The following is a 72,089-nucleotide window of genomic DNA, read 5'->3' on the forward strand; positions in this document are numbered from 1 at the left end:
AAATGGGGATGAAATTTGAGAATTTCATTTTTTTGCCTAATTTTCCATTTTACCCCATTTTTTCCACTAACAAAGCAAGGGTTAACAGCTAAACAAGACTGTATCTTTATTGCCCTGACTCTGCCGTTTACAGAAACACCCCATATGTGGCCGTAAACTACTGTACGGGCACACAGTAGGGCGTAGAGTGAAAGGTGCGCCGTTTGGTTTTTGGAGGGCTGATTTTGCTGGACTGTTTTTTTGACACCATGTCCCATTTGAAGCCCCCTGATGCACCCCTAGAGTAGAAACTCCATAAAAGTGACCCCATCTAAGAAACTACACCCCTCAAGGTATTAAAAACTGATTTTACAAGCTTTGTTAACCCTTTAGGTATTGCACAAGAGTTATTGGCAAATGGGGATGAAATTTGAGAATTTCATTTTTTTGCCTAATTTTCCATTTTAACCCATTTTTTTCCACTAACAAAGCAAGGGTTAACAGCCAAACAAGACTGTATCTTTATTGCCCTGACTCTGCCGTTTACAGAAACACCCCATATGTGGCTGTAAACTACTGTACGGCCACACAGCGGGGCGTAGAGTGAAAGGTGCGCCGTATGGTTTTTGGAAGGCAGATTTTGCTGGACTGTTTTTTTGACACCATGTCCCATTTGAAGCCCCCTGATGCACCCCTAGAGTAGAAACTCCATAAAAGTGACCCCATATAAGAAACTACACCCCTCAAGGTATTTAAAACTGATTTTACAAACTTTGTTAACCCTTTAGGTGTTGCACAAGATTTAATGGAAAATAGAGATACAATTTCAAAATTTCACTTTTTTGGCAGATTTTCCATTTTAATATTTTTTTTCCAGTTACAAAGCAAGGGTTAACAGCCAAACAAAACTCATTATTTATGGCCCTGATTCTTTAGTTTACAGAAACACCCCATATGTGTTCGTAAACCGCTGTACGGGCACACAGAAGGGCGCAGAAGGAAAGGAATGCCATACGGTTTTTGGAAGGCAGATTTTGCTGGACTGGTTTTTTTGACACCATGTCCCATTTGAAGCCCCCCTGATGCACCCCTAGAGTAGAAACTCCAAAAAAGTGACCCCATTTTAGAAAGTACGGAATAAGGTGGCAGCTTTGTTGGTACTAGTTTAGGGTACATATGATTTTTGGTTGCTCTATATTACACTTTTTGTGCGGCAAGGTAACAAGAAATAGCTTTTTTGGCACATTTTTTTTTTTTTGTTATTTACAACATTCATCTGACAGGTTAGATCATGTTGTAATTTTATAGAGCAGGTTGTCGCGGACGCGGCGATACCTAATATGTAGACAATTTTTTTTATTTATGTAAGTTTTATACAATAACTTCATTTTTAAAACCCAAAAAAGTTTTAGTGTCTCCATAGTCTAAGAGCCATAGTTTTTTCAGTTTTTGGGCGATTATCTTGAGTAGGGTCTCATTTTTTGCGGGATGAGATGACGGTTTGATTGGCACTATTTTGGGGTGCATATGACTTTTTGATCGCTTGCTATTACACTTTTTGTGACGTAAGATGACAAAAAATGGCTTTTTTTACACCGTTTTTATTTTTTACGGTGGTCACCTGAGGGGTTAGATCATGTGATATTTTTATAGAGCCGGTCGATACGGACGCGGCGATACCTAATATGTATACTTTATTTTTATTTATGTAAGTTTTACACAATGATTTCATTTTTGAAACAAAAAAAATCATGTTTTAGTGTTTCTTTAGTCTGAGAGCCATAGTTTTTTCAATTTTTGGGCGATTATCTTGGGTAGGGTATGATTTTTGCGGGATGAGATGACGGTTTGATTGGTACTATTTTGGCGTACATGTGACTTTTTTGATCACTTTTATTACCTTTTTTGGGAAGTAAGGTGGGCAAAATTTCAATTTTCTCATAGTTTAAATTTTTTTATTTTTATGGTGTTCACCGTGCGGGGAAAGTAACATGACCGTTTTATAGATCAGGTTGTTACGGACGCGGCGATACCTAATATGTGTAGTGTATTTTATTTTATTGATTTTTATTCAGTGATGAATGTTTTTTTTTTTATCTTAACTTTTTTCACTTTTTTTTACTTTTTTTTTGACCCAGACCCACTTGGTTCTGGAAGATCCAGTGGGTCTGATGTCTGTATAATACAGTACAGTACAATATATATTGTTCTGTACTGTATTTTACTTACACTGAACAGATCTATGCTTTTAGCACAGATCTGTTCAGCACCATGGACAGCAGGGCGCCTGAGCAGGCGTCCTGTTGCCATGGGAACCTTCCCCGTCTGCCACAACTTCGCAGACGGGGAAGGGTAAGCACCGGGCTGAGGGGGGCTCTCTGGGGGCTCTCTCCCTCTCCATCGGGGGGCTGCAAAGGCACAGCAGCCCCCCGATGGAGAGGGAGGGAGCTCCCTGACCGATGACAGTTAACTTTTTCCATACAGCGGTCCGTACGGACCGCGGTATGGAAAGGGTTAAACGCCTGACATCTGCAAAGATGTCAGCCGTTTATACCAGGGTGCCAGCAATGTGCTGGCACCCTGGTATACCCACTAGAAGCCAACGATCATTCATGGGGAGGCGGGCGGGGGATCCCGCAACGCCCCCACCGCATGCGACACCCCCCCCCCGCACCACCCGCCGGCATCAAATCGTGCAGGGGTGCAGGGGGGGTGAAAAATATTGATTATAGGCACTCAAAAGTTTCTGATCCCCGCGGTCAGGGACCGCGGGAATCAGAAACTGCAAAAAGCGCAGCAAACCGCAGGTCTGAATTGACCTGCGGTTTACTGCGATCGCCGACACGGGGGGGGTCACATGACCCCCCCTGGCGTTGTCACAGGATGCCGGCTGAAGGATTTCAGCCGAAATCCCGTTCTGATTAACCCCTGGGGCGCCGGAATACTGATTTCAAGTTAGGACGTACCGGTACGCCCTGAGTCCTTAAGGGGTTAACATTGATATTGACAAGTAGCGCCCTAACGTACTTAAGGAAAACCTGAATGCTGAGAGGTGTGCCGTTGTGAGGTAGCAATGGCGAGTCTGGGAATGACGTACGTATGTGAAGTAACCATTGATTCAGGACTACGACTGGACACCATTGTTTACCGGTGGGAAAATATCTGATACGCACCACCTCCCCTGGACGAGCGGCTTTAGACTGTTCTAAATTTAGCAAGTACCCTGAGCCATCGGGAATTAGATCTTTCTTACGAAGAAACTTTGTGGAAGTGGCTGCACACGTAAATTCCCCGGGTCTTAAAAACCCGAAGAAAGATAGGTATAACGCCGTCTCCACTAATCTACTAGTCTCTCGACCAAAGGGGCAGTTACGTAACATGTCAGTGACTGCCCTAAACATGGGACCTGTGAAGGGCTGACGGCCCGTGGTTTTCTGAAAGGTGGTTTTCTGTATACCCCGTAACATAGCTTTAATGGGATAGGCAGAAAACAAGGAAGGCTGCTCAGGGTGAGCCAGATAAAAGTAATGCTGGATACCTGCTAGATATAGCTTGATTGTGTTGTAAGCTAATTTCAAATTTGAGTGGCAAAACCCGATAAAAGCCATTAGGTAGGTTATGTGTCCCATATCTAGTGGTGGATGTGAGACTCTGAACTTGTTAAATAATAACCAGGCTGTCTTGTACACCTTCAACGTATTTACAGAGAGGGACTGTTCCACCAGGGATCTGGCAGTGAGGAGTAGTGGTGCTACTGCATGACTAGTAGGTTGTGCTGCGGAATCGTAGTCGGTAGCGGATCTGCCCCTGGAGAAACCTGTAAAAAGAATGGAACGTTAAGCCTGGATAGAGCATCTGCCGCAAGATTCCTCTGTCCTTGAATATGCGTGCAAACAAAATTGAACCTGTGCTGCAACGACAACCACACAAACCTCCTCAGAAATGCCATAACTTCTCTGGACCCAGACCTGCCCTTCATAATGATGTCCACCAATGCTGCATTATCTGTTAAAAACAACACGGTCTGATTACCCCACAGACTACCCCATGTATGAGCTGCTGCCACTATAGGATATATTTCAGAAAGCCTGGAATAGCTAAAACCTCAGGCGGCCAAGGACTGGCCATCCAATGTTTCTTGTAAATGGCCGCGAACCCGGTGGAAGAAGCTGCATCCGTGTGGACAATCGGGGAATGACTGGACACAGAGGGAACAAAAAATGACACGCCGTTCCACTGTGCCAAAAATTCATCCCACATCATAAGATCTGCTAAAGCATCCTGATCTAACCTAAGTATGCTATCCTGATCCGGGGCTATGGGTAGAAGCTTCAGCAACCTGGATATGAATGATCTACCTTGTGGGATTATTCTCATTGCAAAGTTCAACATACCAAGTAGACTCTGGAGATCTGTTTTAGTGGTAACTCTAACACGTGCAAGTTTGTGTACTACTTCTCTGATCCTGGTTAACTTGTCGTGAGGCAGACTTGCTTCCATGCTATCTGTGTCCAGGCGAATGCCTAGAAAAGTAATGATATTACCTGGACCCTCTACTTTATTGGGGGCTACGGCGACTTTAAGGTCTTCAAAAACTCCTCTTAGCACTGTGAGATCTCGTGGCACCTGTGTAGGTGGCTCGATTAACAGGAAATCGTCCAGGTAGTGGACTACGTGATGCACCCGAAAAACATTTGCTAATACCCAATGCAAGCCTTGCGCAAACTGATCAAATAACCAGGGACTCGACTTAGCGCCAAAAGTCAACTTGTTCGCAAAATAATACTGCCCTTGCCACTTAATGCCGTGCCACTTCCACAACTGAGGTTTAAGGGGTAACAACTTAAATGCATCCGTGATATCGGCTTTTGACAACCAGGTACCCTTGCCTAGCGACAGAATGACCTGTATGGCTTCATCTATGGAAGAATATTTCATAGAAACTTCCTCAGAGGGTATCAGTGAATTCAAACTTGGAATGGAAAGTGAATGAGGAGCTGTCAGATCGTAAATTACCCTTTTTTTATTGGAAAACTTCCCTGTGACAAGACCTATGGGGTTAACCCTCCAACACTCATATGGGGACTGTGCCATTGGGCCTATCAAATAACCCTTTTCTAACTCTACGGCTAGCAAGTGTGAAATAGAGACCGGGTCTCTGACGGCTGACAACAGATTTTTGCATTCATACGTAACCTGCGGCAGCGCCACCAAACCAGTGTGGAAGCCATGCCGAAGACCATCGAGCAAAAACTGTACCCAACTCTGATCTGGGTGACCTAGTAAATAAACGGCCAGTAAATCCGTATCTACCACGCTTAGTCACGCTGAATGTTGCCCTTTCTGAGGGCACACGGTGACGGAATGAGCCCTAAAACAAAGGGTGCACAAGTGCAGTAGCCTACAATGATTATAATAACAACCTGTGGTGTTAAAGTTGTTACATATCTGTGATTTTCCAAGGTATTTGATCGGGCGCCCTAACTTGTCTATGCCTGTTGTAAGCCTGGCAAACGGAGGTTGGGGGGTATGGCTAGCTTGTGCTCGTTCTGGCCTAGCACTAGCGCACCAATCTGTGGCATGTGCATAAGAGCCACAGCTATTACACGCCGGGCCTTTGAGCCCTGCAAAATGCCGGCAAAATAGCTCGGTATCGACTATGGACCAGTCAACGGTATGCTGAAATTGCCTCTGCGCAGCTGCGGCTTTGGCTGAAAAAGATCTGTGATATTCATAAAATGCCGTACCGCCATATTTGTTGGCTAAATCCACGACTTTGTATAAATACAGATCCAGCTCCTCTCTTCTATTAGGACTCACTGAACACACCACGTCCCTAAACAAGCTAAATGCCAGTACGAACTCTGCTACAGTGAGTTTCCTGTCAAGCCTGACATCTCTGGACTTCAGAATCACTGAAACCTCCCCACACGCTATGGTCTTGCTATCCGGCATTTCGTGCGTGGCTATGAGCAAGGAAGCTAAATTGACGTCCTTACCATCTAATATGTCTTGACGCACATTGGCTGGAATGAAATGCGATGGTGCTATATTAGGAGGGTTGACCTGAGAACCAGCAACTGAGGACTGAGTGAGTAGCTGCACGGTAGTATTCGGGCTAACAGCATTTGAAGTAGAGGCCGTACTTTCTATCGCCTCTAACCTGGTCTGAAAGCGGGACAAAGAAGATGCCATCGTATTGACTACCGCGTGAAGTTGTGACAAGGAAGTTTGTATCGTGTTCATAGACACCGAGTCCTCCCCTGAAGCAGGGGGTTCTGAAAACAGCAACCTGTAAAGCTCCGCTTTCCTGGCGGTCGCTGGATAAGGAATTCCTCTCCTTGACAGTTCTGCCGTGAGCCTCGGCACAGTCCAGGACCTGAGAGCTGGAACCGCCTCTCTCTCGGATTGGGAATCTTCATTACTGTGGGATGCCACACTTCCTTCCACATGAGATTGCTGAGACATCCTAACTAAAGGAAACTGTGGTTACCTATGGGTACCGACTCTCGTGCTCCCAACACCAACGTCACCGAACACGTGATACCTGAGCCTGCTAATGTGATGCTGTCCCGCCCAGTGAAGCGGGCATCGTACTCCTGAACCTGTTTGACACGCCCACGGCTACCAAAAAGATATAATTACCTCGTGACCTGTAGTCGTGACAGGATTTATAACGAGTCTGTAGTCGTGACAGACTTCGAGCGTCTGTAGTCGTGACAGACTTCGAGCGTCTGTAGTCGTGACAGACTTCGAGCGTCTGTAGTCGTGACAGACTTCGAGCGTCTGTAGTCGCGACAGACTTCGAGCGTCTGTAGTCGTGAAAGACTTCGAGCGTCTGTAGTCGTGACAGACTTCGAGCGTCTGTAGTCGTGACAGACTTCGAGCGTCTGTAGTCGTGACAGACTTCTAGCGTCTGTAGTCGTGACAGACTTTTGGCGCCTTTAGTCGCAACCGACCTCGGGCGTCTGCAGTCGTGACGGCTTTGAGCGTCTGTGACTACAGGCGCCTGCAGTCGGCACAGGCCTTGAGCGTGTGTAGACGTGACAGACCCCGTGCCCGCACCAGTGACAGACCACGTATGCCTATTGGTAACAAGCCACGAGTGTCTGCACTCATGACAGACCACGAACGTCAGTACCCGTCCCAAAACGACCCAAGAGCTGCGGACCTGCCAGGTCTATGTGACGTAACCACGCCCGTGACAGGCTCAAAGAATCCTGTATTCGTGACAGGACCTAGTGCCCTACGGTCACGACAGAGGATGAAAAGGAATATATGTATCCCCCTTCTTTTTTTTTTCTTTTATATTTTTATATATATATATATATATATTTTTTTATTTTTTTCCAGGAGTAGAATACCCAGTGTAGAATGTGCTTCACCCTCGTGCTACTAGACCGTGACACAAACTCCTGCCCCATGAAGGACCACGTGTCACCTACCTGAATCAATGCGGGTACACGCTACCAGTCTAAGTTGAAGGGGAAAAGGGGATAAGGAAGGAAAGGAGAAAAATAAAAATGATTCAACATATCGCATCACCTTTACCTTCTCCCCTCCCCCCCCCTTTTTTTTATTTTATTATTTATTTATTTTTTTTATTTATTTTTTTAATTACCTGCCGGAAACAAAGTGACAGGAGACACGTAGTTGCAATATGTACTGTGGGATGATGATCCTACTGACCTGTAAAAGATACTGTGGTTACCACCTAGAACCTTGATAACCTAAACTTTATGAGCCATGCTACTAATATTTAGATGAGCAACCACTATGCGTTTGCCTTGCGCAGACTAGGGATATGAAAACTACTATGTGTGTGAAAATGAGAACCATGAGATGGTGTGGTGTGTGGGCTGCTGCCTGCAGTAAGTACTTGCTTAGTTATATTAAAAGACCGTGGCCATGAGCCGGACCAGGCAATGTGCCCTGAGAAACCTGACTGAGGGTACTGAAGTGCACTGCCAGACTGCCCTGCCAAGAACCACCGTGACTGTGGCCCTCGCCGCAGGGACCATGATCTGCCAGTACACGTGTACCATGCTCAGAAGCCGCCCAGTGAGGCATATGCAGCAGCGGCACCTGCCGCAACGTAACACACGTCCCTGCTATGCTCATAGATGCGAACGTAGCTGCACAGGCTGTGACCGAACAGCCGCTGAGTGAGCGCAGTGGCCAGTGATTGCCGCACACATGTTGCAAAGTGAGTGTCGTTCTTGCCATGTACGACGTCCAACGCCTCCCCCCCCCCCCCCCAAACCTCATCACCTTAGTCAGATGCTTTCAACCGTAGAACCAGAGCTGACGCTGAGACTCTGATCGCTGTTTGCCACGTGACGCCTCTGACCGCTGCCGAAGGTGCCGACCCGGAAGTGAACCTGGCCGGAAAAGCGACGAGCCGTGCGACCTAGGCTATGCGGGTGAGACTTATATGCTGTGAGAGGGAGCCTCCCCTCACACAAATACGGCAATACCTTAGCCTTAATACTTATAGATATAGATAAAAACCATCATGCCTGGCCACAATATAAGTGAATATATATGTATATACACACACCACCCTGGGGGCACTATAGATAAGGGTGTGTCTAGTATATATTGTAAGAAGGAACATGGAGCCGTCATTGACGGAAGATACGTGTCACCGAGGTTCCTGGCCTCGGTGAGGTAAGAACCAGATTTTTTCCTGAAGTGTCAGTTCTGTAGTGCAGTCTGACACTTCAGCTGTCAGAATGGCTGTAAAGCCAATCCGGGCCGGTTCTTATTGGGAGCAGCCAAAGAGCAGGGTGGGTGTCTGTTCCCCACGGTTCCAGGCCGGGTTTTGGCTGGGATATAAAAACCCAGCCAGCAAGTTCAGCTGTGTGGATTATCCTCCATCTGCTAGTGGAGTGCTGGCAGTCTGAGTGTTGGAGCTTGAGTGTTTGGGCCTGGACTAGGCCTGCTACATTGCTGGTGGACAAAAGCACAAGGACTTATGTGCTGCAGCCTGGTGTGAACAAACACCAGACTCAAGGTGACTGTTTTTCCTGAAATTGTTATTTTGTCACTTTACGTCTATGTGAATAAAACACTGCACTATTTAAGTTAAAGACGTTGTCATTGCCTCTGTTCTGCGTCCGCAAGCCTGTCTACCAGAGAAAATCACCACATTTGGTGTCGGATGCTGGCAAACGCAGTGAGGCAGGCCTGAAGGCCGAAAAGTTTTAGTTTTTCCGGGCAAAAGGGCATGTCCTACATTAAGGCAAGGTTATGACCTGTATCCCCTGACAAAATGGAGGCGGTCGTGAAGGCCCTCGTGGAGGCTAACTTGCAGCAGTGGGAGGCTAACAAGCAGCAACAAGAAACGAACCAGCTGCTATTGCAACATGTGATGGCGTTGCAGGCGTCAGGAGCGTCTCAGAGTGTCCACAATGCCCGGAAAGCTGTCCGCGCGGCGATTCCGAAGATGACTCCCTCGGATGACGTCGAGACCTATTTGGCGGTCTACGATAAGTGGCCGTGAGGGAAAAGTTACCCCGAGACCAGTGGGCTGATGTCGTTGCTCCGTTCCTGGCGTCGGGTCCCCAGCAAGTATTGTTTGATCTCCCCGATGATCAGGCGACCGACTACCCGACAGTAAAAGGTGAGATCCTGGCGAGACTTGGGGTGAATGTGTTGGTCCGAGCCCAGAGGGTGCATCAGTGGGAATTTACCCCGGCTGAACCCGCCAGACCACAATATTATGATCTGCTGCACCGTTTGCAAAAATGGCTGCAGCCTAACATGTTGACTACCACTGCTATGTTGGATCGGCTGTTGGCGGATGTGTTTTGGAGGGCTTTGCCGTACCCTCTCCAGCACTGGATCGGCCAGGTGTCTTCGAATAACGCCCTGGAGATGGTCGACCTGGTGGAGCACTACGAGGCCACCAGAAATCTACAGGGGGGTTCATTTGGGAGGGGGCCAGTCAAATCCCGGAAAACTCCACCCCAGACCCGGCGGCCGGTGCCAGCTAGACCTGCCCGGGATGTACCCCCTGCAGACCCAAACCCGGTGGTCTGCTAGCATTGTCAGGAGCCTGGACACATAAGGGCCGATTGTCCCCATCGGGGGAACCCATGGACACCAATTATGGCTACCGCCACTCATTATAGGCCAGAAGGTTGTGTGCCACAGGAACTTCAGAGACTGAGGACAATAGCCACCTGTGCCAGGTGGAAGTGGGGGGCACTCTGGCGGTGGCACTGCTGGATTCAGGGAGCCTAAAGTCTCTGGTAAGAGCTGCCCTGGTGCGGCTGGCTGAGTATACTGGCCAAAGAGTCGGCGTTGTCTGCATACATGGGGACTTAAAGGAGTATCCCACCGCCCTGGTCTCTCTGTCAATGGTGGCTGGCAGGTGGATGCATGAGGTGGCCGTCGCCACAAAGTTACCATATGAATTGATAATTGGGAGAGACTTCCCCGGGTTCACGGCACTCTGGCCGGATACGAAAGTTACTGATACCCGGGAGACAGATGTAACCCTAGCAGAGTGGCCTGACTCAGGGGGGAGGCCAGAACCTTGGGAACCTGAGTCAGAAGGGCCAGCAGTAGGGGTGACCGCCACTTCGGTGGAAGAGGGGGAGACAACCCCGTTAAGTGTGATGGTGGGCGACGTAGAGGATTTGCCGCCGGGTTCTGAGCTGGCAGACCTCAATGTCTCTGGGGATAATTTCGGTACAGCACAACACCAGGATCCGACTTTATCTCGAGCCTGGGAAAATGTGGTAGTAGTTGAGGGTGAGCCGCAACAACCGGGGGCTGAATCTATGTTCCCCCATTTTGTGGTTCAACAGGAGATGCTGTACCGGGTAAATAAACTACGGGGTGAGCATATTGAACAGCTGGTGGTGCCCAAGGCATATCGCAAGCTCGTGTTGGAATTAGCCCACCAACATGTTCTTGGGGGACACCTGGGCCAGCAGAAAACGCAGGACCGGATTTTACAGCGGTTCTACTGACCCAGTGTGTTCAGAGAGGTAGAAGAGTTTTGCAAGTCTTGCCCAACCTGCCAGATAACCAGCCCCCAGCCACATTTCCGTAGTCCTCTGGTCCCTCTCCCGATTATTGAGGTTCCCTTTGAGCGGATCTCTATGGATCTCATAGGCCCAGTACCGAAGTCAGCTAGAGGGCACCAGCACATTCTGGTCATCCTCGACTACGCCACGCGGTACCCGGAGGCGGTGCCACTGCATCATACGTCAGCTAAACTCATAGCTAAGGAGTTGATGGAAATGTTTTCTAGAGTGGGTCTGCCTAAGGAGGTTCTAACTGACCAAGGGACCCCATTTATGTCCAAGGTCATGAGGGAACTCTGTAAGTTGCTCCACATAAAACAGTTACGGACATCCATGTATCATCCGCAAACGGATGGCCTGGTAGAGAGGTTTAACCAGACGTTAAAAAATATGTTGAAAAGAGTGGTGTCTAAGGATGGAAGGGACTGGGACCTTCTTCTGCCCTATCTCATGTTCGCAGTGCGAGAAGTGCCCCAGGCCTCTACCGGGTTCTCGCCATTCGAACTGCTATACGGAAGACACCCTCGTGGTTTATTGGACGTCGCCAAAGAGGAGTGGGAACAACAAACCTCACCGCACAAAAGTGTAGTTGAGTATGTCACCCAGATGCAGGGATGGAAACAGTGTTAGCTCTGGTTAGGGAGCATATGGAGGCAGCGCAGCGAGCCCAGAGTAGGGTCTATAATCGTCAGGCTCGGGTCCGAAGCGTTAACCCGGGTGATCGGGTGTTGGTTCTGGTACCGACTGTAGATAGTAAGTTCCTAGCTAGGTGGCAGGGGCCCTAATTGGCCTAAAATTGGACCGGTAGATTACAAAGTACACCAGCCAGGGAGGCGAAAGCCGCAGAAGGTGTACCATGTGAATCTGCTCAAGCTGTGGAAGGAAAGGGAAACCTGTACGGAAGACAGCCCACGACCAGGGTTCCTAGGGGAAGCAGTTTTGACCCCTCAGTCTGAAGCAGGGGAAGCGGCTGTCACAGTGAAAATTGCTGACAGCCTCTCCTCTAAACAGGCTTAGGAAGCCAGGGAGTTCATTAGCCGGAATATGGATGTGTTCTCAGACCTCCCTGGACGCACGTCTGTAATCCGGCATGACATTGTAACTGAGCCTCAGGCGAAAGTCCGGTTAAAACCGTACCGGGTACCCGAGGCTCGGCGACAAGCCATCACGGAGGAAGTGCAGCTAATGCTCCAGCTGGGTGTCATCGAGGAGTCAAAAAGTGAGTGGGCCAGTCCGATAGTATTAATACCCAAGCCAGACGGGACATTGCGGTTCTGTAATGACTTCCGCAAACTTAATGAGGTGTCCAAGTTTGACGCGTATCCCATGCCCCGAGTGGATGAGCTTATTGAAAAGTTGGGCCAAGCCAGGTATTTTTCTGTGTTGGACCTCACCAAAGGGTACTGGCAGGTACCCTTGACGGAGGCGGCCAAAGAAAAAACGGCTTTGATCACGCCAGAGGGGCTGTATCAGTACAAGGTATTACCCTTTAGTCTACATGGCGCTCCCGCCACGTTTCAAAGGTTAATGGATATTGTACTCCGTCCACATTGTCGATACGCTTTGGCGTACCTGGACGATATTGTTGTCCATAGCACCGACTGGGAAAGTCACTTACCTAAAGTACAAGCTGTAGTGGACTCCCTTAGGAAGGCTGGCTTAACCGCTAACCCAAAAAAGGGCTCGATAGGGTTAGAAGAGACCAAGTACCTGGGGTATGTCATTGGGCGCGGAATGATCAAACCTCAGGTGAACAAAATTGAGGCAATTAGGAATTGGCCCCGACCTGTCACTACTCGGCAAGTAAAGTCTTTCCTGGGTATGGTGGGGTACTATATGAGGTTTGTCCCCAATTTTGCTACAGTCGCCGCACCATTGACAGGCCTTTTGAAGGGACGCAAGTCAGTGATGGTCCACTGGAATGAGCAGGCGGAAAAGGCTGTCTCCGCTTTGAAGTCGGCCCTGTGTGGGTCCCCGGTTTTGGTGACGCCCGACTTCAAAAGGGAGTTTATAGTGCAGACCGATGCCTCCGAGGTAGGTCTCGGTGCTGTACTATCTCAAGATATCGACGGGGAGGAGCATCCCGTTGTCTTCCTCAGCCGGAAGCTCACCCCAGCCGAGACTAGGTACAGTATAGTGGAGAGAGAGTGCCTGGCCATCAAGTGGGCACTCAAGTCTCTCCGCTACTACCTTTTGGGGAGAAGGTTCCGTTCCCAGCCAGGCCAAAGAGAGGAATGCTCGGGTCACCCAGGTGGTTCTTATCTTTGAAAAATTTTAAGTTTTCCGTGGAACACAGGGCAGGCAGGTTACAGGGAAACGCGGATGCCCTGTCCCGTGTACACTGTCTGGCAAGTGTTCACCCCCTCAGGGTTGAACAAAGGGGGGAGGTATGTAAGAAGGAACAAGGAGCCGTCATTGACGGAAGATACGTGTCACCGAGGTTCCTGGCCTCGGTGAGGTAAGAACCGGATTTTTTCCTGAAGTGTCAGTTCTGTAGTGCAGTCTGACACTTCAGCTGTCAGAATGGCTGTAAAGCCAATCCGGGCCGGGTTCTTATTGGGAGCAGCCAAAGAGCAGGGTGGGTGGCTGTTCCCCACGGTTCCAGGCCGGGTTTTGGCTGGGATATAAAAACCCAGCCAGCAAGTTCAGCTGTGTGGATTATCCTCCATCTGCTAGTGGAGTGCTGGCAGTCTGAGTGTTGGAGCTTGAGTGTTTGGGCCTGGACTAGGCCTGCTACATTGCTGGTGGACAAAAGCACAAGGGACTTATGTGCTGCAGCCTGGTGTGAACAAACACCAGACTCAAGGTGACTGTTTTTTCCTGAAATTGTAATTTTGTCACTTTACGTCTACGTGAATAAAACACTGCAATATTTAAGTTAAAGACGTTGTCATTGCCTCTGTACTGCGTCCGCAAGCCTGTCTACCAGAGCAAATCCCCACAATATATATATTTATAGATATAGATAAAAACCATCATGCCTGGCCACAATATAAGTGAATATATATGTATATACACACACCACCCTGGGGGCACTATAGATGAGGGTGTGTGTAGTGTATATATATATATTTTTAGATATATAGATAAAAACCATCATGGCCACAATATAAGGGTGTATATATATGTATACACACACCACCCTGGGGGCACTATAGATCAGGGTGTGTGTATGTGTGTGTATATATATATATATATATATATATATATATATGTATATGTATATAGATAAAAACCATCATGCCTGGCCACAATATAACGGAATATATATGTATATACACACACCACCCTGGGGGCACTATAGATGAGGGTACTGTGTCTAATATATATACAGGGAGTGCAGAATTATTAGCAAGTTGTATTTTTGAGATTAATTTTATTATTGAACAACAACCATGTTCTCAATGAACCCAAAAAACTCATTAATATCAAAGCTGAATATTTTTGGAAGTAGTTTTTAGTTTGTTTTTAGTTTTAGCTATTTTAGGGGGATATCTGTGTGTGCAGGTGACTATTACTGTGCATAATTATTAGGCAACTTAACAAAAAACAAATATATACCCATTTCAATTATTTATTTTTACCAGTGAAACAATATAACATCTCAACATTCACAAATATACATTTCTGACATTCAAAAACAAAACAAAAACAAATCAGTGACCAATATAGCCACCTTTCTTTGCAAGGACACTCAAAAGCCTGCCATCCATGGATTCTGTCAGTGTTTTGATCTGTTCACCATCAACATTGCGTGCAGCAGCAACCACAGCCTCCCAGACACTGTTCAGAGAGGTGTACTGTTTTCCCTCCTTGTAAATCTCACATTTGATGATGGACCACAGGTTCTCAATGGGTTCAGATCAGGTTGAACAAGGAGGCCATGTCATTAGATTTTCTTCTTTTATACCCTTTCTTGCCAGCCACGCTGTGGAGTACTTGGGACGCGTGTGATGGAGCATTGTCCTGCATGAAAATCATGTTTTTCTTGAAGGATGCAGACTTCTTCCTGTACCACTGCTTGAAGAAGGTGTCTTCCAGAAACTGGCAGTAGGACTGGGAGTTGAGCTTGACTCCATCCTCAACCCGAAAAGGCCCCACAAGCTCATCTTTGATGTTACCAGCCCAAACCAGTACTCCTCACCTCCACCTTGCTGGCGTCTGAGTCGGACTGGAGCTCTCTGCCCTTTACCAATCCAGCCACGGGCCCATCCATCTGGCCCATCAAGACTCACTCTCATTTCATCAGTCCATAAAACCTTAGAAAAATCAGTCTTGAGATATTTCTTGGCCCAGTCTTGACGCTTCAGCTTGTGTGTCTTGTTCAGTGGTGGTCGTCTTTCAGCCTTGCTTACCTTGGCCATGTCTCTGAGTATTGCACACCTTGTGCTTTTGGGCACTCCAGTGATGTTGCAGCTCTGAAATATGGCCAAACTGGTGGCAAGTGGCATCTTGGCAGCTGCACGCTTGACTTTTCTCAGTTCATGGGCAGTTATTTTGCGCCTTGATTTTTCCACACGCTTCTTGCGACCCTGTTGACTATTTTGAATGAAACGCTTGATTGTTCGATGATCACGCTTCAGAAGCTTTGCAATTTTAAGAGTGCTGCATCCCTCTGCAAGATATCTCACTATTTTTGACTTTTCTGAGCCTGTCAAGTCCTTCTTTTGACCCATTTTGCCAAAGGAAAGGAAGTTGCCTAATAATTATGCACACCTGATATAGGGTGTTGATGTCATTAGACCACACCCCTTCTTATTACAGAGATGCACATTACCTAATATGCTTAATTGGTAGTAGGCTTTCGAGCCTATACAGCTTGGAGTAAGACAACATGCATAAAGAGGATGATGTGGTCAAAATACTCATTTGCCTAATAATTCTGCACGCAGTGTATATATATATATATATATATATATATATATATATATACTTTTAGATATATAGATAAAAACCATCATGGCCACAATATAAGGGTATATATATATATGTATACACACACCACCCTGGGGGCACTATAGATAAGGGTGTGTGTAGTGTATGTGTGTGTATATGTGTGTGTATATATATATATATATATATATATATAATTTATCTATTTTTTTTACTAGCTATATTACATATACATTTACCACTGTGTGCACAAGCATCCCTGGCTAGTGGTAAAACTCACATGCACACCCGGTTCATGCGGACATGCATCCCCGCATAGTGGCAAAAGTCACATGCACACCCGGTTGATGTGGACATGCATCCCCGCATAGTGGCAAAAGTCACATGCACAACCGGTTCATGCGGACATGCATCCCTGGCTAGTGGCAAAAGTCACATGCACACGCGGTTCATGCGGACATGCATCCACGCATAGTGGCAAAAGTCACATGCACAACCGGTTCATGCAGACATGCATCCACGCATAGTGGTAAAACTCACATGCACACCCGGTTCATGCGGACATGCATCCCCGCATAGTGGCAAAATTCACATGCACACCCGGTTCATGCGGACATGCATCCCCGCATAGTGGCAAAATTCACATGCACACCCGGTTCATGCGAACATGCATCCCCGCCTAGTAGTAAAAGTCACATGCATTCTTTAATAATATGTATCAAACAAAACAGGTTCAATAGATGAAATAATATATCGAATTTGTTATGTAAACTGTGATATATTGTTCTTAATTTTCATCAATGATTTATTTTTTATTATTTAGGTTTGCGTTATTGTACTTTCGGTTTTGGATTTTGTGGAGACTACAATATTACACGTAAGTCAAACAATAATGTTTGATATATACTCCAATACGTTATCCGAATTTAATATTTTTTTTTTCCAATATTTTTTTATTTAGTTAAAGTTAAAAAAAATTTATTTAGATTAATTTATATTTTTTTTTAGATTAAATATGCCAGCTTGTATTATAAATCGGTGTCTGAGCAAAAGTGGAAAAAAAGGCCAAGATGAGGATATACAACTGCACCGTTTTCCTAAGGACCTTGCTAGGATTACATTGTGGTTGCAGAATATGAACCAGTGTTTTGAAAATATTCACAGTTTGGCCGAAAGAATTTTGCAAGGAACGCTTCAAAATAAATATAGAATTTGCTCATTGCATTTTACTGCTGATTCATATATGATTGATGCAAGAGGAAGAACTCTGCGATCAGAAGCGGTTCCTACAATTTTCACAATGACCAACGCTGGTGAAGAAGTAATAGAGGAAAACTTACAGAAACTAAGTCCAACCCGAAAACGAAAATTAGCGAAAACAAACTCGGAGTTGGTCCCGGAATGTATCCATGTTGAAGAAAATCGATCCAGTGCAGCTGAGGCCTTATCACAAGACCCCTCCATTGTACAATTCTGTGAAACAGGGACCCAAACGGACTTGTCACTGTTGAATATGCAAATTATCATGAATAATGGTCAGGTTATCTGTCAGGATCTTCAAATGTAAAATCAAACTACTGTCAAGGACATAAACAAGCATTTTCAATCCACACCTCTGACCAAGGTGACAACCACCGTCTATGCTAATAGAACGTTTAATGATTCCCCAGTGAAGAAACGTCCTAATCTCATTCCAGAATTATCCAATGTTTCAGAGGACATAATGTTTGAAGGAATAGAGCCGTTATCTCCAATTGGTAGTGAACCTGAAGAGGAAGGATTTTCAGCTAAAGAATATATTCAAAATGTATCTTTTTGCCCAAATAGTCCAAAAGATGCAAGCTATGTCCCTGAGTTGCCGAGCATGGATTCCTCCGACATCCATGATTGTGGATTTATTTTTCGAAAGCTACGGAAGCTTCCAACATTATCCGTTGAGGCAGAAGATGAACTTACTATTGTGAATGAAAGAAAATTTCTTGTCTTCAAATCTTGTTTAGACCAATTGGTGAGAAAAGTAAAGTGTCAGCAAGATGAAGACTGCAACTTCATGGTCCAATCTTTCAAAAAAATAACTGAAGGAACGTATTGTAAAATTATTGGCAATGTTTTCAAGGACACAGATTCACGATCTTTGAAGTCAACCCAAAAGTTGACCGTTATCTGTGCGGTAATATCCTAACTGCCGCCTGCAATTCTATGTAGTGGAAAATTTTTATGAAGACTCATAAAGACTCACTTGAATTTTTAAATCTACTTGGCATAGTGACTATTAGTGAAAAAAGTTACTATCGTTATCAGTCCCTCTTCCTTTTTCCCGTTGTTGATAATGCATGGAGTGCTGAGAAAATAGGACTTGAATCTGCCTTCCAAGGAAGACCACTTTGTGTTGCGGGAGATGGACAGTGCGATAGCCCGGGCCATAGTGCTAAGTACTGTGTGTACACTCTCATGAACACCGTCAATAATAAAATTTATAATTTTGAGGTAGTTCAAAAAACACAATGCACGTCTTCTGTGGCCATGGAGAAATTTGGTTTTCAAACAGTAATGCACCGGTTCAGAGGCAATGGTGCAAAAATCTAAATTTTTGCTTCGGACAGACATGTCAGCATTAGAAAATTAATGCGTACGGACTATGCCAGTATTAAACACCAATTAGATGTCTGGCACTACGCTAAATCAATTTAAAAAAAATTGCACAATGCTAGCAAAAATGAAATTTTGCAAGGAAGTCACACCGTGGTAGACAAGATCAGCCTTCATTTTGGGTGGTGCGTCAAGACCTGCGAAAACAATGAGGATTTATTGAAGTAGAAAAATGGTTTTCTTTGCTCCATCATATAGCTGATGAGCACCAGTGGCAAGGAACACTGTACACGGAATGGCCAATACGGTCCACTAGAAGAAAATGAGGAGGACAATTTTTTTGGCTTGCTAAAGAAAATCCCGCGTATAAAAACATTCAAAAAATTGTCACTAGTGATGCCATACAGAGAGATTTGCCACATTTAGTTCACAATTGCCACACGGGACAATTAGAAAGTTTTCACAGTTTGGCTCTCAAATTTCATTCTAAGCGTATACATTTTGGCATAGATGCTATGGAGGCAAGAACCAAACTCGCTGCCCTTACACACAACCACAATGTGGGCAGACCCCAAGCAACTGTCAAAGTACCCAAAAAAAATACAGAACCAGAGGGTGCCAAACGCACCAGAATAATATTTCCTAAAGGCAATACTCGTTGGATCATTCGAAACGTTTATGAAAAAATCTCTGTTGATTTTATGGAAGACATAATGGTGGATGTTATAAAATATGCAAGGGAAAACAAAGTTCTAATTGGCAGTCTAGAGCTCCAAAGCTTCCGCAAATGTTGAAAAAACCAACCAAGGAATCCATAAAAAAACAGCAAATCAGTCGATACAGAGCTTCAGCAACCCCTACTGTATAACATAACACATCTTCGATCATGTGAGTACTATTTTTTTATATTTTGTTAGTTATTTTATCTACAGTGTTGACTATTTTTTTTCATCTAAATATTGATTTTACTTATAATGTTTTTTTTTTTCTACAGGAAAGCACCACCTGAATAGATTGCTTTGATTTTGACTATTTTAATTATTTTCAAAATGTTTGGATTTATATGTTTCAACAGGTCGCTATAAACAAATTATTTATAGTAATGGTTCTGATTCATTAACTTTCTATTTTACTAATATATCCCTGCCAAGGACAAAATTTTTTTATTACATATTATGTGTTTTTAAACACTCTGTAAAGGTGAAGAGCTGTAATGGTTCTATTAACACAAAATTAAAGTTTTTTAAAAAGAAAATAAAAAAATTCTCCAACACTACAGACAGTTTTGTATTGTTAATAAAAATATAATTGATATGTCCTTATTCCATTTTCACATTCCATTATGTTTTTTATTCTTTAAAATATGTATTTTCAATTAATATTTAGTAAACATTCTATTTATATTAAAATGACTGTTTAAAAAAACAAATTGTGGTGGTGCATTCATATTATATAATTTGGAATAGTACATGGAGAGTGAATCATCTACCATATTTTTAATAAAATACATTTATTATTTTTTTTATACTTAGGGCAGCTTCACACGAGTGCAAGCCGCCCGTGCCCGTATTGCGGACCGCATTATCGGATCAGCAATATACGGGCACGGTTCCGTAGCCCTTCCGCCTCACAGAAGCGGACCCATTCATTTCAATGGTTGCGCAAATCCTGAGATGCGGAATAGAAGGACTGAAGGAACACTACTGAAGCACTATGGAGTGCTTTCAGAGGTTCCGTTCCGTCTTCTGCACTGCAAAATAATCTTGTATGCTTTATGTTTTGGATTATACGGACGGATCAACGACCCATTTAAATGAATGGTGCTGCGATCCCCTTGCGGCTTTCACACGGTTATGTGCCCCGTGCCTCGTGGCCCGAAATTTTGCGGCCACGGCACAGGCAAAGAATTAATGCTGAGGGAATCTACCTAATATTTTCGCCCCATAAGACGCACATATGTTTTTGGGGATGTAAATAATATTTTTAATTTTTTTTTAAACAAAATGTGTGCTTTTGATGGATTTTGATCGAAATGGGGAATCTGTAAATGACGCACTGTTATGGGGTATCTGTGGATGGCATCCACAGATACCCCATCCTATAACAGTGCCATCCACAGATAACAGTGCCATCCACAGACCCCCCACCCCTTCACAGTGCCATCCACAGATATCCACAAAAAAAAATGTCATCACAAGATCCATCATGACCCCCCCGCCCCCTCTGGCGCTCCAGTGCAGCACTTTACAAATAAAAAATTTGTCATTCAAATAAGCTGCCACCCCTGTTTCTATATACTCACACAATGTTTTTGTATAATGTAGGCATGGCTGGCGGAAGTGTGACACACTGACGTCCTATGCCTACGCTGCCTGCTGCATTAATAAAGTAGGCGGCGTAGGCACGTGGCGTCAGTGAGTGCATTCTACAAAAATCTGCTCTAATGAGATATATCGATATACAAAAGAAGGGGGTAGATTTACTTAATGTTATTTTCAATAAGACATTTATAAAGTGCGGCACTGTAGCGCTGGCAGGGCCAGCCTTTGGGGTCTGCTGCCGCAAAGAGCCCCAGGCAACAGGGGACCTCATCCGTGCGTCTGGCACTTCTGCAATGCGCTTTTCACAGTTTTCACACTGACAATATCAGCTTTTTTCATTGCAAAAATCCTGATGTTGATTGGCAAGTGTGTAGGACTGGAGCAGCAGGCGCTCTGTTGCATCCCGATGTCATCCTGTGTTTCAACTCACTTCACGTCCCGTTTCTGATGACTACAGCCGCACAGCCCAGACTGAAGGACTGCTCCGGAGTCTAACTCAGACCATAAGGTAACTACTAGGATGGATAGCCAGCCTATGCCATGATGACAGCAACAAGCATTTTTTTTTCTGTTTATTCTTTATTTTTGGGAAGGGGGGGGTTAAGAGAGGACTCAGGGGGATAATAGAGGACCGGGGGGGGGGGGGGAGTGTGGTTTAATGATACTACCTTTACCCCCCCCATCCCCGGATTTTGCACACCATTAAGCCTTGGACTTTAACTCCTTGCTGCTGATGTTGAGTGTGCACATAGCCACCAAATATATCACCCAAACCCCAGCACATCAGTTACCTATAAGAGGGTGGGGCATATGGTTGGTGGCTATGTGCACCCTCCGCATGCTCTATTTTGTTGAGGTGTGGAAGGATGGAACGGAACACCAGAAAACACTCCTTAGTGCTTCAGTAGTGTTCCGTTCCGTTAGTCAGCTCATGATTTGAGGACAAATTGAAATTAATGGGTCTGCATCTGTGATCCGGAACTGCAACTGACCAATGCCGGTATAGTGCTGATCCGCTAATGCGGTCTGCAATACGTGGACGGGCACCAATACGCCCATTTGAAACCGCCCTTATTGTGCAAAAAATAAATATATTATTTTTATTTTGTTGTGCGTCCCAAGCCAACTCTTCTCTTATGAAAATATGTCCGCAATTAGACTAGGGGACCATGTGTCTGCCCTTGTAATTCCGGGTGTCTTCATCTAACCGTCTGTTTGGTTCTACAGAGGAATAATTCACACGGGCGTATGGTGACCGTGCTCGAGCTGCACAACACAACTTTCTGTCCTGAAGGGCCGGGCAACCGACCGTGATACTTTACCGGTGGGTTTGCGGCCCCATTCACTTTAACGGGTCTGCAATCTCTATCACAGGACACATCAAGGATGTGAACCCATTTATTTAAATTGTTCCACAAATCCAGAGATGTGGAATGGAGCACTACGGATTGCTTTCCGGGATTCTGTACCATGATTCATTAACGCAAAAATATAGAGAACGCTAGATTTTTGGGATGAATGGAGAAAATTTGGACCAGTTCAAGTGAATGGGGAATCAAACACCCTTAGGCTTGCACATGGTAGGTCCAGGGCCATTCAGCACTAAAGTTGCGTTCCGCGGTATGAGCTTCACTAGTCCGTGTCAAGCCGCCATAATAGAAATAATGCTCGATGTGCAACTCTGGGTATTTCATATTTTAACCCCTTACTTACAACTGCTACCCATTTTTCCAGACATAATATTCTTTTTTTTTTAACTAAACATATGTTTTTTAGCAATCATTACATGTATCCAAAACGGTGCCTGTCATGCAAAAAATAATAGTCCCTAAAAGTAAATTTTTTGTAAAAAAAAAAGAAAAAAAATATCTACAAATTTGAATTAGTTTATGAAAAAATGTGCATTGTCACAATGGGGTTACATATATAGAAATTGTAAACTAAATTTAAAAAAAGGAAAAATAAAAAAACGTCTATAAGGTTAGAATTTTTTTTATTTTTCTTAAATATTATAATATTAAAGTTTTTTTTCATATATTCAAACACTTTTTGAAACCGGAGACAAAATACAATTATTAAATCAGTAATAAATACAAATAAGGCAGAGAATAATGATTATAAAAATACAAATATTTCACTCTAAACATGGGTTCTCAACTACGATAACGTGTCCACATTTGATAACATAAATTTTTTCTGAAAATAAATTTATGCTATTGAAATTGTTTTATTGCATACATAAATTTTAATAACAAATAAAATAACATTTTGAACATAATAAACTCCGCTGGGTTATCTCTATGTACTTTGAAATCCATGTACTCTTCCTCTGGGTCAGGAAAGGATTGACGAACACTGTTCACAACACATGAAGGAATAGGTCTACGGTTGCCGATGCCCAAATAACCATGAATCCTGCAGATGCGTGGAACGAGCGATAAGACTAGCCTTTCTTTTCAATCTATAAATATAAAGTAAAAATAAAATATTTGATTTAGATCAATTATGATTATCGCATTAAAATAAAAAAGCCACCAGTTGAGAAATCAAGCATACTGTAGGTCTTTCACAATTTTTGTTTTCCAGCACAGAGTTCCGTTCTTTGGTGCTCTTATAAAACTAAAATTATATCACACTTTTCAAAATGCCACTTTGTAATAATATAAAACAGGTCAGTAAACTTCGTGGTTCTTTCACTTGAATTAGGTTTTTTAAATAAGTAAAAAATGCCACATTAGGTATTCTTTCATTTATAGCACGCAGGCATAATCTTATCCATTATGACCCCAGATACCATTCAATGGGTAAGGATCTATTGTCACTGGCCAATCCGTCCGTCAATTAATTTTCTAGTGTATGGATACACAATGACGGAACTGTGATGCTTAGTTCACAATTGAGCGTATTTGAAACGCGCGTTTCCTATTTCGAAAAAGTCGCGTCATACGCGCGTTCATGTGATTCACCACTATGGCATCAATTGCAATACACGCGACAATACGCCACAAAGAACATCCTGTACTTATTTGGGCGTAGTGCGGTCTACAGCGCATTCGTACCCGCTGTAAAACGCTCAGGTGAGAACCATGTCCATAGGGAAACATGGGTTTTCGCCTGTTTTGCGTTTTACAGTGCGTTGGAACGCGCTGTAAAATGCTCAGGTGTGTACCATGCCTAAGGCTACTTTCACACTGGCATTTGGTGCAGATCTGTCATGGAGCTGCACAAACGGATCCATTTGAAAACCATTGAAATTCAATGGGTGAAGGATCAGTTTTCTATTGTACCAGATTTTGTCAGAGAAAACTGATCCGTCCCCATTGACTTACATTGTGTGCCAGGACGGATCAGTTTGGCTGAGTTTTGTCAGACGGACTCAAAAACACTGAAAGCTGAGTTTTGGTGTCCGTCTCCAAAACTGAAAGGTGACTTAACTGATGCAAAATGATGCCTTCTGAGCAGATCATTTTCCATTCAGAATGCATTATGGCAAAACTGATCAGTTCTGGTTCATTATTGGATCCGTTTTCAACTGCTTCTGATAGCCCTGAACGGATCTACCAAACTGAAAGCAAAAACTCAATTGTGAAAGTAGCTGTAAACAAAAATAAAAAAATAAAATAATGTTCCAATAGGCTGTTGAAAAGAGAGTCTACTACCAGCAAACAAAAACAACTCCAGGTATTTGCCGACATAAGGACGTGGTTGAAAAAGATTTGTTATTCTTGGATGTTCAGATACAAGACTTTGTCTAAAGGACGACGGGGACATGAATCCTGTCCCTGCCCAGACTAACATTCACATGATAAGACTCGGTACTGATAGCCTAGTTAACCTGAAAATAATATATTCAACGCGGCAAGGGAGGGGTTCGGATTCAAGGATTTCAGCCCTGTCGAAGGTCGGGTGACCGTTATGTATGTTTGATGTTTGTGCATTTAAACCTCAATCAAACCTCCCTCCATTGCCAATTGGTCAAAGGCTAGCCTCCATACCACCCACCGCCCCCCCACACAAATAAAATGATGGCAGTATCACTTCAATTTGGAGTCCCTACCATAAAATGCCAACATTGATTAATACCAGGTAGGGAAATGGTTCTGGAGTTCATAGACCATTATAAATGGCGGAGGCAGAGGGGCACTTGCAAAGATAGTTAGCTAATCTGAGGCCATGGGGAGCTTATAAGAACAAGATGGTTGTAATGTTCTATTTTTTATTTTATTTTTTGCCTATAGTAGTTTTAAAAATACAAAAATAAAAAATAAGTATCATTTTACTTCATTCTTCAAAATTCTTTGTGTTAATAAATATTGTTGTGTAATTATCTTTAATTATTACAAAATTGATTAATATACTTAAGTGAATTAAAGGAACATCACAAGAATTAAAAAAATTTGAGGTCCTCCATTTAGACTTACTGCAATGCAACCAAGCAAAGAACAACTGAAAAAAGAAAAATTATAGTCACCTGTTGACATGCTTTTGCGGAGGTGTATTTTGAACTTGTCCAATTGTCCTTAGAACAATATCGACAGTCTCTTCACGCTCACAGAAAATGTTGAAAAACTCATGTTCAATTATACATATTAAATCGCCTATGTAGGTTTCTGCATGGGATATTTCTTTACAGCATATAGACTCTAAGTTTGTTGGCATCAATGTACAATTAGAACAGGTACACCAATTTAACAGTTCTGTTCTGTCTTCTGTATGCTCCGACAAAAAAACTCTGTAATGTGAATTATTGCTCAATAATGGATTTGTCGGAAAACATCCTATCTCGGATGCATCCGAGGCATATTTCAGCCTCAGCTCTTCTAATAAGATTGCCATCTAAAATAAAAATTGAGAATAAAATTTAAAAATTAATTATACATAATTGGATAGGACACATATTACAAATTTTATTTTATTACTTAGTATAATCTTTATTAGAGTAGGATCAGAGCTATTTGTTATAAAGTGTTTAAGAAGTAACAAATTATAAGTACAAGTTGACAAACTGAAACCATCGGATTACAGATACAGCATACCTTTCATGTATCTAATTATTGTATAATATAATTTTTTTATTTAAAGGAGAATAGTAAATACATGCTGGATTATATTTGTTTTTAAATAATTATTTTTATCACATAATCACTGCATTATCAGCAGTTCTATTAGTATATATAATTCAAATGGGTTGAGCAGAATGCTAAAATAGTATGATATACCTATATCGGTTTGCTTATTTAAAAAAAAAAATAAAAAATTTCATTTATAAATAGCACCGTGCCTCAATTATTTTTGCATTTAAAAAATTCCCTGTACTAGAGCGATGACTGCATGTAACTTCCTTGAAAAAGTCCAATCTACACTTTATCTTTCAAAGACATAATTAACCAGCAAGTATTATTTATTTTGTTATTCATCCCCTTATTTTTAAACGTAAATTTTTTTTTTTAGAATAAGAAAATTTTTGGATTAATAACAACGCACTGTTAGTATTGAATAATTGAAATCCATGTGCTTACTGAAATCCGATGTTGAAATAAATTTTAAACATTATTATTTAATTGAATCATCAATACCTCATTATCTGATTCTGCAGTGTTCTCACAATCGGATTTTCTGTTGGTTGGAAAGCCAATGGTAGATCAATTACACTATTAGCTTGATTTTCCGTATTTGAAAAAAGATCCTATAAAATTATGAAATTATATTGCTTTACAAATAAGTGTAAACAATACTCACAATAGTAATGATCCATACAGCCAAAAAAAAAAATTAATCTAATAATCATATATAGTATTAGTAACAAGAATAATAATATTGACTATGATTTGGTTATAGAATGCTGACTCAAAACTATATAGTTGCTTACCTCTAAGGCCTCTTTCACACGGGCGTTGCGGAAAAATGTGCGGGTGCGTTGCGGGAACACCCGCGATTTTTCCGCGCGAGTGCAAAACATTGTAATGCGTTTTGCACTCGCGTGAGAAAAATCGCGCGTGTTTGGTACCCAAACCCGAACTTCTTCACAGGTGTTCTGTAAATAGTATTATTTTCCCTTATAACATGGTTATAAGGGAAAATAATAGCATTCTGAATACAGAATGCTAAGTAAAACAGGGCTGGAGGGGGTTAAAAAAAATAAAAAATCATTTAACTCACCTTAATCCACTTGCTCGCGATGCGGGCATCTCCGTCTGACTCTTTTACTGTATAGGACCTGTGGAGAGCATTAACTATAGTTTAAGGACCTGGGATGACGTCACTCCGGTCATCACATGGTACGTCACATGATCTTTTACCATGGTGAATCACCATGGTAAAAGATCATGTGACGTAGCATGTGATGACCGGAGTGACGTCATCCCAGGTCCTTAAACTATAGTTAATGCTCTCCACAGGTCCTATACAGTAAAAGAGTCAGACGGAGATGCCGGCTACGCGAGCAAGTGGATTAAGGTGAGTTAAATGACTTTTTATTTTTTTTTAACCCCTCCAGCCCTGTTTTACTATGCATTCTGTATTCAGAATGCTATTATTTTCCCTTATAACCATGTTATAAGGGAAAATAATAAGGTTCGGGTCTCCATCCCGATCGTCTCCTAGCAACCGTGCGTGAAAATCGCACCGCATCCGCACTTGCTTGCGGATGCTTGCGATTTTCACGCAACCCCATTCATTTCTATGGGGCCTGCGTTACGTGAAAAACGCACAAAGAGGAGCATGCTGCGATTTTCACGCAACGCAAAAGTGATGCGTGAAAATCACAGCTCGTGTGCACAGCCCCATAGAAATGAATGGGTCAGTATTCAGTGCGGGTGCAATGCGTTCACCTCCCGCATCGCATCCGCGCGGAATACTCGCTCGTGTGAAAGGGGCCTAAGTCTAAACTGTCATCGTGGACGTAGCAAGCCAAAATGTTGTAATTACTATCAAACTCAATAGAAGAATTGTCCATGCTAATAATTAATTGAAAATCTCCATCTGTCAAATTAATGTCTGAAGAAACTTGTAATAAAAATAAAAATATTATAATAGCTAAAATTTAGATATACTGTTTGGATATAATTTATATAAAAACATATAGTAATTTTCCGGGATTTAAAGAAACTTGTCCCTCCTGACAATGGAGTTGTCAAAAAATTATTCTATATTGGGGTGGTAGCCACATCGAGTCATTATCATCAATGGGGGCAGCCACAAGGAGCCATTAGACTGTATAAGATTAGCCACAAGGAGCAGTTACAGCGTATGTTGACTGCCACAAGGAGACTTTTAACTGTATACGGGCAGCCAATAGGAGAATTATAACGATATGGGGGCAGCCAGAAGAAGACATTGTATTAGATTGGCACACCCACAAGGAGACGTTAATGTATGGGACACCAATTTTTTAAGCCTACTCCATCAGTTGCCATGTCTTGTTGCACCCATACAGTAACTTCTGCTAGTTGGTCCTGTACGGGGGCAGCAAGGAGACTTTATATTTGAACATGTGCCATGAACATCTGCAGTGCAGCTTGCATGCAGGGCAAGGGCAGCAGAAGACAGATAATACAAACTTTAGTTTAGGCACGAGGGCTAATCGGCCATTAGCAGATGAGCATTTCTACAGCATGCATGTATAAGGCTTATTGCACACGGCAGTATATTTTCACGGTCCGCAAAACGGGGTCCCGTTTTTCCGTGATCCGTGACCGTTTTTTCGTCCGTGGGTCTTCCTTGATTTTTGGAGGATCCACGGACATGAAAAAAAAGTCGTTTTGGTGTCCGCCTGGCCGTGCGGAGCCAAACGGATCCGTCCTGAATTACAATGCAAGTCAATGGGGACGGATCCGTTTGACGTTGACACAATATGGTGCCATTTCAAACGGATCCGTCCCTATTGACTTTCAATGTAAAGTCTGGAGTCCCTTTTATACCATCGGATCAGAGTTTTCTCTAATCCGATGGTATATTTTAACTTGAAGCGTCCCCATCACCATGGGAACGCCTCTATGTTAGAATATACTGTCGGATATGAGTTAGATCGTGAAACCTCATTTCCGACAGTATATTCTAACACAGAGGCATTCCCATGGTGATGGGGACGCTTCTAGTTAGAATATACTACAAACTGTGTACATGACTGCCCCCTGCTGCCTAGCAGCATCCGATCTCTTACAGGGAGCCGTGATCAGCACAATTAACCCCTCAGGTGCCCCCCCCCTTCCTCCCTCTATTGTAATAAATCGTTGGTGGCACAGTGTGTGCCCCCCCCTTCCTCCCTCTATTGTAATAAATCGTTGGTGGCACAGTGTGCGCCCCCCATCGGCCCCCCCTCCCTCTATAGCATTAACAACATTGGTGGCCAGTGTGCGGCCTCCCATCTCCCCCCCCCCGATCATTGGTGGCAGCGGGTTACTAGCAATAGTACAATAGTAAAAGATTCATACTTACCTGGGAGCTGCGATGTTCGTGTCCGGCCGGGAGCTCCTCCTACTGGTAAGTGACAGATCATTTAGCAATGCGCCACACAGACCTGTCACTTACCAGTAGGTGGAGCTCCCGGCCGGACACGAACATCGCAGCAGCCACCAGCAGGTAAGTATGAATCTTCTACTATTGTACTATTGCTAAGTAACCATGGCAACCAGGACTGTAGTAGCGTCCTGGTTGCCATGGTTACCGATCGGAGCCCCAGCGATTAAACTGGGACTCCGATCGGAACTCCGCTGCCACCAATGATGGGGGGGGGATGGGAGGCCGCACACTGGCCACCAATGTTGTTAATGCTATAGAGGGAGGGGGGGCCAATGGGGGGCGCACACTGTGCCACCATTGAATTATTACAATAGAGGGAGGGGGGGGCTGCACTGGCCACCAACCTATTATTACAATAGAGGGGGGGGGGGCCGCACTGGCCACCAATGATATTCAAACTGGGGAGGGGGGGAGGGTCTGCCCCCTGCTGCCTGGCAGCCCTGATCTCTTACAGGGGGATATGATAGTACAATTAACCCCTTCAGGTGCCGCACCTGAAGGGGTTAATTGTGCTGATCACGGCCCCCTGTAAGAGATCGGGTGCTGCCAGGCAGCAGGGGGCAGTCTTGTACACAGTTTGTAGTGTATTCTAACTAGAAGCGTCCCCATCACCATGGGGACGCCTCTGTGTTAGAATATACTGTCGGTTCTGAGTTTTCACGAAGTGAAAACTCAGCTATGAAAAAGCTTTATGCAGACGGATCTTCGGATCCGTCTGTATAAAAAGTAACCTACGGCCACGGATCACGGACACGGATGCCAATCTTGTGTGCATCCGTGTTCTTTCACGGACCCATTGACTTGAATGGGTCCGTGAACCGTTGGCTGTGAAAAAAATAGGACAGGTCATATTTTTTTCACGGCCAGGAAACACGGATCTCGGATGCGGCTGCAAAACTGTGCATTTTCCGTTTTTTCCACGGACCCATTGAAAGTCATGGGGTCCGCGAAAAAAAAAAACGGAAAACGGCACAACGGCCACGGGTGCACACAACGGTCGTGTGAAAGAGGCCTAAAAAGGACATCACAGCTGAGCCTGCAATCAATGACTGGGGTAAATTTTTATTTGCCTGATTTATAATGCTATGTAACCCTTATAGTTCTGGAATATATAGGATAACACTGCCATAATGTTTTTAGAGTTATCCAACACTAATCAGAACTGTAAGGGTTTCATGATATCATAATTCAGTATAATGCAATATAAACCAAAGTTAGAATTTGAAGGTCACCATGTGAATTCCGTTGAGGACAGGCTACGCGAGGAACTATCATCTCCAAGGGGCTTGAGTGGCTATAAATAATCAACTTTAACATTGATTTACTTTGACCTACTCCCTCCTGTGCAGGAAAAGTGGGACCAGACTTGGCAATGGGAGCCTGGAGGATCCCTTGACGACTTGCTGTTATTCATATATACGTTAGTCAGACGCCGTGGCGGATGATAGATTTTAGACGGGGCAAATCGCAAATGAATGACAATATTACAGATGAAACAACAAACTTAATGCTGCAATAATGGAAAATATATTTGAACGACTTACAGAATCAGGCTGGGCTGCGCTGACTGCTTCCATTCCTTCAAAGTCCGACATGGTTGGTATATCAATCCGTGAGAAACTGTAGTGAAGTTGAGAGATACAAAAAAAAATTAAATTTTGCACCTCTAAGATTGTAAAAAATAAAAACATTCATTTATATTTTAAATGTTAACAAAGTTGTCAATAGTAGAGACAACTTATTTATGTGTGCTATATGGTAGTATATCTACATCGGTTGACACCGATGCATGTCCACATCAACAAAGAGTGCATGTGACTTTTGCCACTATGCGGGGGATGCATGTCCGCATGAATCGGGTGTGCATGTGACATTTGCTACTTAGGGGGAAATGCATGTCCGCATGAACCGGGTGTGCATGTGAGTTTTGCCACTATGCGTGGATGCATGTCCGCATGAACCGGGTGTGCATGTGACATTTGCTACTTTGGGGGTATTGCATGTACGCATGAACCGAGTGTGCATGTGAGTTTTGCCACTAGCCAGGAATGCATGTCCGAATCAACCGGGTGTGCATGTGAGTCTTACCACTATGCGTGGATGCATGTCCGCATCAACCGGTTGTGCATGTGAGTTTTGCCACTAGCCAGGGATGCATGTCCGCATGAACCGGGTGTGCATGTGACTTTTGCCACTATGCGTGGATGCATGTCCGCATGAACCGGGTGTGCATGTGACATCAGCTACTTTGGGGGTATTGCATGTCCGCATGAACCGGGTGTGCATGTGAGTTTTGCCACTAGCCGGGGATGCATGTCCGCATGAACCGGGTGTGCATGTGACTTTTGCCACTATGCAGGGGATGCATGTCCGCATGAACCGGGTGTGCATGTGACCTTTGCCACTATGCGTGGATGCATGTCCGCATGAACCGGTTGTGCATGTGACTTTTGCCACTAGCCGGGGATGCATGTCCGCATGAACCGGGTGTGCATGTGACATTTGCTACTTTGGGTGTATTGCATGTCCGCATGAACCGGGTGTGCATGTGACATTTGCTACTTTGGGTGTATTGCATGTCCGCATGAACCGGGTGTGCATGTGAGTTTTGCCACTAGCCGGGGATGCATGTCTGCAGGAACCGGGTGTGCATGTGACTTTTGCCACTATGCGGGGATGCATGTCCGGATAACCCGGGTGTGCATGTGACATCAGCTACTTTGGGGGTATTGCATGTACGCATGAACCGGGTGTGCATGTGAGTTTTGCCACTAGCCGGGGATGCATGTTCGCATGAACCGGGTGTGCATGTGACTTTGGCCACTATGCGGGGATGCATGTCCGCATCAACCGTGTGTGCATGTGACATTTGCTACTTTGGGGGTATTGCATGTCCGCATGAACCAGGTGTGCATGTGAGTTTTACCACTATGCGTGGATGCATGTCTGCATGAACAGGTTGTGCATGTGACTTTTGCCACTATGCGGGGATGCATGTCCGCATCAACCGGGTGTGCATGTGACTTTTTCCACTATGCGGGGATGCATGTCCGCATGAAACGGGTGTGCATGTGACCTTTGCCACTATGCTTGGATGCATGTCCGCATGAACCGGGTGTGCATGTGAGTTTTGCCTCTAGCCGGGGATGCATGTCCGCATGAACCGGGTGTGCATGTGAATTTTGCCACTATGCAGGGATGCATGTCCGCATGAACCGGGTGTGCATGTGAATTTTGCCACTATGCGGGGATGCATGTCCGCATCAACCGGGTGTGCATGTGACTTTTGCCACTATGCGGGGATGCATGCCCGCATGAACCGGGTGTGCATGTGAGTTTTACCACTATGCGTGGATGCATGTCCGCATGAACCCGTTGTGCATGTGACTTTTGCCACTATGCGGGGATGCATGCCTGCATGAACCGGGTGTGCATGTGACATTTGCCACTATGCTTGGATGAATGTCCGCATGAACCGGGTGTGCATGTGAGTTTTGCCACTAGCCGGGGATGCATGTCCGCATGAACCGGGTGTCCATGTGAATTTTGCCACTATGTGGGGATGCATGTCCGCATGAACCGGGTGTGCATGTGACTTTTGCCACTATACGGTGATGCATGTCCGCATGAACCAGGTGTGCATGTGACCTTTGCCGCTATGCTTGGATGCATGTCCGCATGAATCGGGTGTGCATGTGAGTTTTGCCACTAGCCGGGGATGCATGTCCGCATGAACCAGGTGTGCATGTGAATTTTGCCACTATGCGGGGATGCATGTCCGCACGCATGTATCGGGTGTGCATGTGACATTTGCTACTTTGGGGGTATTGCATGTCCGCATGAACCGGGTGTACATGTGAATTTTGCCACTATGCGGTGATGCATGTCCGCATGAACCAGGTGTGCATGTGACCTTTGCCGCTATGCTTGGATGCATGTCCGCATGAATCGGGTGTGCATGTGAGTTTTGCCACTAGCCGGGGATGCATGTCCGCATGAACCAGGTGTGCATGTGAATTTTGCCACTATGCGGGGATGCATGTCCGCACGCATGTATCGGGTGTGCATGTGACATTTGCTACTTTGGGGGTATTGCATGTCCGCATGAACCGGGTGTACATGTGAATTTTGCCACTATGCGGGGATGCATGTCCGGGTGAACCGAGAGTGCATGTGAGTTTTACCACTAGCCGGGGATTATTGTGCACTCAGTGGTAAATGTATATGTAATATAGCTAGTAAAAAAATAGATAAATCATGTGTATATATATATACTACACACACCCTTATCTATAGTGCCCCCAGGGTGGTGTGTATATACATATATATACCCTTATATTGTGGCCATGACGGTTTTTATCTATATATCTAAAAAAAAAAATATATATATATATATATATATATATATATACACTAGACACACCCTCATCCATAGTGCCCCCAGGGTGGTGTGTGTATATACATATATATTCCCTTATATTGTGGCCAGGCATGATGGTTTTTATCTATATATATATATATATATATATATATATATTGTGGCAATGTGAACATTGAGGTGTTGTTTCCCCAGGTTCCAGTCCGGGACTTAGGGCATGCTCATGTCCAGGGATCCTATTTAATCCTGCTAATGGATCCTGGGTGTGTCTCACTCTGGAGAGTGTGCAGACAGAGGCCTGGTGAGGCTCTGTCAGTGTGGTCTCAGCTAGGCAAGGCTGAGGGGCCACGAGGCTATGCAATAGCCTGGACTTTGGGGGACTCAGCGACACCCAGGAACAAGCATTGAAAGGTCAGAGTCAGGAGGACTGCTAGACCACAACCCCCTCCAAAGGTACTGCATTTGTTACAGCCTGAGGGCTGGTGGACTGTATGTCTGGGGTAAGCCGCACCTGGTTCCATGTGTGAACGCTATCGTATAGCCGAGTTAGGGATACGATGTTTATTATGTTTAGGTAGAACCCAGACGGGCAGGCTTTTGTTTTATGCCATGTTGTGTATGAAGAGTGTAAAATAAATTGCACTGTTTGGACCTGAAACCCAGTGGTTATGAAGATCCTTGTGAGAATGACCCCCGAATAAGAGGCGATCCCTTACAATATATATATATATACTAGACACCCCCCTCATCTATGGTGCCTTCAGGGTGGTGTGTGTGTGTATATACATATATATTCCCTTATATTGTGACCAGGCATGATGGTTTATATATATATATATATATATATATATATAAAAATTAGACACACCCTCATCTATAGTGCCCCCAGGGTGGTGTGTGTGTGTGTGTGTGTATATATATATATATATATATTATTCATATATTCCCTTATAATGCAGGCATGATGGTTTTTATCTACCGTATACAGGGAGTGCAGAATTATTAGGCAAGTTGTATTTTTGAGGATTAATTTTATTATTGAACAACAACCATGTTCTCAATGAACCCAAAAAACTCATTAATATCAAAGCTTAATATTTTTGGAAGTAGTTTTTAGTTTGTTTTTAGTTTTAGCTATTTTAGGGGGATATCTGTGTGTGCAGGTGACTATTACTGTGCATAATTATTAGGCAACTTAACAAAAAACAAATATATACCCATTTCAATTATTTATTTCTACCCGTGAAACCAATATAACATCTCAACATTCACAAATATACATTTCTGACATTCAAAAACAAAACAAAAACAAATCAGTGACCAATATAGCCACCTTTCTTTGCAAGGACACTCAAAAGCCTGCCATCCATGGATTCTGTCAGTGTTTTGATCTGTTCACCATCAACATTGCGTGCAGCAGCAACCGCAGCCTCCCAGACACTGTTCAGAGAGGTGTACTGTTTTCCCTCCTTGTAAATCTCACATTTGATGATGGACCACAGGTTCTCAATGGGGTTCAGATCAGGTGAACAAGGAGGCCATGTCATTAGATTTTCTTCTTTTATACCCTTTCTTGCCAGCCACGCTGTGGAGTACTTGGACGCGTGTGATGGAGCATTGTCCTGCATGAAAATCATGTTTTTCTTGTTCCTGTACCACTGCTTGAAGAAGGTGTCTTCCAGAAACTGGCAGTAGGACTGGGAGTTGAGCTTGACTCCATCCTCAACCCGAAAAGGCCCCACAAGCTCATCTTTGATGATACCAGCCCAAACCAGTACTCCACCTCCACCTTGCTGGCGTCTGAGTCGGACTGGAGCTCTCTGCCCTTTACCAATCCAGCCACGGGCCCATCCATCTGGCCCATAAAGACTCACTCTCATTTCATCAGTCCATAAAACCTTAGAAAAATCAGTCTTGAGATATTTCTTGGCCCAGTCTTGACGTTTCAGCTTGTGTGTCTTGTTCAGTGGTGGTCGTCTTTCAGCCTTTCTTACCTTGGCCATGTCTCTGAGTATTGCACACCTTGTGCTTTTGGGCACTCCAGTGATGTTGCAGCTCTGAAATATGGCCAAACTGGTGGCAAGTGGCATCTTGGCAGCTGCACGCTTGACTTTTCTCAGTTCATGGGCAGTTATTTTGCGCCTTGGTTTTTCCACACGCTTCTTGCGACCCTGTTGACTATTTTGAATGAAACGCTTGATTGTTCGATGATCACGCTTCAGAAGCTTTGCAATTTTAAGAGTGCTGCATCCCTCTGCAAGATATCTCACTATTTTTGACTTTTCTGAGCCTGTCAAGTCCTTCTTTTGACCCATTTTGCCAAAGGAAAGGAAGTTGCCTAATAATTATGCACACCTAATATAGGGTGTTAATGTCATTAGACCACACCCCTTCTCATTACAGAGATGCACATCACCTAATATGCTTAATTGGTAGTAGGCTTTTGAGCCTATACAGCTTGGAGTAAGACAACATGCATAAAGAGGATGATGTGGTCAAAATACTAATTTGCCTAATAATTCTGCACTCCCTGTATACTCGAGTATAAGCCGACCCGAATATAAGCCGAGGCCCCTAATTTTACCCCCAAAAAAATTAAGACTAGGGTGGGAAATGCAGCTATAATGCAGAGTGTATGTGTATATAATGCACACACTCTACATTATATACACACATCTGCAAGAGGGTGACTCAGATTGATGGGAGTCTGACTCTGACTCCCTGTATTTAATGCAGAGTGTGTGCATTATATACACACACACTCTGCATTAAATACAGGGAGCCATCCACAGATCTCCCCCCTAAACAGTGCCATCCACAGATCCCCCCCCTAAACGGTGTCATCCACAGATCCCCCCCTAAACAGTGCCATCCACAGATCCCCCCTCCCCTAAACAGTGCCATGATGGCACTGTTTAAGGGAGGGGGGATCTGTGGATGGCACTGTAGGGGGATCTGTGGATGGCACTGCCATCCACAGATCCCCCTACAGTGCCATCCACAGATCCCCCTCCCCGACGCTCACAGCAGTATATTTATAAACTAATCAGTAACTACTGGTACTTTAACTTTAATCATTGCTCATTGCTGAGCTCTTTACTCGGATTATTTTGATATCTTACTTTGTCTTAGCTCCGGTAATAGCAGGCAGTGCGGGCGGGCGGCGCTCACTCACTGACGTCACGCGCCTGCGCCGCCTAGTGGGAGGAGCAAGCGCGTGACGTCAGTGAGTGAGCGCCGCCCGCCCGCACTGCCTGCTATTACCGGAGCTAAGACAAAGTAAGATATCCAAATAAATAATCCAGGGCTTTACTCATTATCTCCTGGGGGGCCCCGTGGGCCCCCTGACTTAGGGGCCCGGTCGCAATTGCGACCGCTGCGACCCCTATAGCTACGCCACTGTTGGTCTGTATTATGGCAATGTAAGTTGCCATAATACAGACCTAGACTCGAGTATAAGATGAGGGGGCTTTTTGAGCACAAAAATATGTGCCAAAAAACTCGTCTTATACTCGAGTATATACACTGCTCAAAAAAATAAAGGGAACACTTAAACAACACAATGTAACTCCAAGTCAATCACACTTCTGTGAAATCAAACTGTCCACTTAGGAAGCAACACTGAGTGACAATCAATTTCACATGCTGTTGTGCAAATGGGTTAGATAACAGGTGGAAATTATAGGCAATTAGCAAGACACCCCCAATAAAGGAGTGGTTCTGCAGGTGGTGACCTGACCACTTCTCAGTTCCTATGCTTCCTGGCTGATGTTTTGGTCACTTTTGAATGCTGGCGGTGCTTTCACTCTAGTGGTAGCATGAGACGGAGTCTACAACCCACACAAGTGGCTCAGGTAGTGCAGCTTATCCAGGATGGCACATCAATGCGAGCTGTGGCAAGAAGGTTTGCTGTGTCTGTCAGCGTAGTGTCCAGAGCATGGAGGCGCTACCAGGAGACAGGCCAGTACATCAGGAGACGTGGAGGAGGCCGTAGGAGGGCAACAACCCAGCAGCAGGACCGCTACCTCCGCCTTTGTGCAAGGAGGAACAGGAGGAGCACTGCCAGAGCCCTGCAAAATGACCTCCAGCAGGCCACAAATGTGCATGTGTCTGCTCAAACGGTCAGAAACAGACTCCATGAGGGTGATATGAGGGCCCGACGTCCACAGGTGGGGGTTGTGCTTACAGCCCAACACCGTGCAGGACGTTTGGCATTTGCCAGAAAACACCAAGATTGGCAAATTCCCCACTGGCGCCCTGTGCTCTTCACAGATGAAAACAGGTTCACACTGAGCACATGTGACAGAGTCTGGAGACGCCATGGAGAACGTTCTGCTGCCTGCAACATCCTCCAGCATGACCGGTTTGGCATTAGGTCAGTAATGGTGTGGGATGGCATTTCTTTGGAGGGCCGCACAGCCCTCCATGTGCTCGCCAGAGGTAGCCTGACTGCCATTAGGTACCGAGATGAGATCCTCAGACCCCTTGTGAGACCATATGCTGGTGCGGTTGGCCCTGGGTTCCTCCTAATGCAAGACAATGCTAGACCTCATGTGGCTGGAGTGTGTCAGCAGTTCCTGCAAGACGAAGGCATTGGTGCTATGGACTGGCCCGCCCGTTCCCCAGACCTGAATCCAATTGAGCACATCTGGGACATCACGTCTCGCTCTATCCACCAACGTCACGTTGCACCACAGACTGTCCAGGAGTTGGCAGATGCTTTAGTCCAGGTCTGGGAGGAGATCCCTCAGGAGACCGACCGCCACCTCATCAGGAGCATGCACAGGCGTTGTAGGGAGGTCATACAGGCACGTGGAGGCCACACACACTACTGAGCCTAATTTTGACTTGTTTTAAGGACATTACATCAAAGTTGGATCAGCCTGTAGTGTGTTTTTCCACTTTAATTTTGAGGGTGACACCAAATCCAGACCTCCATGGGTTAAAAAATTTGATTTCCATTTTTTTTTGTGTGATTTTGTTGTCAGCACATTCAACTATGTAAAGAACAAAGTATTTCAGAAGTATATTTAATTAATTCAGATCTAGGATGTGTTATTTTTTGTGTTCCCTTTATTTTTTTGAGCAGTGTAATACTTCCTGATATTACTTTTAAACCTTTGCCCCTCTAATTTAAAACTATGTCCTCTTGTAGCAGTTTTTCTTCTTTTAAATATTCTCTTCTCTTTTACCTTCTTGATTCCCTTTATGTATTTAAAAGTTTCTATCATATCCCCTCTGTCTCGTCTTTCTTCCAAGCTATACATGTTAAAGTCCTTTAATCTTTCCTGGTAAGTTTTATCCTGCAATCCATGTACCAGTTTAGTAGCTCTTCTCTGAACTCTCTCCAAAGTATCAATATCCTTCTGGAGATATGGTCTCCAGTACTGAGCACAATACTCCAAATGAGGTCTCACTAGTGCTCTGTAGAGCGGCATGAGCACCTCCCTCTTTCTACTGGTAATTCCTCTCCCTATACACCCAAGCATTCTGCTAGCATTTCCTGCTGCTCTATGACATTGTCTGCCTACCTTTTAAGTCTTCTGAAATAATGACCCCTAAATCCCTTTCCTCAGATACTGAGGTTAGGACTGTATCACAGATTTTATATTCTGCTCCATTTGGTGTATCCCTCCAGGAACATCAACCCTGTTACAAATATTTGTGTCATCAGCAAAAAGACACACCTTACCATCGAGGCCTTCTGCAATTTCGCTGATAAAGATATTAAACAATATGGGTCCCAGAACAGATCCCTGAGGTACCCCACTGGTAACAAGACCTTGGTCTGAATATACTCCATTGACTACAACCCTCTGTTGCCTGTACCTCAGCCACTGCCTAATCCATTCAACAATATGGGAGTCCAAGCCAAAAGACTGCACTTTATTGATAAGACTTCTATGTGGGACAGTATCAAAAGCTTTACTAAAGTCTAGATAAGCGATGTCTACTGCACCTCCTCCATCTATTATTTTAGTCACCCAATCAAAAAAATCAATAAGATTAGTTTGACATGATCTCCCTGAAGTAAACCCATGCTGTTTTTCATCTTTCAATCCATGGGATTTTAGATGTTCCACAATCCTCTCCTTAAGTATGGTTTCCATTTCAGTGTGGAGACTTCAGAGTTTGTTTTTTGGGATTCATTCTGTATCAGGGCGACGGAGGTCTCCAGATTGTAAACTCTGTCTCGCATTTTGGACAAATCATCTTTTTTTAGTCCCACATCAACTTGGATAAACCCAAGTTGGGTTGTAACCGCCTGTATTAAATCCCCATTTTGTTTAACCGCTAGCAATATTTCTTCTAGCGGAGAGGAATTTTCATTATCATTAGGGATAACTTCTCCCATTATACCCTCTTCAGGGTGTCTGGAGGCTTTTTGTGGTTCTAACCCAGTCACCTCAGAGTCGTCATTTTTTTTTAGAGGCAAGATCCTTTTGTCCGCCCCTCGTATTAACCCTCGGAGACCTCAGGAACTGGTCTATTTTTGTTTCAAAAGTTTTTGACCCCGATTTCTGACCGGAGAAGTCAGCCGAGCATCTACTAGCTTTTGGAGCCATGCCTTGTTGTTGTATATCCTTTAATCTCTTTTTTTTTTTTTTTTTTTTTTTTTCCCTTTCTCCCCCTCTTCTTTCTTTTTCCTCCTTTTTGTTTTCTGCTTTCCTCTTTTCCTTTTCTCTCTCCTTTTATATTGTTAATTTTTTTTTTTTTTTTCTTCTCCTTTTCTTTCTCTTATTTTTTTTTTGCCTTTCTCTCCTCCTCTCCCCCTTCCCTCCTTTCTCTTCTCTCCTCCTTTTTTCCTCCTCCCTTTTCTTCTTTTCTTCGTCTTATTTCATTCGCCCTTTTTTTTTTTTTTTTTTTTTTTTTCCCCTCTTTCCCTCCTTTCCCCTCCCTGTCTCCTTCTTCTAAGCCCTTGAGTGTGTTTTCTAGAGTGATAAAGCAGTTTTTCTTAATAATTGGTATTGAGGGGAGAGGACATAGGGGAGACAGCAAACAAAGGGAAGAGATCGCAATCTCCAAAAGCCCATCAGCCGAAGCGATCCCAGCAAGACCCAGTCAGCAAGGTTAGTCCCAGCAGTACAGTGGAGAAGGGGAGAGGGATCCACAAGAACTGGAGGCACAAAGCGGAGGTCAGGTATGACGGGAGAATCAGGCAAAACCCCCCAAACAAGGTCCGTCCAGCAACCTGACAGTCGCAACGGAGTTACTCACAGTCACTATCACAGCGAGATTGATCACAACAATAGCGGGAAGGAGGGGAAGAGGATCGGCAGCGCTGGGAAACACGAGGATGAGGAAGGAGGTCAGACGTAGGAGGGGGGTCAGACGGAGCTCCCAGGTGAGGACCGACAACCCATCCAGCAGCCCATCAGTCGAGGTGAGCTTGGCTCAACACAGCAGAGTTAGTTGGTTAGTCACAGCGGTGCAGAGAGGAGGGGGGAGGATCAGCAGAAGCGGCACACTCAGCAAGCGGATAAAGAGGAATCACTGACTAGGCAGCACCACATACCCCCGCGACCATAGAGAACGTAGGGCTGAAAACCGTCATAGAGACGCCAGGAGGATCAGGAAGGTCCGAGTAGCGGGATAGCCGAGCCGTGGGGAGGGCGGAGAGCGTGACATACTCTGTCTACGTCATCACGTCATCCTCACGTCATCCTTTTATATATAAATCAGAGTGTAGCCTTCTGAAAAAAAAAGGTGGTGGACCTTGAGGATAGATCACGAAGATGTAACGTGAGAATAATAGGGATCCCCGAGGGTGTTGAAGAGAAGAACTCAACCGAATTCATACAGAAATTAATTTTTGAGAATTTTGGGAAGGACTCCTTCTCCCCACTGTTTATGATAGAAATAGCGCATCGGGTCCCAGGGGGTAAACCAATCCCAGGGAGACAACCTCGGACATTTCTTGTTAAGTTACTGGCCACAGGGGATAAAGATATGCTATTGGGAAGGGCGAGGGAATGTTCACCGGTTGTATATAATGGTAATAGACTGGCCTTTTTTCCAGATTTCTCAAAGGACATACAAGAAAAGAGACGCACATTTATGACTGTTAAAAAGAGGCTAAGAGAAAGGGATATTAAATACTCTCATGTTCTCAGCAAAATTGCAGATTATTTCTAAGGATAAAACCCTATTTTTCAATACCCCGGATGATTGGCTTGAACGAAATGATCTGTGATCTAATCGCTTTAGGATTTAGTGGGAACAATAATTGTTATGGGGGCTTATACCCCCAATTCTGTTTTTCTTTGCTTCTTAATAGGAGTAGCCGAGCGGGGGGAGTGTGGGAGGGATGGTCATAGGAGAGAAATCTACTACAATATGTGGTGGATAACCTGTACGAGGGGGGGGGGGGGGGGGGTTGGGGGTGGGGTTGGGCTGTGGTGCGTCTAGAATTTTTTTTTTTTTCTTCCTTTTTGCTTTGTCCCACCTAACCGCTTCTGATAATGTCGACTAGAATTATTGCCTGGAATATATGCGGTCTGGGGGACAGAGGAAAAAAACAAGCGGTTTTTGATTTGACTCAGGTACATTTACCAGCAATAGTATGCTTGTTAGAGACCCATCTCACTGAGGAGACCTCCAGGGTGGTCGGCAGGGGATGGGCTTCGCATTCCTATCATTCTACTTTTTCCAGCTACTCCAGAGGTGTTACTGTCTTGATACATAGATGTGTCATTGATCCTCTACGTGACAGGGTCTCTACGAGTGTCAAGGGAGATAGTCCGGTTCAGGGGTCTCCCCTGGCACGGTTTTGTTTGGAGGCTGGTTTTGAAGATGTTTGGGGATATTTAGGACAGGGGAAAAGGGCTTTTTCATGCTTTAGTAAAGCAGGTAAATCTATGTCCAGAATAGATCTTGCACTGATAAGTAGTAAACATGTGAAATTGGTAAAACGAATGAAATATGAAACAAGGTCAATATCGGACCATTCACCGTTACTCCTCGAACTCTGTTTAACCCAGGAAAGATATACACAAAAACCCCCTTTCAGATTAAACCCTTACTGGCTATCAGTGATAAAGACACATGAAATAATTCAGAATGAAATTGTCCGTTTCTGGGATAACAACTATGGCTCAGTAAAAATTCAAGTGGTATGGGATACCTTTAAGGCGTATATGAGGGGAATGATGATTAGTAATATTGCGAACCTCAGAAAGGAGTACGGGAAAAAACAGAAAAATTTAGAAGAACTTGCTCAAGTATATTTTAACTTCTTATTGGATAAGGTCCAACAATCCCTTTTTTTTTAAAGGGCAAAAATACTTTACGGAGTCAGGGCGACCTGGTAAACTTTTGTCTAGTGTGATCTCAAGTCAACAATCTAAAAAATACATAGATAATGTTCGACTGAGCAATGGTAGGATGGTTAGTGGACAGGGTCCGATAGAGAAGGCCTTTGTGGACTATTTCCTGGACTTGTATAAAGCTGAATCTAAGATCAGATGATAAGATGGATTCGTATCTTGATGGGATTTCTTTTTCAACTATTACTGAGGCGCAAAAGAAAGTACTTGAACTAGAGATCTCAATTCAGGAACCACCTATCTTTGAAGATGAGTACATGGGAGGACCATCGCAGCACGTCTCGGATGATGACCAAACAAAGGTGCCAACTGCTGGGGCTTTCGAAAGTGTGCAGACTGACAAGGAAGGCAGGGATGAAAACTGGGTGGAAGATGATGTGGAGGACGATGAGGTCCTCGACCCCACATGGAATCAAGGTCATACGAGTGACCTATGTAGTTCGGAGGAAGAGGCGGTGGTCGCACAGAGCCACCAGCACAGCAGTAGAGGGAGCATGGTGCAAAAGCGGAGCGGCTGTTCTCTAGACAGTATGCCTCCTACTGCCCACCGCAGCAAGGGACCGAGCACACCAAAGCCAGCTCCAAGGAGTTCCCTGGTGTGGCAGTTCTTCAGACAATGTGCTGTTGACAAGACACGAGTGGTTTGCACGCTGTGCAATCAGAGCCTGAAGCGAGGCATAAACGTTCTCAACCTGAGCACAACCTGCATGACCAGGCATTTAAGTGCAAAGCACGAGCTGCAGTGGAGTAGACACCTTTAAAAACCAAGAAAGGTCTCTGGCTCCTCCTGCTTCCTCTTCTGCTGCAGTCGCGGCCTCTTCATCCACCTCTGGAGTGACAGTTTCACCTGGCACCCCGCAAACAGAGGATCAAGTCCAATGCAGGTAGTCGTCTGAGCTAGAATCAGTCATTTTGCACTATTTCCTTGTCTATGCTGCTGAATACATATTACAGGCTGCTATCATGCATTACATATTTTCACCACTAGAGGTCTCCACAATTTAGTGCAGCCACAGGAAGTTAGAGGGAGATTAGAAGTTGGGAGTTAGGGGGAAGGAGAGGTGACCTGCTTGCCCGGAGAACCAATTTACCTCAACCTTTGAGTCCAAGATCAGGACTATCTGTTTCTACACTGTAGATTACCCTTCCGGGGTATAAAGTGAATTATCACTTTGAGGACCGCAACCTTTTAAAATAATAAAGCAGAGAGTTTGCCTGCCATGAGGGAGATCGCCCTTGGGTTGCTGGATCATTGAGCATTGTGACACTTTTCGTCACTGGCGGTTGTCCCTGGCAACGTGTGGTGTTGTGTACATGTGGTGGCAGTGTCTCGGCCTTCTGGCTATTTCCCAGGACATGGTTGCCACGCATGCCGTTGCCGGCGGTAACAGGTGAGTGTGTTGTTTATGTGCTTTTCCCTTTAAGTTGCTTCACTACCCTGCCTGGTGTAGGAAGGTTTAACTCCCTTCTTAGTGTGTGAACACTGGGTGTGTCTGTGTGTGGGTGTGGCTACTTGGGCTATTTAGCTTCCGCTGGATGCCTGTATCTGAGGGGTACTTCAGCCATGGTTTGCTGGAGTCATCCTCCTGGTATTATTCCATCTTCCAGTGAGGGCCACCCTTGTGGTCATACTGTCACGGCTGAGGATGGGGGAAACCCTCAGCCGTGCAATGCCAGAAGATGTTTGGTCGCTGCTCAACCGGGATAACAGAATTAGGGAGCAGGTCACCTCCTATCGCGTCCCTAATCTGACCCTGCTCCTAATTCAGGGCCACCCTGAGGGCTAGTAGGGACCCCAAGGTTACGGAGTATGAGCCCTCCTACCATCAGGGTCGGCTCATACAGCTAGGAGTCAGGGTCAGAATTAGGGATGTAATAGGAGGTGACCTGTTTCCTGATTCCTGTCCTGGCCTAGTAGTGACCATCATCTTCTGTTATCACACGGCTAAGGGTTTTCCCCATCCTCAGCCGTGACATCTGTTAGTTAGGTGGGCGTCGGCGGCCATTTTATGCAAGTTCAGTGCACCAGCACAGCATATGTGCATTTGTGACAGTCAAGTACAAGCTTGAAATACTGCAATTATATTCTGGGTTTAAAAAAATCACCAATTTTTTGTAAGACCCTACATCTGGGGCCTTTGCTGCATTTGTCACAGTGAAATACAAGCTTAAAATACTGCAATAATATTTTGGGTTTAAAAAAACACCCATTTTTTGGCAATACACTACATTTGGGGCCTTTGCTACATTTGTCACAGTGAAATACAAGCTTGAAATACTGCAATAATATTCTGGGTTTAAAAAACACCCAATTTGGGCAAGATACTAAATTTGCGGCCTTTGCTGCATTTGTCACAGTGAAATACAAGCGTTAGATACTGCTGTTATATTCTGTTATTAAAAAAAACACCCATTTTGAGCAAGATAATAAATTTGCGGCCTTTGCTGCATTTGTCACAGTGAAATACAAGCTTGAAATCCTTCAATAATATTCTTGGTTTAAAAAAACACCCATTTTTGGCAATACCCTACATTTGGGGCCTGTGCTGCATTTGTCACAGTGAAATACAAGCTTGAAGTACTGCAATAATATTCTGGGTTTAAAAAAACACAAATATTTGGCAATACCCTACATCTGGGGCCTTTGCTGCATTTGACACTGAAATACAAGCTTGAAAAACTGCACTAATATTCTGTTATTAAAAAAAACACCCATTTTGGGCAAGATAATAAATTTGCGGCCTTTGCTGCATTTCTGACAGTCCAATACAAGCGTTATATACTGCTGTTATATTCTGGTATTAAAAAAACACCCATTTTGGGCAAGATAATAAATTTGCGGCCATTGCTGCATTTGTCACAGTGAAATACAAGCATTAGACACTGCTGTTATATTCTGTTATTAAAAAAACACCCATTTTGGGCAATACCCTACATCTGGGGCCTTTGCTGCATTTGTCACTGTGAAATACAAGATTGAAATACTGCAATAATATTCTGGGTTTAAAAAAAACACAAATTTTTGGCAATACTCTACATCTGGGGCCTTTGCTGCATTTGACCCTATGAAATACAAGCTTGAAATACTACAATAATATTCTGGGTTTTAAAAAAACACCCATTTTGGGCAAGATACTAAATTTGCGGCCTTTGCAGCATTTGTCACAGTGAAATACAATCAGTCAATACTGCAGTTATATTGTTGGTTAACAAATTTAAAAAATTTGGGACAGTGAAGTAATTGTATAAAATTCGCCTGTCACACTGTTGTGTGACCTCAAGAAATTTTTCCTCTTTATGACACCGGCACTGCCTTACTCTCAGTGAACTTAATTGTTGACTATTGGCGGGTAAATATTTGGCTGACATCCAAAACCATCAGTTATTTTGGTGGATGAACTCAAAGAATGAGGAGAGCATCAAATAAGGGACGTGGCCCCGGTCGTGGTGCTGCTAGTGGAGCTCCTGTTGCAGGAAGAGGACATGGTCGATCTGTGCCAGCTACACGCACAAGTGAAACACCATCCTCAGGAGGGAGTAGGCAACAGAACCTTCAGCGTTATTTGGTCAGGCCGAATGCAGCTCTACGAATGGTGAGGCTAGAACAAGTACAGGTGATAATAGATTGGGTGGATGACAGTGCCTCCAGTTCCTTCACATTGTCTCCCACCCAGTCTCCTGCTGAAAGATCAGAGTTGGCACCTGCAACCGATGTTCCCAGGGCCATCCACATAGCCCTGCCCCAGAATTGGAAGAGATTGAGTGCACCGATGCCCAAACACGTATGTTTCAGGATGAGTACATGGGAGGACCATCGCAGCACGTCTCGGATGATGACGAAACACAGGTGCCAACTGCTGTGGCTTTCTGCAGTGTGCAGACCGATAAGGAGGGCAGGGGTAAAGACTGGGTGGAAGATGATGTGGAGGACGATGAGGTCCTCGACCCCACATGGAATCAAGGTCATGAGATTGACCTGTGTAGTTCGGAGGAAGAGGCGGTGGTCGCACAGAGCCACCAGCACAGCAGAAGAGGGAGCAGGGTGCAAAAGCGGAGCGGTCTCCTAGACAGTACGCCTGCCACTGCCCACTGCAGCAAGGGACCGAGCACACCAAATCCAGCTCCAAGGAGTTCCCTGGCGTGGCAGTTCTTCTGACAATGTGCTGACGACAAAACACGAGTGGTTTGCACGCTGTGCAATCTGAGCCTGAAGTGAGGCATAAACTTTCTCAACCTGAGCACAACCTGCATGACCAGGCATCTAAGTGCAAAGCATGAGCTGCAGTGGAGTAGACACCTCAAAAACAAATAAAGGTATCTGGCTCCTCCTGCTTCCTCTTCTGCTGCAGTCTTGGCCTCTTCATCCACCTCTGGAGTGACAGTGCCACCTGCCACCCTGCAAACAGAGGATCTGCCAGCAACAACACCACCTGGGTCACCAAGCATCTCCACAATGTCCCATGCAAGCGTTCAGCTCTCTATCTCCCAAACACTGGAGCGGAAGAGGAAGTACCCCCCTACCCATCCGTGATCCATGGCCCTGAATGCCAGCATTTCAAAATTACTGTCCTTTGAAATGCTGTCATTCCGTCTGGTGGAGACGGAGAGTTTTAAAAGCCTTATGGCGGGTGGCTGTCCCACAGTATGTCGTGCCCAGCCGCCACTTACTTTTCCAGGTGAGCCATCCCTTCCCTGCACAACCAAGTGGGGGACAAAATCAGGTGTGCACTGCGCAACGCCATCTGTTGCAAGGTCCACCTGACTACGGAAATGTGGACCAGTAAGCACGGTCAGGGACGTTATATCTCCCTAATAGCACACTGGGTAAATGCAATGGCGGCTGGGCCTGAAGCGGAGCAGAGGTTCCTTAAAAATTACCCCGATATGTCAGAGCTGCTGCAGAAAGTGCAGGCCGTCTGTGCGCGCTTTTGGCGTTCTCCACCCTGCTGCTGCTCGTCTGTCAGCGCTGCAGCGTAACTTCGGCCTTCCGCCCCACCTTGCACATGCTGGCCAGACTGTGCAAGCAGCAGCAATAGTGGAGTTTCAGCTGCAGCACGTTACAGGTGAGTCGCTCTGGGGAAGAGCACCACTTCACCACCAATGACTGGGCCTCCATGCAAGACCTGTGTGCCTTGTTGCGCTGTTTCGAGTACTCCACCAACATGGCCAGTGCCGATGACGGAGGAGGAGGAACTGTGTTCACAGCAGGGTGGTACCCAAACCAGCTCATGGTCATCACTGGCGCGTGGCTGGGGGATACAGAGGACACAGACGATACACCTCCCACAGAGGACAGCTTTTTGTTGCCTCTGGGCAGCCTGCCACACATGAGCGATTACATGCTGCAGTGTCTCCACAACGACCGCCGAGTTGCCCACATTCTAACTTGTGCTGATTACTGGGTGGCCACGCTGCTGGATCCCCATTACAAGGACAACGTACCGTCCTTAATTCCGTCACTGGAGCGTGATCGTAAGATGTGCGAATACAAGCGCACGCTGGTAGACGCGCTGCTAGTAGCATTTCCACCTGACAAGGGGGGCACAGTGGATCGACAAGTTGAAGGCAGAGGAGGAGGAAGAGGTCGCCAACGCAGCTGGGGCCCCACCAGCACCTCAGAATGCAGGGTTAGCATGGACGAAATGTGGAAAAGATTTGTCAGCATGCAACAACAACCAGTCCCACAGGACTTGTCCGTACCTTGTGCATGTATAGACATGTAGACATGTATACTGGCCTTACCCAGCCATTGTTATACTACAGCACAATTGCTCATTGTTATATTTTTTATATTTCCCACTCTTTTGGGCTGTACCCTAATAATAATAAAAATATATATATTTTTTAAAACTAAAAACAAGTGTTGGCTACCTCGACCTCCTCCACCGCCGCTTCCAGCTACACCGCTACGTCCACCGCCTCCTCAACCTCCTACTCCATATGGACCTCCACCTCATACTTTAAGATAATTTTTTTTGTTAATTTTTACTTATTTTATTTTATGATATTTCCCAGATTTGTCCGATACATTGTTGGGTTACATATCCCAAATTTTGGGCTGTAATATACCCCTGCTCTACCTAGTGGACAGGTTAATAAATTTCACTAATTTGTCTGTTACATTGTCGGGTGAAATTCACAAATTTTTGGCTGTGATATACCCCTGCTTTACCTAGTGGATAGGTTAATATATTTCACTAATTTGTCTTTTACATTGTCGGTGAAATTCACCAATTTTTGGCTGCGATATACACCTGCTCTACCTAGTAGACAGGTTAATAAATTTCACTAATTTATCTTCTACATAGTTTGGTGACATTTTCCAATTTTTGGCTGTGATATTCCCCTGCTCTACCTAGTGAACAGGTTAATAAATGTTACAAATTTTTCTGTTATATAGTTGGGTGACATTCACCAATTTTTGGCTGTGATATACCTCTGCTCTACCTAGTGGACAGTTAAAAAATTTCACTAATTTGTCTGGTACATAGTTGGGTGACATTCAACAATTTTTGGCTGTGAAATACGCCCGCTTTACCTAGTGGATAGGTTAATACATTTTCACTATTTGTCTGTTACATTGTCGGGTGAAATATACCTGCTGTGGCTGTGATATACCCCTGCTCTACCTAGTGGACAAGGAAATACATTTCACTAATTCGTCTGTTACATTCTTAGGTCACATTTTACCATTTTTGCCGTGAATAAACCCCTGCTCTGTATAGGTGACAAGGACCTAAATTTCTAAAAATTGTCTGTTACATTGTCAGGTGACATTTTACCAATTTTGCAGTATATAAACCCCTGCTCTGCATAGGTGACAGGGACCTAATTTTTGTAAAATCTTCTGTTCAATTGCTGGGTGACATGAACACAGTTTTGCTGTGAATAAACCCCTGCTCTGCATAGTTGACAGGGCCCGAAATTTTAAAAAATAATCTGTTCCATTGGTGGGTGACATTAACCCATTTTTGCTGATGAAAAACCCATGCTCTGCATAGGTGAACAGGGACTTAAATTTCAAAAATTCGTCTTTAATTGGCCCTTTCATTCAATCCTTCTGCTTTAATAACTTGTCCCACATTTCAGCTCGATCACATTGCAGCCATTGATCTCTCTTGGATGTGGTATCCCTTTCTCATGCTCCCTCTCCGGTGTGGAACCCTGATTCGCCGATAACCGTGATCAACATGGTAGTCGCAGAAAAGAACATCGAAAGTTGAAAGAGAAGATATCCAATTGGATCGTGGATGTCACGGGGACATGCGATCAGCCAGAAGTTATCTAGAGTCAACAAAGTGGCAGCAGGGCCTCTCCTGTCTAACATTTCCAAATCCAAAATACCTCAGTGACATTCCCTATAATTTTTTATTAATCATTCCAATAACAGGGCATCTTAAGAGTCCTGTGTTATTTATCGTCACTACCTCCCCGAGTCGGGAGTGGGTAATTGCCGCGCGCCCCCTCCTTTACTTGGAAGCTTCGGCTTCAATAATTTGTCCCACATTTCTGCTCTATCACATTTAATTTCATACATTGACCTCCCTTGGATGTGGTATCCCTTTCTCACACTCCCTCTCCGGTGAGGAACCCTGATTCTCCGCTAACCGTGATCAACATGGTATCAGCAGATATCCAATTGGATCGTGGACATCACGGGATGTGCGACATGTTGGAGCAGTATGTGTGCACATGCCTACACGTACTGACTGATGGGTCTGTCCCTTTCAACTTCTGGGTCTCCAAATTAGGCACATGGCTTGAACTTGCCCTTTACGCCTTGGAGGTGCTGGCCTGCCCTGCAGCGAGTGTATTGTCTGAACATTTGTTTAGCACGGCTGGAGGGGGTTATCACAGGTTATATTTCCCATTGTTTTGGGGTGTACCCTAATTTAAACTAAAAATAATAAAAATAAAATAAAAAACAAAGCAAAAAACCAGTGTTGGCTACCTTTTCCACCGCCGCTTCCACCTACACCTCCACATCCACCGCCTCCTCAACCTCCTACTCCATATGGACCTCGTCCTGCTAGATCAAGATTATTATTTTATATTTTTGTGTATTTTATGTTATTTTAAGTCATATCCCTATCAACATTTGTTTGCAGAGCACTTGCCATGCTCTTAACCACATTTTGATGCCATTTGCAGCTGTCACGGCTGAGGATGGGGAAAACCCTCAGCCGTGCGATGACTGAAGATGATGGTCGCTACTTGGCCAGGACAGGAATCAGGGAGCAGGTCACCTCCTATTACGTCCCTAATTCTGACCCTGACTCCTAGCTGTATGAGCCGACCCTGATGGTAGGAGGGCTCATATTCCGGAACCTTGGGGTGACTACTAGCCCTCAGGGTGGCCCTGAACTAGGAGCAGGGTAAGACGACATGTTCCTCCTAGATACGGATGAACAGGAGTCTCACTGGCGAAGCTGCAAAGAAAGGGGAACATAAACAGCTTATGGCAATGGCAGGTAAATGCAACTAGTACAACACCTACCTGCCACAGACACACAGCCTGGAACCCATGTACAAGTACTGCTGTCCACAACAATACAAACGGACCCAGCACACAACACACATTACACAGGAACCCAGGAAACCATAGCTGCAAAGAAAGAGACCAAAGAAACATCTTCAATACATCATACATAACATAAACTTATGACCACAAGGGTGGCCCTCACTGGCAGATGGTGTATAACCAGGAGGATGACTCCAGCTAACCATGGCTGAAGTACCCCTCAGATACAGGCATCCAGCGGAGGCTATATAGCCCAAGTGGCCACACCCACACACAGACACACCCAGTGTTCACACACTAAGAATGGAGTTAACCCTTCCTACACCAGGCAGGGTAGTGAAGTCACTTAAAGGAGAAGTGTACAAACAACAATCAAAGTGCAGCTGTTACCGCCCGCAATGACATGCGTGGCAACCATGTCCAGGGAAACAGCCGGAAGGCCGAGACACTGCCACCACATGTACAAAACACCAGACGTTGCCACCTACAACCGCAAGTGACCTAAAGTGTCACAATGCATACATACAACCTCGTGCACAACACACCGGGAAAGTGCACACCACACGTACAAAAGGCACACCTATAAAGACAGGTTGCCAGGTGTACGCGCATGCACCTGACGGCAAGCTGCCTAGGAACAGCTCAGGCTGCTATGCTGCAAATACAAACATGTTGCCAGCGGCAACCACACGTGAGGCAACATACAAGCAGCCCTCACCATGTGGTTGATAAGAAAACCAAAACCGCAGGCAACTGCATGCGGATAAGGAGTCACGACCATGCACATGGGCGTGACAGCAGCCCTCTAGCCCTTTCCATGACTTTTTTAGAGCCATTTTAGTGCTCCAAAGGTCAGGTCCCCATTGACTTCAGGAGTTCAGGAGTTACAGGGTAAACTGCAAGGAGTAGGAACAAACCAGAGAGAAAGTTCCAGGCGAGAGGACTGCACAAGCAGGAGCTTAAACACAATACTTAAGCAATGAGTAACAGGCTTGAGAGGTTTATATATGAAACAGGAAGTAAGATGGCACCCAGCTGAGACGAAATTCACCATCTTAACTGAGGGAAAACTTAAGGGCAAGACAGTCTGAACTAAACAGACATAGCAGGAAGGTTCCTGACATTACTCCCACCTTAACAGCGGCCTCTGGACGAGACCTGACTCTGTCTCCCAGGATGTCTTTGATGAAACTGTTTGATCAGTCGGGGAGCATTAGTGTTACTCACCGGTTCCCAAGAATTCTCTTCAGACCCATAACCCTAACTTAATGAGGTATTGTAGGTCATTCCTGAAAATTCTAGAGTCCAAGATTTTCTCTACAACAAACTGTTCTTGTCCATCTATCTCCACCGCATTGGGAGGAGGAGGGACATGTTCCGGAAAAGGGTTGGGCACGGCAGGCTTTAATAGAGACACATGAAAAACAGGATGAATCTTCATAGATTGTGGGAGTTTGAGCCGAACAGCTACTGGACTAATTATCCCGATAATCTCATTAATAAGGCCCAACAAATTTCTGTCCTAGTTTTAGTGAAGGAACCTTAAGTCTCAAATTTCTTAATTCTCAAATACTTGTAATTTTCTTAAGCCCTCTCTAATGTTCCTCTTAGTAGTTCTAAATTGTTGACAGTACTTAGTTTTCTGTCTTGCATAACGGGACCCAGACCGATCCGTTTTGATTCCCGCAGACTTCTATTTGGACGGAAAGCAAACGGAATGCCTTTTAAAGGCTTCCGTTTTACATTCCGTCATAATACAAGTCTATGGGCAGAAGAACAGATCGGTCCTTCCGTCTTATGAATTCCTTATTTTCCATTATAACCATGTTATAACGGAAAGCCATAACGTAATCCATAAAGCTAGTGTGAACCCACCATAATCTGTTGAAAAGCATTTTGTGTAAAAATAGAAAAAACTTGGGCATAATTGTCGTTCAGCAGTGCAGTGAGATATTTTACAGCCCAGTTTGCCGTGTATTACTGGTGAAATACAAATATTTTCGCCTTTCATTGTTGCACTTATCTGTTGAAAAGCATTTTGTGTAAAAATAGAAAAAAACGTGGGCCTAATTGCCGTTCAGTGATGCAGTGGGGTATTGTACAGCCCAGTTTGCCGTGTATTACTGCCGAAATACAAATATATTCGCCTTTCATTGTTGCACTTATCTGTTGAAAAACCTTTTTTGTAGAAATAGAAAAAAAATTGGGCCTAATTGCCATTCAGCGGTGCAGTGAGATATTTTGTAGCCCAATTTGCCATGTATTACTGGCAAAATACAAATATATTCGTCTTTCATTGTTGCACTTATCTTTTGAAAAGCATTTTGTTCAAAAATAGAAAAAAACTTGGGCCTAATTGCCGTTCAGCGGTGCAGTGAGATATTTTACATCCCAGTTTGCCATTTATTACTGGCGATATACAAATATATTCACCTTTTATTGTTGCACTTATCTGTTGAAAAGCCTTTTTTGTAAAAATAGAAAAAAACTTGGGCCTAATTATCGTTCAGCGATGCAGTAAGATATTTTACAGCCCAGTTTGCTGTGTATTACTGGCAATCTACAGTCATGGCCAAAAGTTTTGAGAATTAGATAAATATTGGAAATTGGAAAAGTTGCTGCTTAAGTTTTTATAATAGCAATTTACATATACTCCAGAATGTTATGAAGAGTGATCAGATGAATTGCATAGTCCTTCTTTGCCATGAAAATTAACTTAATCCCAAAAAAACCTTTCCACTGCATTTCATTGCTGTCATTAAAGGACCTGCTGAGATCATTTCAGTAATCTTCTTGTTAACTCAGGTGAGAATGTTGACGAGCACAAGGCTGGAGATCATTGTCAGGCTGATTGGGTTAAAATAGCAGACTTGACATGTTAAAAGGAGGGTGATGCTTGAAATCATTGTTCTTCCATTGTTAACCATGGTGACCTGCAAAGAAACGCGTGCAGCCATCATTGCGTTGCATAAAAATGGCTTCACAGGCAAGGATGTTGTGGCTACTAAGATTGCACCTCAATCAACAATTTATAGGATCATCAAGAACTTCAAGGAAAGAGGTTCAATTCTTGTTATGAAGGCTTCAGGGCGTCCAAGAAAGTCCAGCAAGCGCCAGGATCGTCTCCTAAAGAGGATTCAGCTGCGGGATCGGAGTGCCACCAGTGCAGAGCTTGCTCAGGAATGGCAGCAGGCAGGTGTGAGCGCATCTGCACGCACAGTGAGGCGAAGACTTTTGGAAGATGGCCTGGTGTCAAGAAGGCCAGCAAAGAAGCCACTTCTCTCCAAAAAAAAAACACCAGGGACAGATTGAACTTCTGCAGAAAGTATGGTGAATGGACTGCTGAGAACTGGGGCAAAGTCATATTCTTCGATGAAGCCTCTTTCTGATTGTTTGGGGCATCTGGAAAAAGGCTTGTCCGGAGAAGAAAAGGTGAGCGCTACCATCAGTCCTGTGTCATGCCCACAGTAAAGCATCCTGAAACCATTCATGTGTGGGGTTGCGTCTCATCCAAGGGAGTGGGCTCACTCACAATTTTGCCCAAAAACGCAGCCATGAATAAAGAATGGTACCAAAACACCCTCCAACAGCAACTTCTTCCAACAATCCAAGAACAGTTTGGTGAAGAACAATGCATTTTCCAGCACGATGGAGCACCGTGCCATAAGGCAAAAGAGATAACTAAGTGGCTCGGGGACCAAAACGTCTACATTTTGGGTCCGTGACCTGGAAACTCCCCAGATCTTAATCCCATTGAGAACTTGTGGTCAATCCTCAAGAGGTGGGTGGACAAACAAAAACCCACTAATTCTGACAAACTCCAAGAAGTGATTATGAAAGAATGGGTTGCTATCAGTCAGGAATTAGCCCAGAAGTTGATTGAGAGCATGCCCAGTCGAATTGCAGAGGTCCTGAAAAAGAAGGGCCAACACTGCAAATACTGACTCTTTGCATAAATGTCATGTAATTGTCGATAAAAGCCTTTGAAACGTATGAAGTGCGTGTAATTATATTTCACTACATCACAGAAACAACTGAAACAAAGATCTAAAAGCAGTTTAGCAGCAAACTTTGTGAAAACTAATATTTGTGTCATTCTCAAAACTTTTGGCCACGACTGTACAAATATATTCACCTTTCATTGTAGCACTTATCTGTTGAAAAGCCTTTTTTTAAATAGAAAAAAATTGGGCCTAATTGCTGTTCAAAGGTGCAGTGAGATTTTACAGCTGTGTATTAATGGCGAAATACAAATATATTAGCCTTTCATTGTTGCACTTATCTGTTGAAAAGCATTTTGTGCAAAAATAGAAAAAAAATTGGCCTAATTGCCGCTCAGCAGTGCAGTGGGATATTTTAAAGCCCATTTTGCTGTGTATTATTGACAAAATACAAAAATATTTGCCTTTTATTGTTGCACTTATCTTTTGAAAAGCATTTTGCGTAAAAATAGTAAAACTTGGGCCTAGTTGCCGTTCAGCGGAGCAGTGAGATATTTTACATCCCAGTTTGCCATTTATTACTGGCAATATACAAATATATTCACCTTTTATTGTTGGACTTATCTGTTGAAAAGCCTTTTTTGTAAAAATAGAAAAAAACTTGGGCCTAATTGTCGTTCAGCGATGCAGTGAGATATTTTACAGCCTAGTCTGCTGTGTATTAATGGCGAAATACAAATATATTCGCCTTTCATTGTAGCACTTATCTGTTGGAAAGCCTTTTTTGTAAAAACAGAAAAGAACTTGGGCCTAATTGCCATTTAGCCGTGCAGTTAGATATTTTACAGCCCTGTTTGCCGTGTATTACTGCCGAAAGCCTTTCATTGTTGCACTTATTTGCTGAAAAGCCTTTTGTGTAAAAATAGAAAAAAAATAGGGCCTATTTGCCGTATAGCAGTGCAGTGATATATTCTAAAGCACTGTTTGCTGTCTATTAGTGGCAAAATAACAAATATTTGATCTAACATTTGGTTATTTGATCTAACACTATGTCAGGCAGAGAAGTGCCAGGCCCTGCTCAGTGGAGTGACAGAGGCCTAAATGTTTCTGGTGCAGGCAGAGGTCGCAGCAGAGTAAGGGGCCGTGGCAGCAGGGATCACTTCGAGAGGCCTGAGTTCCCAGTGTCAGCTAGCGGCCGTGACCAGAAACCCAGCGGTTCTTGAATGGTTGACTCAATCTTCGACTTCGTCGCAACTTACAGTACATCAGACACCCCCAGCCAAGAGTCAGTGGGTTCGTCAGACACAGCCCTTAGTTGGCATGGCCCGGGAGCAGGACCTGTGCCCTCACCTGTCCTCAACCTGCCTCTGTCCTTTTCTGATCCCTCACCGCGAGAAGTACTATATGCTGTAGGCTCTGCTCCACTTTCCAGCGAGGAAGAGATACTAGAGGACAGTCAGCAGCTACTGCCCAGCCAAGATGTGGAGGAGACATCCGCCGCTTCCTCCGCTAGGCGGGCAAGTATTGATGAGGAGACTGGAGTGGGAGCTAGTGTTTAGAGTGGTCAGGCTCCTGACCCAGAGACGGATGAGGAGGACATCAGTGATGTGCAGACACTACTCAATGATGTAGCTGATCGCACTTGGGAGCCAGGTGATGAAGGGGCTTCATCATCATCGGGAGAAAAGGGTGTCAGCTTGCTCATGAGCCAGTAAGTCGCTAGCGTGGCTGCCTCTGCTACTATTCTGATGCTGCCACCCGCCTGATGCCACACATCTGATGACAAGTGCTCCTTCTTTCACTTCTTGGGTACTGGTATTGCCATCCACTTCCACATTATGTCACCTTGCCACTCTGTGGCCTCCTAATGCTGCCGCCATCTACAGACTATGTAATTGGGCCACTCTGTGGTCTCCTCATGCTGCTCCTACCTCCACTTTATGTCACCTTGCCACTCTGTGGCCTCCTGATGCTGCCGCCACCTCCACACTCTGTCATTGTGCCACTTTACGGCCTCCTGATGCTGCCGCCACCTAAAGACTCTGTCATTGGGCCACTCAGTGGTCTCCTCATGCTGCTTTCACCTCACCTCAATGTCATAGGGCCACTCTCTGGACTTCTCATGCTCTTCCCATCCTCCCTACTTCATTGCTTGGCCACTATTTAGACTTTTTGGCTTGGCTGACAACATTTATTTAAGCAAAATAATCTGTGAAGTCCACACACACTTACTGCACACACACTTACTACACTCCACTCTGTGGGGGGGCGCGCAATACTTGTATAAGCGTTTAATAGAACAGGTTCTGTAGACATTTATGTGGAATCAGCTGACGACAGTGTAAAAGGAGTGCGCTTCTTCTTGGCACTAACATCGACCTGTAAGGCTGAGTTCAAACTTGAGTTATGTGGTACGTTTTGGCCCTGTGACTGCCCAAATAAGTGAAGTGTGCAGTGATTCTAAGTGCGACGACAATACAAAAGCAGATTCCCTATGTGTGTTACTGTAAGGCACAGTATCCTACACCCCTATAAAGGCTCTTTGCAGCCAGGAAATAGCATTATTTTTATTTTTTACGTTTTCAATGCTTTGTTGAAAAGTAATTCAATATTACATATAAAGTAAAGAAACAATGTGCAGCAATATGCAATATTATGCTGCGTAGCAACAATTACAGTAATTATAATAACAAGGTAGATGTCGTCTCTGGTCACAGTAATTAGTTATATCTTATGTTTCTAATAGAGGAAATATATCACAATTCAGTCAATGGTCATTGTTAAAGTGCCTGAAATCTTCCCAGTGCTTCCAAAGGGCGCGGAATTTACTATGAGAGCGATTCTCCCAGGCTGCTAAATCTTCAAATCTATAGATGGTATCCACCTTGTTTATCCAATGACCTATTGGTAGGAGGTCTGGGGTTAGCCAGTATCGAGGAACCAATAAACGTGCTGCCATAAGCAGTTTTTTAAACAGTGGTGTGACCCCGGTGGTTGTGTGGGACCCCCTCCCACACAACCACCGGGTTCACACCACTGTTTAAAAAACTGCTTATGGCAGCACGTCTATTGGTTCCTCGATACTGGCTAACCCCAGACCTCCCAAAAGGGCTAGTTGAGGCGAAGATGAGGTCTTTGTTTTGCAAATTGGGTTACATAGTCTAAAGATCTCAGTCCACTATTTGTAAATTGGTGGACAGGACCACCAGATATGAAAGAACTTGCCACCCCCTCTCCACACCTCCAGAAGGCGTCAGACCCTGTACCGTTGAATCTACTTCAACGGTGTTTTATACTACCTGGTGAGGATTTTATATCCGTTTTCTTGTATTCTAACACATCTGGAAGAGGTGTGAGGTTCCCTGAATAGTCGAAGTTGGTCTTCCTTGGAGAATGAAATTTCAAGGTCCTTTTCCCAAGCTCCAATGAAGGCCAGTTTAGGGGCGCATATAGGGGAGCTAAGTCTTCCATATAACTGGGAGATAAACTTTTTAGGAGTGGGTTTAGAGCAAATAAGGCTTTCAAACCAAGTTAAGGGTCTCAGTAGGGCTTGATAAGGTACATATTTCGATAAACTGGAGTGGAGAAATGAGTAAAGAGAAGGAAATGGTTTTGCTTCAGGAAATAGGGAGACAAAAAGTTCCCTGCAACCCATCCTGCCTTCTTCTCCAAATAGGGAGAGTGCCGAGATTTTAGAGTATCGGATAGATGCCGGGATACTCTGTTTCAGTTCTGGTGGGGCCAAGTCGATTAGGTCTCTCGCCTGAATAAGTGGGGAAGGCAGTGGGATGCCCCTATCAGATTTTTTTTAATTTGTCCCATGCTTCTAGTGTGGCCTTAATATTTTGGCTAATATTTTTATTGTTAATTTGGTTCCTTTGGGACTGAACCAGAAGGACTCTGAGAGAGGAGTGAGCTAGGGTGGCTTCCATAGTTATCCATGATTTGTGTGGGGGTTCTCTAAACCAGTCTATAACCCTAGTAAGTAGGGTAGCTGTGTTATAGAGTGAGGGGTTCGATAGGTTAATACCACCAAAGGATTTTGGATTCTGTAGAATAGAGAGGCGTAATCAGGCTTTCTTGCGGTTCCATATAAAGGAGCGTATTTCCGTAGTGAGGGTTTTAGGTAGGAATTGGGAATAGAGAGAGGTAGGACTTGTTGCAGGTAATTTAGTCTTGGAATAACTAATGAAGCTAAAATATTTTTGCGACCAAACCAGGAGAGTGTCTGGAGGTGTAGGTTGTTTAGTTGATTCTGTATGGACTGTAATAATGGGACATAGTTGAGATGAAATAATTTTGTGAGATCAGTTCCAATTTTGACTCCTAAGTATGTTATCTATGGGGTGTCCCAATTGAAGGGAGAGCGGGCTGCAAGGTCGGCTTTAGTATGGGTACTTAATCCTATGCTCAGTATGTGTGACTTTTTCATATTTATTTTAAAATTGGACAGTGGGTTAAATTTTTCTAGGATGTCGTATATAAGTGGTAAAGAAACTTTTGGGTTAGAAGCAAGGAGTAGGAGGTCGTTTGCAAAAGCCGCGGCCTTATGTTCGTGGTTACCTAGTTTAATGCCTTAAATTTTGACATTTTGTCGGATAGTTTGAAGGAGTGGCTCCATAGTCATCACAAAAAGGAGAGAGTGGGCAACCCTGTCGCATTCCATTCCTAATAGGAAAGGAAGGGGAGATAGTCTCATTCACTAGCACCGAGGCATTGGTATACATGGAGAAGACTGCCTCAATATAAAGGCGTAGGTAGGCCAAATTACACGAAATGTAAGGCGTAAGAAGTCCCAACTGATTCTTTCGAAGGCCTTTTCGGCGTCGCAGCTAAGAAGAACTAGGGGATGGGAGAATTTTGTGGCATATTGTATGGCATTGAGAATTCTAACTGAATTATCCTTGCCCTCCCTGCCAGCTACAAAGCCTGTCTGGTCTCCATGAATCAGTGATGGGAAAATAGGGGAAAGACGGTTAGCCAACATTTTAGCCAGGAGTTTTAGGTCGAGATTTAATAAAGAAATGGGGCGGTAGTTAGCGCAATGAACTGGGTCCTTACCTTCCTTGGGTATAATGGAGATATGGGCTCTCGTCATATCTAGGGTAAGAGGAATGCCTTTAAGAGATTGGTTGCATATAGTTAGCAGGTAAGGGGTTCACTGAATGTACTATAATAGAGGGCTGGGAGGCCATCCGGGACCGGAGCTTTATTTTTTGGGAGTTGTTTAATGGCATTTTTCAATTCGACAGGAGAGAAGGGAGTTTCTAATATCTTCTTATGGGAGGGGGTGAGTTTGGGGAGTGATACTGTGTCAAGGAATCTGTTAATGGCCTCTGTATTAGATGGTACATTGACCGGGGGAACAGATTGGGGACGGTTATATAGTGACTGATAGAAAGCCTGGAATTGGGAGGCAATGTCTTTAGATGTTACGGTTATTTCTCAAGTTATTTTTATGGATTTTGCAAATATAGTTGTGTGATTTTCTTTGCTTTATCCTATTCATTACAAACTTAGATGCTTTATCGCCATGGGCAAAGTATTTGAATTGGAAGTTGAGGAAAAATTTGGCCGACACTGAGTTCAAGTGGTTTCTTAGTTCAGAGCGAAGTGTGTTAAGCTTAGAAAGGTGTTGTTCTGAGAGGGAATTTTTGTGGAGAGATTTTCGTATTTCCAATAGGAGAGTGTAAATTTGGGCCTTTTTTTGTTTTTTAAGGTGGGAACCTAGACTAATGAGTTGGCCACGTATGTATGCCTTATGGGTATCCCAAAGGATGAAGGAGAAGAAATCATTAAGGGCTTTTTGGACTATGGTTCTAGTTTTATTTGAGGATATCAGCTGTCCATTGAGTCTCCATCTAGATGCTTTAGGAGATACTTGAGGGGTGAATATAGTAATATAAATTGAGGAGTGATCTGATATGTGAATAGAATCTATGTGGGCTTTAGAGCATAGTTGGAGATGATTTTTAGAGACTAACAGGTAATCCAGTCTCTGATATGAACCATGAGCGTTTAAAAAAAAAAGGTGTAGTCTCTCTCAGTGGGGTTGAATAGTCTCCAGACGTCAACCAGGCTTAAGTTGTGGAGTGTATCACAGAGGGAGTTGAGAGCTCTCTGTGATAGGGCAGATTTTTGTGTTGAGTCTGAAATAGGGTTCAGGGTGACATTAAAGTCACCTCCCATGATGACTGTACCTTCTTGGAAGGATTCTATAATTGGATAGATATCGTTGAACCAAAAAGTCTGGTTGACATTGGGAGTGTAGATATTGATAAAAGTGTAGACATGCTTGGCTATACACCCTTTTAGCAATATATACCTTCCATCCGCATCCTGAATGTGGGAGCAGTATTGGAATGGTGTATTTTTGCTGAAGCCAATACTAACCCCTTTGGAAGCGGAGGAGTACGATCCACAATGGAACCACCTAGGGAAACTGGAGCGAGATAGGTCTGGATAGCGATTAAACTTAAAGTGAGTTTCTTGTAGAAAGAGAATGGAGGCGTTCTTCTTTTTCAAAAGAGAGAAAATTTGGCACCTTTTTAGAGGGGGCATTAAAGCCCTTGATATTAATTGAGGCTATCGTCAAGTCTGTCATCTCGCTTCAGTTTGTGCAATGGGCCACCGCAAATTAAACTGTTGAGTACAGTCAGGTCCATAAATATTGGGACATCGACACAATTCTAAGATTTTTGGCTCTATACACCACCATAATGGATTTGAAATGAAACTAACAAGATGTGCTTTAACTGCAGACTGTCAGCTTTAATTTGAGAGTATTTACATCCAAATCAGGTGAACGGTGTAGGAATTACAACAGTTTGCATATGTGCTTTCCACTTGTTAAGGGACCAAATGTAATGGGACAATTGGCTTCTCAGCTGTCCCATGGCCAGGTGTGTGTTATTCCCTCATTATCCCAATTACAATGAGCAGATAAAAGGTCCAGAGTTCATTTCAAATGTGCGATTTGCATTTGGAATCTCTTCCTGTCAACTCTCAAGATGAGATCCAAAGAGCTGTCACTATCGGTGAAGCAAGCCATCATTAGGCTGAAAAAACAAAACAAACCAATCAGAGAGATAGCAAAAACATTAGGCGTGGCCAAAACAACTGTTTGGAACATTCTTAAAAAGAAGGAACTCACCGGTGAGCTCAGCAACACCAAAAGACCCGGAAGACCACGGAAAACAACTGTAGTGGATGACCGAAGAATTCTTTCCCTGGTGAAGAAAACACCCTTCCCAACAGTTGGCCAGATCAAGAACACACTCCAGGAGGTAGGTGTATGTGTGTCAAAGTAAACAATCAAGAGAAGACTTCACCAGAGTGAATACAGAGGGATCACCACAAGATGTAAACCATTGGTGAGCCTCAAAAACAGGAAGGCCAGATTAGAGTTTGCCAAACGACATCTAAAAAAGCCTTCACAGTTCTGGAACAACATCCTATGGACAAATGAGATCAAGATCAACTTGTACCAGAGTGATGAGAAGAGAAGAGTATGGAGAAGGAAAGGAACTGCTCATGATCCTAAGCATACCACCTCATCAGTGAAGCATGGTGGTGGTAGTGTCATGGCGTGGGCATGTATGGCTGCCAATGGAACTGGTTCTCTTGTATTTATTCATGATGAGACTGCTGACAAAAGCAGCAGGATGAATTCTGAAGTGTTTCGGGCAATATTATCTGCTCATATTCAGCCAAATGCTTCAGAACTCATTGGACGGCGCTTCACAGTGAAGATGGACAATGACTCAAAGCATACTGCAAAAGCAACCAAAGAGTTTTTTAAGGGAAAGAAGTGGAATGTTATGCAATGGCCAAGTCAATCACGTGACCTGAATCCGATTGAGCATGCATTTCACTTGCTGAAGACAAAACTGAAGGGAAAATGCCCCAAGAACAAGCAGGAACTGAAGACAGTTGCAGTAGAGGCCTGGCAGAGCATCACCAGGGATGAAACCCAGGTTCTGGTGATGTCAGACTTCAGGCTGTCATTGACTACAAAGGATTTGCAGCCAAGTATTAAAAAGTGAAAGTTTGATTTATGGTTATTATATGTCCCATTACTTTTGGTCCCTTAACAAGTGGGAGGCACATATGCAAACTGTTGTAATTCCTAAATCGTTCACCTGATTTGGATGTAAATACCCTCAAATTAAAGCTGACAGTCTGCAGTTAAAGCACATCTTGTTCGTTTCATTTCAAATCCATTGTGGTGGTGTATAGAGCCAAAAAATTTTGAATTGTGTTGATGTCCCAATATTTATAGACCTGACTGTATATACACTGCTCAAAAAAATAAAGGGAGCACAAAAATAACACATCCTAAATCTGAATTAATTAAATCTTCTTCTTAAATACTTTGTTCTTTACATAGTTGAATGTGCTGACAACAAAATCACACAAAAATTAAAAAATGGAAATCAAATTTTTCAACCCATGGAGGTCTGGATTTGGAGTCACACTCAAAATTAAAGTGGAAAAACACACTACAGGCTGATCCAACTTTGATGTAATGTCCTTAAAACAAGTCAAAATGAGGCTCAGTAGTGTGTGTGGCCTCCACGAGCCTGTATAACATCCCTACAACGCCTGTGCATGCTCCTGATGAGGTGGCGGACGGTCTCCTGAGGGATCTCCTTCCAGACCTGGACTAAAGCATCTGCCAACTCCTGGACAGTCTGTGGTGCAGCGTGACGTTGGTGGATAGAGCGAGACATGATGTCCCAGATGTGCTCAATTGGATTCAGGTCTGGGGAACGGGCTGGCCAGTCCATAGCATCAATGCCTTCGTCTTGCAGGAACTGCTGACACACTCCAGCCACATGAGGTCTAGCATTGTCTTGCATTTGGAGGAACACAGGGCCAACCGCACCAGCATATGGTCTCACAAGGGGTCTGAAGATCTCATCTCGGTACCTAATGGCAGTCAGGCTACCTCTGGCGAGCACATGGAGGGCTGTGCGGCCCTCCAAAGAAATGCCACCCCACACCATTACTGAACCAATGCCAAACCGGTCATGCTGGAGGATGTTGCAGGCAGTAGAACGTTCTCCACGGCGTCTCCAGACTCTGTCACGTCTGTCACATGTGCTCAGTGTGAACCTGCTTTCATCTGTGAAGAGCACAGGGCGCCAGTGGCGAATTTGCCAATCTTGGTGTTCTCTGGCAAATGCCAAACGTCCTGCACGGTGTTGGGCTGTAAGCACAACCCCCACCTGTGGACGTCGGGCCCTCATATCACCCTCATGGAGTCTGTTTCTGACCGTTTGAGCAGACACATGCACATTTGTGGCCTGCTGGAGGTCATTTTGCAGGGCTCTGGCAGTGCTCCTCCTGTTCCTCCTTGCACAAAGGTGGAGGTAGCGGTCCTGCTGTTGGGTTGTTGCCCTCCTACGGCCTCCTCCACGTCTCCTGATGTACTAGCCTGTCTCCTGGTAGCGCCTCCATGCTCTGGACACTACGCTGACAGACACAGCAAACCTTCTTGCCACAGCTCGCATTGATGTGCCATCCTGGATAAGCAAATTTTTATAGCTTCTGACCTCACAGTACTTGTCAACGTTTTAGACTTTACATGTACTAACTAGTGGTCCCTAGGGACCTATTTACGTTTTTGGATCCAGTACTGCTTTTTCTTTTAAAACTTCACTTTTATTTCATTATTTTAATAAATACAATCCTTTTATTCAAATATTTATTGTTACTATGTTACAGACAGATTTAAAACTATCAGTGATGCGGAAAATCTATGAATTTTTTACTCTTAGTGATATATATTCTTATATTAGTGCGTATCGTTTATTGCGACCTTCTTGATAGATGGCTCTTTCTTCCTTTCTATTTTTATGTAACAACTGTTTTGACCAGGGGAAGAGTGGGGGGGGTGGAATAGAGGAGAGGGGGGGGGGGGGAATAGTGGGGAGGAGGGAGGGTGAAAAGATGTTATCTATTACCCTCGCTAGTGGGACGATGGGTTATAGGAGCGTCACGATCAATTACTTGTTGCTGTTCCCTTAAATATAAGGACATATATCATACTATTACACTAGTGGTGACCCCTATTGTTTTCCTATTAGAATGTCCCTCCTCTCACTTCTTATCAGTCACTCTCTATCTCCTATATACAATCCTCCTCTCACTCCTTATCACTCTATCTCCAACTCCTATGCGCTTTTAGTAACCACTTCCTCCTATACTAGCTGCATCTATTCGGGTCTATGTGCTATAGTACACTCTTGCCATAGCGTTTACTTTATTATTCATAGGTCTTTTCCGCATATCACTGCCTAAAAAACACTAGCTCTCACACGCCCTGCATCCCGACATGTTTCGCTGTTACACAGCGTCTTCAGGGGATGATGCAGGTGTGAGTGTTGGGGGCGGGGTCCAACCTTTGAAGGCTCGCTTTGGGTCACATGCTCTCAACCTCCAATCACTTGCTGGTACGTCATGCCCATATGTCTCTTTTGTTCACACCCTCTTTTTTAATTGGCTCCGCTCAGTCATGTGCTGGTGACTCACGCACATGCATCACGTCACTGGGATTTTAATTTATTCACGCCCTCTTTGTTTCACTCGGCTCCGGTCCATCATGTGATCATAACACGTCACTAGGGTCATCTTTCACTGCGTTGCCGCGAGACCTCCGCTATTCTCGCGCATGCGCGAGGACTTATATATTTCTATCATAGGATCTGTTGACTACCCGATCTGCGCATGCCTGCGAACTTAGGTTTTGACTGTTCGTTTCTTTTCTATCGCGTTGGTAACGCAGGCGCGGACTCTTATCTGGATCACCCTGGCCTTTCATCGTTCCTATGGTACATCATTCTTTGTACAGGTACTGTGTGCAGTTTCTGTCCAGCACTTGTCTTCTGCCAAATTCTTCATGTAACTACATTTCCCTGATTATATTTTACAGGTTTGGGTTTTATCTCCAGTTGGTCCTCCTATTTTCTATCTTTGTTGATCTTTGCCTAATGACATATATGATGGTGTATACGTATTAATACATATCCACCCTGTATGTGTACCATCTTTTACACCGGAGTTACATTTTACTTTCATTTCCTTGATGTTTAACATTCATTTCTTTATAGGGAGCGTTTATATTGTCGATATATTTATTTTTTATTTCTCTTTCTTTTTAGCCAGTTCACTGACCTCCTGAACTCCATGGTCACCATTTCACTCTCATGGTAGGCATATGCGTACCTGTACCTATATCTATACCTATATACGCTCATCAAGGTGGGGATTAGTTTTTTTAGGGGGATGGGGATAAAGGGAGTTTTTAATGTCTAATTTTTCGATGTTTACTTTCAAGTATATAATTTTCTGATATTTATTTTCCTTTCATGGATCACTCTTATCCACAACACATTTATATTTTAGGACCATACCTCTTCATATGTACCCCCATCTCCAACGACTGCCCCCACCTCATAGTGAGCCTCCAAGGTGGACCTCCCACGGTCTGGACCGCCTCATCCGTTCTCATGGTGAGTATTTCCATATTGTTGATTGTTATTTTCTGTGTTTTTTAGAAAAATAATTTTTTTATATTTCTTTTTTTATTTCTTTTTCCCGATTTTACATTTTTTACTTTTCATTTATTCTTTAAACATATAAGTGTCTTTTTACTTCACTCGGATGACATTCCTTTGCCCCTCTAGCTAGTCTATCTACATAGCCTTATTCTTGATATTCTAAAGTTACTTTATATCTATTGTTATTCATTATTTTTACTTTTTTTTCTTTTTACTGCTAAATTTACTTTATAAGAACGGTTGGAAGGTAAATCCTTCATTTATTCCTATTGGTGACAGGGATTTCAGCCGGTATATCCACTTGGCCTCTTCCTGCTGTAGTTAATTGTCCACATCTCCTTGTCTAGGGCCCAATTTAACCTTCTGGATACCCCAGATTTCTAGGCCTGCTGGATTTCCCTTGTGGTATTTGTTTGTGTCTCACTAGGGGTGTATCATCATCGGTGTTAAGGGTACTTAGATGTTTCGAAATCCTCCTCCTCAATTCCTGTATCGTTTTTCCAACGTAGATTTTGGGACATCTACATTGTATCGCGTAGACTACGCCAGTACTTTTACAATTGATGTACTCCCTAATGGTGTACTTCTTCCCATCATGTGGGTTTGTAAACTCTTTCTTTGGTACCATAAATTTACAAAATACACATCCCCCACAGGGGTATGACCCCTGTGTGGATAACCAGTTCTTTTTTGTGCACGTTTTTTTCTGGAAATGGCTATGAACCATAAGGTCTTTTAGATTTTGTCCTCTCCTGTATATCACCGATGGATTAAAGGGCAACACCTCCTTTAGATCTTTATCTGAGGTCAGAATATGCCAATATTTTTTAAGTATCCCGTATATTCTCTGATGTTGATAATCAAACGTGCCTATACATCTTATTGTTTTGTCATTTTTTGGTACCTTTCTTTTGAACAGACTCTCCCTTTCCATCTTTTTGACCTTATTGTAAGCTCTATAGAGCACCTTCCTAGGGTATCCCCTCTCTATGAATCTCTGATAGTGTCTTGCATTCCTCTTCAAAAGCTGTCTCGTTGGTACAATTTCTTTTCGCTCTCAGATATTGTGCGAGAGGTATACCTCTTTTTAGAGGTTTCGGGTGGCAGCTTTCCCAGTGAAGGAGACTGTTGCTGGCTGTAGTCTTCCTATATATTTCAGTCGTCACTTCACCCTCTTTTTCTATATTGATCTTTAAATCGAGGAAATTGATGCTTTTTTCATTTATCTCGTTTGTGAATTGCAAGCCGATGTCATTCACGTTGAGGTCTCTAGTGAATGTCTCAAACTGTGGTATAGTGCCATTCCAAAATATCAGAATGTCATCTATGTATCTAGCCCAATACATTATGTGCTCTGTGTGATGTACATTCTTATCGGTGAAGACCTGTTTGTCTTCCCACCACCCCAAAAATAAATTGGCAAAACTGGGTGCACATACTGTCCCCATCGCGGTGCCGGTAACCTGTAAATAATATTGCCCATTAAAAATAAAATAGTTGTGTGTAAGTAAAAAACGTAATAGGGTGATAACAAAATTATTGTGCTCATGGAATTGTGTACCTTTCGTGCTTAAATAATATTCTACTGCCTTAATCCCTAATTCGTGATTTATACTTGTATATAGAGCCTCAACGTCTAGGCTTGCTATCAGTGTGTTATCATTCACATGAATCTCTCGCAATTTCATAACTGTATCACTCGTATCCTTCAGATATGAGGGGAGAGTCTGTACAAAAGGTTTTATAATGGCATCTACGTAGGCACTTATGCCCTCACATATATTGTTGTTCCCTGAAACGATTGGTCTTCCGGGTATTGGTTCCCGTTTTTTGTGTATCTTTGGCAACGCATAAAACATTGCTATTGTTGGGTATGGTTTATAGAGGATTTTGTACTCATCTTTTGTAATCAGGTCTTTCCCTCTTGCTTCCATCAGTATTTTTTTCAAGTCTTTGTTGTATCCTACTGTGGGGTTACTGTCTAGTTTTTTGTAGGTGGTGTTGTCACCTAGTAGTCTCATCACCATCCCTATATACTCCTCTGTATTCATTAATACAATATTTCCCCCTTTATCTGAGGGTTTTATTGTAAGATCTTGGCGTTCCGTAATATCACTGATGGCATTTCTTTCTTCAGGAGACAGGTTTTCCCCCATTTCATTTTTCTTATTTATCTTTTCAAAATCACCTGTTACGAGGTTCACAAATGTCTGGATATTTGCAAATCTAGCTATTGACGGTGTATACCTAGATTTAGATCGCATATTACTGAAGGGGGCGACAGGTCTTATTATCTCGCCTGCTCCTTCCCTGGATAGTTCTTCTAAAGTCTCTAGGGCTTGTTTTTCCCCACTTGTCAACTCATGCCCCTGTTCCTCTTTGTCTTTGAACTCTTTATGTAGGGCTAGTTTCCGGGCAAATAGGTGAATGTCTTTCACCCACGTAAAACACTCAAATTTTGGGGTCGGGGTGTACGATAGTCCCTTCCGTATCAATGATTCGTGCTCAGGTTTTAGCACTATGGAGGACCTATTTATAATCTGCATTACCGTATTGCTGTTTACATTTTCTGACTGTACCCCCATTTGTCTCGGTCTCTGAGTTGTATCCCTGTCATTAAAAAAGGAACCTGGGCAGTGGGTGCCGCTAGCTGAGGCATATTTATTTGTGGAAGCGACATAGTTGTAGACGCAGAGGTAGGTTGTGATGAATAGGAGGATATTTGTGGATTTATATTTGGTCCTTGAGTGTTTTGGATCCGATATTGGCTCTGTTGCCATTCTTGATTGCTATTTCTTGATTGGGGATTTCTCCTTTGTTGGTATTTCCCCCTATATCTACCTCTGCCTCTCCTGTTTGTCTGGGGGAGGCTTCCTTCTGATTCAGACGCTTCAGATTCAGATATATCTGTATACTGTTTGTACTCAGTTCTACCAGTATATAATGACTGACTATTTGGTTTATTATATACCTGGCCTGTCTCGAAGTCTCGCTTATCCCTGATATATTTTCTGTGCTTCCTTTCTTTCACCTCAGTTTGTAGGCTTTCAACGTTTTTTTGTAGTTTGACTTCCAGGGAACTAAATTCCGGCTGAGATCTTAGTTGTTGAATTTCTTGGGTCTCTTTATCAAGCTGTGCTACCACTTTAATTAGTTGTTTTTTCTCGTGTTCTAAGATGTATGCTTGCATGCGGAGTGAATTCTCCGTTAGCAATGCCTCCCAACCCCTAATAAATTCAACGTCTTCCTGATGTGAGTTAGGAACGATGTTAACTCTCATACCCCTATACACAATTTTTTGTTGTAGGTAAGTTTCTAGGCTAGTTATTTCCCAGATGGATCTAATGTACTTTTTGTAGGTTCTATTAATTTCTCTAAATGCCTGGGTTATATCCTGTGTATTGATAGGGAGACTCTCTGTGGAAAAAACTCTATTTGCTTCTAGAAGGTAGCTTTGGCTATTGGGCTGGTTGGACAAGAACCCTGCCATATCACCTAGCTGGCTTCTCGATTTTTGCAGTAATTGGAGAGGTCTATAATGTATTGGGATTTGTCCCACTATTCATTTGCAAATTTTTATAGCTTCTGGCTAAAAAGAAAGAGAAATAAAAAATAAATATATCGACAATATAAACGCTCCCTATAAAGAAATGAATGTTAAACATCAAGGAAATGAAAGTAAAATGTAACTCCGGTGTAAAAGATGGTACACATACAGGGTGGATATGTATTAATACGTATACACCATCATATATGTCATTAGGCAAAGATCAACAAAGATAGAAAATAGGAGGACCAACTGGAGATAAAACCCAAACCTGTAAAATATAATCAGGGAAATGTAGTTACATGAAGAATTTGGCAGAAGACAAGTGCTGGACAGAAACTGCACACAGTACCTGTACAAAGAATGATGTACCATAGGAACGATGAAAGGCCAGGGTGATCCAGATAAGAGTCCGCGCCTGCGTTACCAACGCGATAGAAAAGAAACGAACAGTCAAAACCTAAGTTCGCAGGCATGCGCAGATCGGGTAGTCAACAGATCCTATGATAGAAATATATAAGTCCTCGCGCATGCGCGAGAATAGCGGAGGTCTCGCGGCAACGCAGTGAAAGATGACCCTAGTGACGTGTTATGATCACATGATGGACCGGAGCCGAGTGAAACAAAGAGGGCGTGAATAAATTAAAATCCCAGGGACGTGATGCATGTGCGTGAGTCACCAGCACATGACTGAGCGGAGCCAATTAAAAAAGAGGGTGTGAACAAAAGAGACATATGGGCATGACGTACCAGCAAGTGATTGGAGGTTGAGAGCATGTGACCCAAAGCGAGCCTTCAAAGGTTGGACCCCGCCCCCAACACTCACACCTGCATCATCCCCTGAAGACGCTGTGTAACAGCGAAACATGTCGGGATGCAGGGCGTGTGAGAGCTAGTGTTTTTTAGGCAGTGATATGCGGAAAAGACCTATGAATAATAAAGTAAACGCTATGGCAAGAGTGTACTATAGCACATAGACCCGAATAGATGCAGCTAGTATAGGAGGAAGTGGTTACTAAAAGCGCATAGGAGTTGGAGATAGAGTGATAAGGAGTGAGAGGAGGATTGTATATAGGAGATAGAGAGTGACTGATAAGAAGTGAGAGGAGGGACATTCTAATAGGAAAACAATAGGGGTCACCACTAGTGTAATAGTATGATATATGTCCTTATATTTAAGGGAACAGCAACAAGTAATTGATCGTGACGCTCCTATAACCCATCGTCCCACTAGCGAGGGTAATAGATAACATCTTTTCACCCTCCCTCCTCCCCACTATTCCCCCCCCCCCCTCTCCTCTATTCCACCCCCCCACTCTTCCCCTGGTCAAAACAGTTGTTACATAAAAATAGAAAGGAAGAAAGAGCCATCTATCAAGAAGGTCGCAATAAACGATACGCACTAATATAAGAATATATATCACTAAGAGTAAAAAATTCATAGATTTTCCGCATCACTGATAGTTTTAAA

This window comes from Bufo bufo, chromosome 1 (genome assembly GCF_905171765.1).
Source record: "Bufo bufo chromosome 1, aBufBuf1.1, whole genome shotgun sequence".
NCBI classification, from domain to species: Eukaryota; Metazoa; Chordata; class Amphibia; order Anura; family Bufonidae; genus Bufo; species Bufo bufo.